Here is a 72,089-nt window from a genome sequence, read left to right on the forward strand (position 1 = left end):
AATGCTTTCTTGGTAGGGCAAACTACAGCAAAGTGTCCTCTTTTATGACATCTAGAACATGTCTGATCTTTTAAATCCTTAAATTTAGAAGACTTACCTTGGCTTGATGCCTCTTCTTTCTTTGGGTTTGAAATCTCATCATTCCTTGGACTTAAATCATGAACAACTTTTAAATCCAACAAGGACTTTGAGATCGTGTCTTTCTTGACTTCAGGACCTGTCTTATCATCCTTGGACAAAGACAAGTCACTCATAACAGTGGGAGATGATTTATAAACAAATTTATCAAGTATAGGACTTACCTTGGCCTGCTCTTGAAAAATCGGTTTGTCTGATTTTTCTTTGTGTCTGGCCAATGTTTCTTGGCTGACAAGGTTCTTCTTCTCCATGGCCTTTGGGACCTCATAAGGTTGGTATTTATCATATAAAACCGTGGGCATCTGGCTTGGCCGAATCTGGTCTTGATAGATCAAGCTTCTATGGCCTTGTTGTGGCACAACTTTCTTTGCCTCTTTGGACACACCATTTGAAAATCTCCTTGGGTATTTTCTTCTGGTTACTTGCGTGGGAAGTGTAGTCACATACTTCCTGATCATAACATCTTTAAGATCTTTCCAGTTGGTGACAACCTCTTCTGGACTTTTACCATGTGTCTTATCTACTCTTTTCCACCATGAGTAAGCTTTTCCGGAAAGTTGCTTGATGGCATGAGCTATCCTCTCCTTCTTTGGCACACCATAGTATGTAAACCAATCATCCATGGTTCTTTCCCATGATAGATAGTCATCTGGCCAGCTACTTCCTGAAAAAGAATAAATTTTAACATTATTAGCAGATTTATAATCATGATAAGAATGATTTAAGTATTCATGAGTATGAGAAGTTTGGTGTTTGGTGATCCATGAAGGATCTGGTGGCTTGGGCTCAACATAGCCAGCATCTAGTGCATCTCCAAATCTTCTTTCTCCTTGCTGTGGTCGTTGGCCTTGTGCCTTGTTTCTTTTCTCCAGCTGAGAAATCTGATCTTGTACACCCTTCATAGCAGCCAATAGCTGTGTTTGAGAGGCCAATAAGGCTTGGCTTTGTGCTAATTCTTCCATTTCTTCCTGCAAGTAACCACAAAGATCAAGTGAAGAATAGGGAATTTATGGTCGGATCAGTATAAGAACCAAAATGCAAGCTAATTAAAACTAAACCGAGAAAATATGCAATGTTGAACCGAAATGAAATAAATTATGCAAAATGATTTTTCTTTTGGTTTTCTTAATGCAAATCTCGAAATGAAACAATAATAAATGAAAATGAACACAAATGAAAAGAAAATATGGAAAGCAAACTAATGCTGATATTTTTTTTTTTTTGAGTTTTCTTTGGATGAAATGCGACAATTAAATATGCAAATGATATAGACTAAAGCTTAAAAATATTTTCTTTTTCTTTTCTGATGCAATCACGAAATGGACAAGTAGAAATGGTATGAAACAATAACTAGGATGATTTCTTTTGGCTTTTGAATTTATGAATGCAAATGAAAAGGAATCAAATTCAAAACATAAATTTTTATGGGATTTTCTTTTATGGAAACTAATGAATGCAAACACTTTCTTTTGGGATTTTTGATTTTTAAATGAATCAAACAAAACTTTATCTTTTCTTTTTTCGTGGCTTTAAAGTATGATGAACAGAAAGAACAAAAATATGCAGAAACAAAACTTGAAACAAAAAGAAACAGTTTTTATGGATTTTCGGTTTATGAATGGAAAAACAAATGCAAGCAAGTATGAGATGCAATGATAGATATCACCTGAGTCAGGAGCTTAGGCTCTGATACCAAAATGTTGCAGGCTGGAAGCTGGGTCGCCCAAATGGTTGTTGGAGGTTCAAATCGGATCAACCAAAGATGAGACCGGTTGGTCGATATGGTCTGAAATCGATTGTAAAACCTGAAACAAATGAAAGATGAATGAGATACGAATGCTATGAAGAATAAACTAAGATAAATAAATAAAGAAAATGATAGATATGGCGGAATCAAGCTGCTGGATGTGTATAACTTTCAGCTTGATCAAAAGATGGATTGAAGTGGATTTGCGGAGGAGGTTTTGATTGAATCTCTCAATCGGATGGAATGGTGGGACGATGTGATTGACTCTCTCAATCTGTGTACTGAGCTTATTTGATTTTCACAAATAAACTAGACTCACGAAATCAATAGAACAACAAAGAATCTCTCTTTGAATCCTAAAGACCGATATTTTATACAAAGAACAATCTTTGATAAAAACTGAATAACTTTTTATTAACTTGGTGATTAAGGGTGGTCTTTACAATGGACGTCTAGGAGCTTATATAATGCTCAGAGACAAAGGTCCTAACGTTCTAAAACAAATAGAAAAGGAAACAAATCAAAACTAAGAAAGAAATCGAAAACTAGCCGTTGGAGCCTTTTGTGGGATTTTGGCTCCAAGTAAAAAATCTGATCTTTCTTGAACCTGGATGGTTTGAGGGGGTAAGTGAGATTCCTGGGAATCTTCTTAATGGTCTGGAAGGTGCTTATGTCGTGCATAGACTGAAGGAAAAAGAGCTGTTGGAGTTTTAATGCTTGAGACTCCAAATAAGGCAGTTTGGTGATAATGGGGATCTTCTTATTCCTATGTGGGCTGGTGCATGGGATGAAGTTGTAGAACTCTTCTGGCTCGTGTATAATGTCTCCTGGATGTCTTGGTTTTGTCTGGACGCCGTCTGGTTCTCCTGGTTGGATTGGAAATGCTTGGAAAGGATCAAACCGAAAGATTGTCCAATCTTTCCATAAATAGCTCTGGTTGGGTTTAAGTGATTCTCCATTGAACCAACTGATCTCCTGGGTTCTGGTGCAGCAAAGGACTTCTGGAATACCTCCTGATTGGTTAAGATGATCTCCTGGTTCCCATAAATAGCTCTGGGTCTAACCAAGTTGAATTGGTTGGAGACTTTCCATAGATGAAGTCGGTTTGGCCGGTTCTGGGGAATTGATCATAACTCCTAATTTCCGTGCCATTTCTCCTGATCTTGGGCTTTATGGAAAGCTGATAAACTCCTCTTGACTCCTATGATGGGCTTTGTTTCAGGCCACTCATTAATTGAGCTTGAATCTTTTTCTAAAGTCGGGTACTCGCAGATGGACGGGTTGAGAAACCTCTGAATTGTAAAATTCATAACTTCTTGCTCCGTGAATATATTGGCCCAATTCCAATTGGCCTGGACTCTTTCTTGAGTGTAGAATCCATAAAAATTAGACTCGTGGTTTAAACCCTCCTGGTTTGTAAGATATGACATTTTTAGTGCACGTATATCCTGGTTGGCGCCTTGGCTGGTTGAGTAGGGTGTTGGGTCGACCTCTGGTTCAGCTGCTGAATTGCTGGCTGCAACAGGAGAAATAAACAATCCAAATAAACAAATATAACAATAAAGAAATTTGATCAAAACCGATACCTAGGTCAAACTCCTGTTGCGCCGTTCAAAGGTTGACCGCGACGAATATGTCTAAATCGGTATAGCCATGCGTTGATCTGTGTTGATCCACGTAAGATCCGCATAATTTTCTCGTTGTCCGCCTAATTCCCGCGTTGGTCGCCTAAGTTTTTTTTTTCCGTTCGTGTAAAGTTGAAACACCGTTGATTATTTTTTACTCATTATTGACAGATTTTGTATAATTATTCATTACTAAATATTACAATTAGCTATCAAACCCAAAGCAAACACATATATACTGCATTTGATGATTTTTCGTACCAAACACACCATAATCTAAATGTTAAACGAATCAAAAAGGGGCTGTTTAAAAATTTATATAAAAAGTTATATAATTATGTCTAAAAACTTGTGTCATCGTGTTTAAAATTAACTAAATATATTATAAATATATTAAATTGTATTTAAAACCAGACCCTTCGTAATTTTTGAGTACTTTCCAATTTTTCGGTAATTCGCTAAATCTAGGGTTACCGTCCGAGTAGCGCCTAACGTATTTCAGAACATGGGGTCAAACACCTGAGCCACACCAATCAGTAATCCCCCTCGTCTCGATGAGAGGATCTCTAACTATTATTATATAATCTATTTACTATTAGTATTTTTCGAATATTCACAAAAACGAAAACATACTAAATGCAAAGGAAACACTTCAATGTCCGGAAATATAAATAGCTGACTTCCTGATGGTGATTTAGTAGAGGCACACAAACACACGCACCCATACATACTCTAGAGGCAGGAGAATCAATCCAAGATGAAACGAAAGAGATGTGACATGGAAGAGGCAACCAAGAAGAAGAAGATGACAGAGATTGGATCGGCCATTGAAGAACTCTCTCTTCTTTCCATAGCCAAGACCACAATAGTTACTACCAAAATAGAAGCCACCAACATCATCAATTTACCTTTGAAGCCTCTCCTCTCTTTCTGCAAATTAATCGTCCAAGTTCTTGGTATATGTGTGTGTGTATATATATATATATATATTCATCAAAAGTAGTTTTATGAAATGTTATGCAATTTTTGTTTCTTGGTATTGAGGATAATATAAAATGAAAGCGTTATGTTCTTCAGAATCTAGCTCACCGTACTATTTAGTTTTCTTAAATCAAGCTTAACTAGCTTCTCCAATGGTTGTCCTGAAACCTTTGTTGATTGTTTGCAGATAAGATTGGCCCGACAATGGCTGTTCTCCGACAAGACATTGATCAAAATATTCAAGTAATTAATTTTTTCCTTTTTTATTTATACTAATAATGTTAATATATACACGCATCATTTTCAATGTTCGTAATCGCTTGCGTAAACAGTTTAGAAATATGTATTTTGGTAACTAACGTATTAATTAGTTAGAGTGATTAAAAAAAGTAAAAAAATTGATGTCCCTTCTACTCGACGTCCAAGAAACTTTCATCCCTTTCGACACACGGACCCGTCTACACCTTTACATTGCTTTCAGGGTCATTTTCGTCATACCTTCTCTCTCCTCTCGAATGAATGGACCTTATTTCTTTTACCCCATCCTCATTTTTTTTATATTATTCATTTTTTGTAACCTTTTATATTATTGATTTAGCTCATCCTGTTTGTTGACTTGGTGTAGAGATTAGAGAAGACGTGGGAAACTGATCCTATCGTGTACTCAAATTTGGTTGAGATATTGAGAAAAGAAGCGAAGGAAGGATCTTCTAAGAAGCCTAAAAGCTGCAGCAGAGCTGCTGTTTGGCTAACCAGGTACGCACCATTTTAATTTATATCCAAATCTGTTTGGTTAAGACCATATCAAATACGATCCAACAAATTTTTATACTCCCAAAATATTTATAGAGCGATGGATTTTACATTGGCCCTATTGCAACGGCTTGTCAAAGACATGTCACAGAACATGCAACAAGCCGTCGAAGAAAGTTATAATTTGACTATAAAACCTTGGCATGGATGGATCTCTTGTGCTGCTTTCAAGGTACTATTATTATATTACTGTTCTTTATGATTATAAACTCCAAAAATAATCTTAATTGAACAATTTCTTGGATTTTGTTTGTATGTACCTTAAGGTTGCTCTTAAGCTGGTACCAAACAACAACACATTCATCAACGTGCTTGCGGGTAAAGACGAGAGTTACCAGATGGTTCAAGATGATATAAGAAGTTTGATTTCTTTGCTCATTCCACTTCTAAGCCAGCTCCATTCTATTTTGGTAAGATTATCATTACCATTATTATTATAATTAATAATAGAGAGATATCAGATATGTATGGATCTTTGTGATTAGTTTTGCTTTGTTTCTCTGATTTATTTGGTTGCGGTAGGAATTATACGAAGTGCACAAACTAAAGTCAACATGAGAAAGAGAACCGAAAAGGGAAGGATTTAAAGGGTTTAGTTTGGTTGTAACACAAAGTCTAACTTGTAGCATCTCTTTTCTAATGAATTTTTATCGATTTTTCTTCGAATGAATTGTTCGTCTAACAGCTTTATCATGCATGCAATGATGATTTTCTTTGTTGGTACATGAGTTTGTATGGATCATACATACATGTATTGTTGTTTATATATGCACATGCACGCACGAAGTGGCAGAGCTAGAAACTTTTTGGACTGGGGTCAATTTTTTTTAACATAATCACTAAACTATATAAAACTTATATTTTACGACCTTCATAATATGAAACTTTTTAATTACAGTTTCATTGACTACATATTTAAATATTTGTTTCGATAAAAATAGAAAAATATCTATTCCAACCAATTACCATATTGACAAAGTTCTCTAGTTAAATATTTGTATTTTACTTTGTCTCTTTGATTATAGTGATATTACAATATTTTTTTTCACCATGATCATCTAGATAAATTGGTCCATTAGTTATCTAATTAATAAAAAAATAGTCCATTTCTAAATATGAAACTAGCTGTTAAAAATATTCAGATTATAAACATAAACCCTATATTTTTATTGAATTTGAATCAATGAATCATAATCATTTTTAGTGATAAATAAATAATCAAAACATCAAAGTATAAGATAAAAAAAAGAACCCAACTTGAAATTAGTCCAAAACATGTTTGCTCTAGCGTTTGTCGAAAAAGAGGAGTTTGTTTATTAATTTGTTTTTAATGTTCTTGATATAAATTATTATACTATTTGGGCCTAATATAATTTGGGTTTAAAGCTAATATGTAACTAAGTCTAAGATAAATTAAATCAGTTTGAAAAAACCCTAGCGGAGCTCAAGGCGATCATGGCGATCATGGTTTGATCATGGAGGCAGCTTTTTAGATCGGACTTCTCATTGGATTTTCGATCTCCATCTGATCTCTACGCTCCTCGACGTAGACATCAGCCATCGTTGCTTCACGTGGACGTGTCAGGTTTCAAATCTGTTTCTTCTCCAACAATCACCATAGTTCTCACGGCAAATCGTTTCTCTTTCACTCGTGGGCTCTACGTCAACACGTTCTTAACCAACGGTTTGGGGAATCTACGATCCATCTCAGATAACACGGCTCATTGGCCTGTCTTGATTACATTCGTGGGTTTGTCCTGTTATTTACAGTCCTGCGTGATTCCATATCTTTGTATGGGGTCTTTCAACCGTTTCCGATCTGCTCATCAAGCGGATATCAAGGGCAAAGGGATCCTCTATGAGGATGATGATGAACCTATAAAGCTGGTGGATCGCGATGATTCTTTTGTAATCAAGGAATTTGGATTCTCTCTTATTGGCAAGGTCCTTAATCCAAAGAAACAGAATGTAGAGAAGCTGTTGCAAACAATGCCTTCGCAGTGGGGTTTGTCTGAGAGAATCACTGCCAATGATCTTGGGAATGGGAAGTTTTTATTAAACTTCATGTCTGAGGAGGATCTAAAGTCTGTTCTGAGAAGAGGCCCATTCCATTACAACTTCTGTATGTTTGTACTGGTGCATTGGGAACCCATAGTGCATGATGATTACCCATGGATTATTCCTTTTTGGGTTCAGCTCATTGGCTTCCCTCTTCATCTTTGGACTGATACGAACCTAAGAAACATAGGTGGTAGACTCGGTCATGTCGATACTCTGGAGCTCACAGAGGGGCACATGCTCATAGAGGTTGATTCACGCCGTCCACTGAAGTTCTCTAGGAAAGTGGAATATGAGGGAGATGAGGTTACGATTGAAATAAAGTACGACAAGCTTTTCAAACACTGTACAATCTGTGGTTTGCTATCTCATGAGAAAGGATATTGCCCCTCAATGGATGTTAGATCACAGTTACAACATGTGGATAGGCCTGACTTTTTTTCCCGAGTACAGCGGGCTCAGGATATGCCTCGTCAAAACTGGAGTCGTGATGCTCTGGTAAATGCTAGACCCTCCCAGCAGTCGTCACTGCAGACCCGGGAGCTGCAATCTTCACGATATTATACGTCTAAGCCGGTAAGGTATGATGATAAGAGTACGCGAGGACAGGGGCCTCGCTACTGGGAGAACGACAGCAGTCGGGGTCGTCACTCGGATAGGATTATCCGTAGCAGAGACGATCATTTAAGGAGGAACAGGTATGGTAGTGCACGGGATAATCCTGGTCCCTATGCGCGTCCAAACGAGAAGGCATGGAAAGTGAAACCGAAGACGCATGAAGTGGGAAGGGGTCAGTCTGCTGTTGATGAGGATGCAATGATTCGAGGAGCTACGTCCGGTGAGATAGTTCCTTATGAACAATCTCCTGAGCACAAATCACGTTCCATAGTTGATTTGGCTGAGATGAGGAGTGGTGAAAAAACAAGCAATAGAAAGTTAGCAAGCACCATTGTGACTCCGGTGCGTGCAGATCATCCTATGGAGGAAAACGTTACTTTACGTGATAGGGGTGAGGCTAGAGCTCTCGCGTTCTCCACTAATGGCGAGCCGAGTCATGACGATGACCTTATCATTGGGGCGCTGAGTGATATGGAGATAATGGAACAGTCTGATGGTGCACTGATGGCTGATGGAGATGATGGCGAGGACCTGCTAGGTTTAGATCTTATGGAGTTGGAGGATAGACAACCTCAACTGAGGTCTCTTCAGGACTTGGGACGGCGTAGCAGCTCGAGGTCATCACGGACTAAGAAGCTGGGTGCGAAACGTAGTGCCCCTTTGGGCATTAACAGGAAGTTCGAGATCCTTCGTAGGGGATCTCCAAGCAAACGATCAACGGCCACAGTCTCACATGTAGCTGAGGGTGGTGAAAAGCCACGAAGTCATAATGGCTCTAGTAAGGACAAAGAGAAGGCGTCAAAACATGATGGTTTGATGAGTTCCAAATACTCATCGCGGCGCCATCAATGAAGACAATCAGTTGGAACTGTCGGGGGATTGGGAACGACCTCACAGTTCGACGCCTTACGGAGATGTGTCAGAAGCATCGCCCAGGACTTGTGTTCCTTTCTGAAACAAAGAACAGGAGGCTGATGTTGCAAAACATTCAGGCCGACTTAGGGTTTGATCATTTGTTTACTGTTGAGCCACTTGGTCTCAGCGGAGGTTTAGCTTTATTTTTTATGGATGAATTTCAAGTTAATGTTTTATTTTCGAATAACCGTATGATTGACATTGAGGCAGTCATTGATGGAATAAAAGTCTATATGACATTTGTTTATGGGGATCCTGTATTAGAAAGACGTGATCAAGTTTGGGAACGTCTTACGCGTTTCTCAACAACAAGATCTAGACCTTGGTTTATGATAGGGGATTTCAATGAAATTACGGGTCATGATGAAAAAGTAGGAGGAAGACAACGGGCTGATAGTTCTTTCCTGCCTTTTAAGCAGATGCTTAGTGATTGTGGAATGCTAGAGTTCCCTTTCACGGGAGACATGCTTTCATGGGTAGGTAAAAGAGCAGGTGAAATGACCGTTAGATGTCGCTTAGACAGGGCAGTAGGAAATGCAGATTGGCATGAGAAGTTTCCTCACTCGAGTGTCAAGTATATGAGATTGTGGGGATCAGATCATCGTCCGATTCTCGCAGATATACTCGTAAAACCAATGAGGAGATCAAAAAAAATTAAGTTTGATAAAAGATGGCTAGACAACGAGGAGCTAAGGCAGGTCATCCTGGAGGGATGGAGATCTCCTGATTTACCCCCAGAAGCGACTATTATGGAACATATCTCTAGCTGTCGAAAAGCTTTGGGGGAATGGAGGAGGCAGCATAATGTCAACTCTGCGAGACTGGTGGAGGAATTGAAAGAGAAGGTGGAGGGCATGTATGCGGATGACAATGCTACCACTGAAGAAATTGCCTCAGCATTGAAGGACCTCTCTAATGCTCTTAAAGCAGAAGAAATGTTTTGGAAACAGAAGAGTCGAGTGTTCTGGCTAAGAGAGGGGGATAGAAATACAAAGTTTTTTCATGCACTAACAAAACAGAGAAGAGCCAGGAATAAAATTACGCAGCTCCAAGATGTGAATGGAAATATAGTTGAGGATGAAGAGGGTTTAGTAGCCATTGCTACTAGTTATTTTAGACAGATCTTTGAATCGTCTAACCCTGAGGACATTGAAGAGGCGTTAGCTCAAGTTCCTATGACAATCACTGGGGCAATGAATGAGAACCTTACAGCTCCGGTAACGGAATGGGAGGTCAAATTGGCTCTTTTTGCTATGCATCCAGAGAAGGCTCCAGGACCAGATGGGATGACTGCGCTATTCTATCAGAAATTCTGGGATATTGTAAAGGATGATTTAACTCTTATGGTTAATAACTTCCTTATCGAGGGAACGGTGGTGAATGGATTAAATGATACAAATATATGTCTTATCCCGAAGACGGCCAAGCCTAATGATATGGCTCAATTCCGACCAATAAGCTTGTGTAATGTAAGCTATAAAATAATTTCGAAGGTCTTATGCCAGAGATTAAAGAAAGTGCTACCAGGCTTGATTTCAGAGACCCAGTCAGCCTTTGTTGCTGGAAGACAGATTTCAGACAATATTATGATTGCCCAAGAAATGTTTCACGCGCTTCGGACTAAACCAAGTGGTCGCAGTAAAAGGATGGCTATTAAGACGGACATGAGCAAAGCATATGACAGAATGGAGTGGTCATTCATTGAAGCCGTCATGCGCAAAATGGGATTCTCAGAGACGTGGATAACCTGGATAATGCGATGCATTACGTCGGTAAAATATAAGGTGCTTATGAATGGTCAACCAAGAGGAAATATCGTTCCTGGTAGAGGCTTAAGACAAGGAGATCCTTTGTCTCCTTTCATTTTTATTCTATGCACGGAAGCGCTCGCTAGCCTTCTTAATCATGCAGAGAATCAAGGGAAGATAACGGGGATGCGTGTCACACGCGCGTGCCCCTCGGTATCTCACCTTCTCTTTGCTGATGATAGCCTTTTCTTCTGTAAGGCGGAGCCCCGTGAATGTGACGAAGTAATGAAAGTAGTCAGGAAATATGGTAAAGCTTCTGGCCAATGTATCAACTTTGATAAGTCGTCCTTACTCTTTGGTAAGCAGATTAATGCAAATACCAGACAAGAGATCAAAGATACAATGGGTATACAAAACGAAGGAGGGATGGGAACCTACTTAGGTATCCCGGAAGATATAAGCGGATCCAAGTGCAAATTGTTTGCATTCCTCAAGGACAAGTTAATGCACAGGGTAAATGGATGGACGGGTAGGTGGCTTTCAAAAGGAGGGAAGGAAGTTCTGATAAAATCTATTCTGCTAGCTCTTCCGACTTATGTCATGTCTACTTTCCTGCTCCCTTTAGAGATATGTGAAAACCTAGCTAGTGCCATCGCACGGTTCTGGTGGAGTTCAAACCCACCAAAGAGAGGAATTCACTGGGCGAAATGGAAAAAAGTTTGCCTACCAAGGGAGGAAGGAGGGATTGGGTTTCGTATGATTCATGAGTTCAATCTGGCATTGTTGGCAAAACAACTATGGAGGCTGGTTCAATTCCCAGACTCATTGGTCGCTCGGGTCTTGAAGGGGAGATACTACAAATTAACCTCGCCGCTGAGAGTAAACTCGGCTAGCTGCCCATCTTATGTGTGGACTAGCATTTCTGCTGCAAGGAAGTTGTTATTGCTGGGAATCAGACAGAAGATACACTCAGGTTATGAAGTAAAGGTGTGGGAGGATCCGTGGATCCCAACGATCCCAGCGAGGCCGGCTGTCCCTGTGGCACCAGTAATGCATCCTAACATGAGAGTAAGCGATCTCATTGATCAGATAGGGAAGGATTGGGATGTTGGATTATTGGAGAATTATGTAAATCCCGAGGACATACCGCTTATAAGGAGTTTGGCCATAAGTTCATCTCACCGGCGCGATACTTTTTGCTGGAGCTACACAAGGAATGACCAATACTCGGTTAAATCTGGATATTGGGTGGCCCAGAATCTATTGAAGACGGCGGAAGCACAGGAGATATTGGAACCGAGTATTACCAAGCTTCAAGCTTTTGCTTGGAAGTTAAAAGCGCCTACGAAAATATGTCATCTTATTTGGCAGTTATTGACTGGGCATGTTGCAGTAACAAGGAATTTAGCAAGACGTAATATGCGATGTGATAACTATTGCCCAAGATGCGGAGATTTGGATGAATCAGTCACACATGCTATCTTTGAATGCCCGCCAGCGCTACAAGCTTGGACCTTATCGACAACCCCAACAAGCCCTGAGGTATTTCCACTACCAAGTGTCTACGCCAATATAGACTACCTATTCTGGAGAAAAAACTCTATTATTGAGCCGGAACAAGACAGTGATCCTTTTCCCTGGATAATTTGGTATATCTGGAAAGGTAGGAATGATAAACTATTCAAGGGGATAGATAGAGATCCTTTGGAGTTAGTCCGCTATGCAGAGAGTGAATGTCAGACCTGGTTTGCTGCGAACGATGTGGCACAACCTATGGTACAAGAGACTAATATAGAGAACCCTCAAGTCATAAGCTTGGGTAATATTTGCTTGCTGGATGGATCTTGGACAACATCTGCCAACTTCAGTGGACTTGGATGGGTTTGGATGGACAATACGGGAAATACTCAGCTCATGGGGATGAAGAATCTTCCTCGACGTGAATCAGCCTTGCATTCGGAAGTAGAAGCGCTACGGTGGGCAATGGAGAATATGCTACAACACTCAACATGCCAGCGCTTTGGGACAGATTGTAAGGAGCTGATCGCAATGTTAGATGATCCTCATGCGTGGCCTAGCTTTGCGACAGAATTGGAGAGGATAGAGACGCTACGGATATGCTTCCCGGAGTTTAGCATCACTCATGTTCCACGAGCGAGAAATCAATTTTCAGACTTTTTAGCTAAGAATGCTAGATCCTTCCATAGGGAGTTACTTTTCATTGGTTGTTCTATTCCGGTCTGGTTACCCAGACCACCTCAAGCTTGAGTAATAGAATGACATCAAAAAAAAAAAAAAAAAAACTAAGTCTAAGATAAAAACGTATTATTGGTTTCATGTTTTTTGCAATAGTAAAAACAGAGATAAAACTTAATACAAATCCAAATTTTAACAAATAAATGATATAAATGTATTAGTTATATAAGTGTCTTTAAATTTTAATGTTTTAATTATTCTGTGGGGTTTCACTTTTAGTGGGATCAAATTTAATTTTCTATAGATCAAACAAAGTATGAAAACTGATGATACTAAATTTAATTTTCTATTGGAATCAATAAATTTTTACTCAAAAAAAAAATGCAAATATTAAGAATAAAACCTAGCTATATATAGTTGAATCAAGATCTAATTAGAAGTTAGAATCTAATTCCCAACAAACCATCACACACGATAACAACATTGAACTTAATCACTAAATAATGAGACCAAATCATTCTCAGCATCATTGGTTACCCCAGGGATAAAGCAGTAATCCCCTATATATTAATCGAGGAACATTTGAAAAGATGTAACCTCAATTTTGTATTAATTAAAATAGGTCCCAATGCATAGGTGGCACTCAATTAGGTAGTCAATTACATTCAATTGAAAAATAAGTAGGTCCACATTCGATTTTTATATGTTGTTAGATACATAAGTTGGTCAAACTATATGATATAATGATATGATATGTTATTTTCTTTCCTTAAATCAAACCTACGGAATTATCATAAATGACTAATATATATATGACAATTAATGATTTTAATAATAAAGATTTGATAACAATTTATATCTCCTCCATCATTTTTTGTTTAATTTTATATTATTAAAATAAATTAAACAATCAAATTAGCTATAAAAGTAAAATTTAGATTTTTTCGTATATGTTATATTTTGAATTTTTAAAAACGACAATAAATGACTAAAACAATTAAAATTATTATGTTAAAAATTAATGATCAATGGTTTAACATTTTTATTATAAGAAGATACACATGATTTTAAAACCATATGAGTAAAAAATATCATTTAATAATAAAATAAATATATATATATATATATAGATTAAACACTATATACCATAGGATTACATAAATATTTTAATATTAAAAGTTTCAATGAATTTTCAAGAACATTTATAAATTATAAACTTATTAAAGATTTCAGATTGAAAATTTTGTTATCGATGATTTAAATATTTTGTTATAAAATGATATGAATGATCATAGAACCGTATGATTATAAATTCTTATTTAATAAATAACTATATAAAATATACTATTCTTAGAAAAATAGGTTGGTCCATCTTAACTTATATTACACTTTTTATTAAACTAACTATCGAATTGATAAATAACGTACCAAAAAATGTTTTGCACTTTCCTTAAATAAAAGCTACGAAATTACCTAATATGATTAACATATATGTGAAAATTAATTATTATGAATAATAAATATTTGATAACAATTTTTGTATCTTAGTTCTTTTTAAAAATTTTATATTATTAAAAGATATTAAAAATCACATTAAATATATAATAAAAAACATTTATATTTTTTTATATGTTATATTTTGAATTTTTCAAAACGTCTATAAATTATTAGAAATTTGAAGATCACCACTCTTAAAATTTTGTGATCAATAGATTATTTTTTTGTCATAATAAGTTACAAATGATCATAAAATTGTATTAATATGAACTTTTATTTAATATTATAAGAAGATACACATGATTTTAAAACCATATGAGTAAAAAATATCATTTAATAATAAAACATATATATATATAGATTAAACTATATACCATAAGATTACATAAATATTTTAATATTAAAACTTTCAATGAATTTTCAAAAACATTTATAAATTATAAACTTATTAAAGATTTCACATTGAAAATTTTGTTATCGATGATTTAAATATTCAGTTATAAAACGATATGAATGATCATAGAAGTGTATGATTATAAATTCTCATTTAATAAATGACTATATAAAATATACTATTCTTAAAAAAATAGGTTGGTCCATCTTAACTTACATTATATTTTTTAATAAACTAACTATCGAATATTCGAATTGATAAATAATCTACCAAATATTGTTTTTGCACTTTCCTTAATTAGAAGCTACGAAATTACCTAATATGATTAACGTATATATGAAAATTAATTATTATGAATAATAAATATTTGATAACAATTTTGGTATCTTAGTTATTTTTTTAATTTATATTATTAAAAGATATTAAAAAAATCACATTAAATATATAATAAAAACATTTATATTTTTTCTTATATGTTATATTTTGAATTTTTCAAAACGTCTATATATTATTAGAAATTTGAAGATTCTCACTCTAAAAATTTTGTGATCAATAGATTATTTTTTTTGTTATAATAAGTTACAAATGATCATAAAATATAACGCATATGAATTTTTATTTAATAAATATTCAAACTAAATAATATATATATATATATACTAATGATTTAAAGCAACAAGATTGGCTGATCAATTTAGTTGTCGAGTTGAAATCTTTCAAAAGTATGTGAAAGACTAAAGTCAAAGTAAATATGGATTTAGAATAGTAGTTATATTTTACTAACCAAAATACCGAAAAAAACCGAACCGAATCGAAACCAACCCGATATCTGGATTGAACACCCCTAATCCAAATGAAGCCAAACTATTGTTTCATTCTCCAAAATATAATAAAAATAATAACTTAATCCAAGGCGCGGATCTTATCCTAGTAATTATTAATTTGCAATATAAATTCCAATTTGAATCGGAGCCCATTATTGGCCCAATCTGTCGATGTCGGATTTTATTTTCGGCGTTAGCACTTCCTTCCTTTCAGATATTCAGTTTAGGTGGCTCTAACTTACTTCCTTCTCATTTTAAATATCAAAAAAAGTTGGCCGGAAAGCTCACAGGGCTCGAGGAGGTTGCAATGGAAGACAGCGACACCTCTAGAAACAAACGTTCAGACAGCTTCTGTCTTTCACTTCGACGACAAACTTCAGAAATAAAACCCCCTTAAAATACGATAAAAGAAATAAATGCACAATGTTTTTTTTTTTTTAAAACAAAATACTCTCCTTCATAAATGGAAGAGATCCGTGAATCTCGTCTCCTCGTCGTGTTAGCGAATGCTTCGTGTTATTATTACGTAATCAATTACGCATCTCTATGCAAGTTCGAGAGAGACATAGAGGCTGGAAGATAAAAGGTTGGTTGTCCCCTCTACGGCTAATTATAAAAAAAAAGACAGAGAAAAAAAGTAAGAGAAGAGAGAGCCGTCAATCATTTTTTGCTCAACGAAGATTCTAATCTGAGGAGATGTGGACAAAAGGTAGATACATCGCTTTTTACTCAAACACCGACCTCACGTTTCAATAAAAAGGGATAGCTTTTTCTGTTCATTTGTGTAATCTTACTCTTCTCTTGCTTGCTTCTACAATGGCGGTTTTGATTGGTATGGTTCACTCTTTTCTTTACTCACTCTGTTGCTTTCTTCGGCTTACTTGTTTCATTGCTTAGTTTTCAAGTTTGTTGCATTCTTGGGTTGTGTGTGTTGGGAGGTTCTTGGTTTAAATAATCTTATATGAGAACAATCATTGATGATACTATATATGGTGGGGGAACTTTGTTATTCACCATCTTGGGCTTCTTGTGTTCCTCTAAAGACAAAAAAAATGGCTATTAAATAAACTGTACTAATGTTAGTGATTTGCTGATTTATTTAAAGTCTCTTTGTGATTGGTTCTTTTCATGATGCAGAGGACCTTCCATGGTGTGACGTTGAACTGAATCTTGGCTCTAAATGCTTACAGAGAACGGCCATAGATCTCGTTAATCTACTGTTCCTCTCCTTCTTCTACTTGCTCTTGGTAGCTGGTTGTGTTTCACAGCGTTTTACTCTTGGGAGCCGCAAAAAAGGCTGGATCTTTGTTGCTGCAGCTATATGCTGTGCTGCTACTAGCATTATATATCTTGGTGCTGGACTGAAGAATCTGATTGCTAGTGCCAATGATGAAGTCTCCTGGGTTGCTTGCTTTGTTGAAGGGCTCATTTGGGTCTCACTTACGGTTTCACTGCTTGTTAACGTCTCCAAGTGGATCAAGATTCTCGCATCTGTTTGGTGGGTGTCTTTTGCTTTGCTGGATTCAGCAGCAAAGATTGAGATACTTTCTCAGGGGAAAAGCATCAGAATGTTTGACATCATTACCTGGCTGATAAGCCTTTTGCTTCTTCTTTGCTCCTGGATGAACTTGAGATCTTCTCCAGAAGCTCAAGATTACAGCACAGCAGGTCTTTCTGATCCTTTATTAGCTGAGAATTCTAAGAAAAACTCGGCAAGGTTAGCAACAGCTAGATTTTTCAGCTTTCTATCCTTCTCTTGGATGAACTCTTTACTCTCGTTGGGCTTCAAGAAACCATTAACCCCAGACGATATCCCAAGTGTTGTCCCGGAGGATGAGGCTGAGTTAGCTTACACTAAATTCTCCAAAGCATGGGATGATGCTCTTCTCTCAGAGCCAGAGGGAGCCAAGGAAAGAAACTTGGTGTTCAGAGCCGTTGCAAAAGTCTACTTCAAGGAGAACATACTCACAGCAGTTTGTGCACTCTTCCGAACAATAGCTGTAGTATCTCTTCCACTAATGCTATACGTCTTTGTGGATTACGCAAACAGTGACCACCGTGATCTCCGCACTGGTTTCTTCAACTTAGCTTGTCTAGTTATGCTGAAGCTTGTTGAGTCCTTGTCAATGAGACACTGGTACTTTGCAGCAAGAAGATCAGGGATGAGGATTAGATCAGCGCTGATGGTCGCTGCGTATAAAAAGCAGCTGAAGCTATCAAGCTTAGGGAGGAAAAGGCATTCGTCTGGAGAGATTGTGAACTACATCGCCGTGGATGCGTACCGAATGGGAGAGTTCTTGTGGTGGTTCCACTCAGGATGGAGCCTTACGCTGCAGCTTTTGCTTTCCACAGCTGTACTTTTCGGAGTAGTTGGAATAGGAGCTGTTCCAGGTTTGATTCTTCTTCTCCTCTGCGGTCTTCTTAATCTCCCGTTTGCAAAGATGCTGCAGAACTGCCAGACCCAGTTCATGATCGCGCAGGATAAACGATTAAGATCCACTTCGGAGATTCTGAACAGTATGAAAGTCATTAAGCTGCAGTCATGGGAAGAGGAGTTCAAGAAACAGATAGAGTCTTGCCGTGATGAGGAGTTCAAATGGTTGGCTAAGGCTCAGCTGACAAAGGCCTTTGGTACTTTCTTGTATTGGATGTCTCCAACAATAGTTTCTTCTGTTATCTTTGTGGGGTGTGCTTTAATGAACAGCGCGCCGCTGAACGCAAGCACCATCTTCACGGTTTTAGCTACGCTGAGAGTTATGTCAGAGCCGGTTAGAGTTATACCTGAGGCGATTTCTGCTATCATCCAAGTGAACGTCTCTTTTGATAGGATCAACAACTTTTTGCTTGATGATGAGCTCAAGACCGACGAGATTGAAAGAAGTGGTATGGAGAAGTCTGGAACAGCAGTTGATATACAAGCAGGAAACTTCAGTTGGGATCCAGAAACTAAGCATCCAACTCTTCGAAATATAAATTTGGAAATTAAGAATGGGCAAAAAGTTGCTGTTTGTGGACCAGTTGGTGCAGGTAAATCGTCTCTGTTGCATGCAGTGCTCGGAGAAATACCTAAAGTTTCTGGAACTGTAAGCAAAGCATCCACCAAGAACCTCTCTTTGTTCATTTAATATATGTTTACTTTGTGTTGTTCAACTGAAACAGGTAAAGGTCTCTGGGTCCATCGCTTATGTTTCTCAGACCTCTTGGATCCAAAGTGGTACCATCAGGGATAACATCCTCTATGGGAAGCCAATGGAAACTAGACGATATAACGCTGCTATTAAAGCATGTGCTTTGGATAAGGACATAAATGATTTTGGACATGGTGACCTCACAGAGATAGGACAAAGAGGGCTTAACTTGAGCGGAGGGCAAAAGCAAAGGATTCAGCTGGCACGTGCTGTTTATGCAGATGCTGATGTTTACCTCCTTGATGATCCTTTTAGTGCTGTTGATGCACATACAGCTGGAGTTCTTTTTCATGTAATTGATTTTGACGAAACTTTCTTAAAGAATGCTTCTTAATATGTTTAGTTATGACTTTGCAGAAATGTGTTGAGGACTCGCTGAGGGAGAAAACTGTCATTCTGGTCACTCACCAAGTTGAATTCCTCTCAGAAGTTGATCAAATTCTGGTAAAACTTGAGTAGCATCAGATAAAAAAGACTGTCTATGTCTAAACATATTAATGATTGATGATCTTAATCAGGTTATGGAAGAAGGAAGAATCACTCAGTTAGGAAAGTATGATGAGCTCTTAATGATGGGAACGGCATTCAAACAGCTGGTGAATGCTCATAACGATGCAGTAACTGTGTTACCTTTGGCTAGTAATGAAAGCCTAGGAGATCTTACCAAAGTGGGCAGAGACAGAGAGATAGGAAGCATCCAGGTTGTAGAGAAAATCGAAGAAGAGATCACAACAACAACCAATGTTCCAGGGGCACAACTTACGCAGGAAGAGGAAAAAGAGGCGGGCTATGTTGGATTGAAACCTTTCTTGGACTATTTAAATGTCTCCAGAGGATGGTTTCTTCTGTCGTCAAGCGTATTGGGTCAGGTAGGCTTTGTAGTTTTTCAAGCCGCATCAACATACTGGCTGGCTTGTGGAATTGGGATCCCTAATCTCACAGCAACAATGCTTATTGGAGTCTATAGCGTCATCTCAACTCTTAGTGCTGGTTTTGTATACGCGAGAGCTGTAACGACTGCCCATCTTGGACTAAAAGCTTCTAAAGCTTTCTTCTCTGGTTTCACAAATGCAGTCTTCAAAGCACCAATGCTTTTCTTTGATTCTACTCCAGTTGGACGCATTCTCACCCGAGTAAGATATCTTTGCTTATATGAATAACACTACATCTCAGTCAATGTATGATATATAATTGCATGTAACATTTGCAGGCATCATCTGATTTAAACGTCTTGGACTTTGACATTCCATTTGCAATCATATTTGTGGTATCACCTGCTGTCGAGCTCACTGCTGCTCTAATCGTCATGACATATGTGACATGGCAAGTTATCATTATCGCTCTTCTTGCTTTAGCGGCCACGAAAGTTGTTCAGGTACGTATCTTCCTTTGACTTATATTTGTAGCAGCAAAGAAGTCATTATCAATTGTTTCTGCCTTCTTCTCTGAACAAAAGGAGTACTATTTAGCCTCTGCAAGGGAGCTTATTAGGATCAATGGAACAACGAAAGCTCCAGTGATGAACTATGCTGCAGAAACCTCGCTTGGAGTGGTGACAATAAGAGCTTTTGGAACTGTAGATAGATTCCTTAAAAACTACCTAAGCCTGGTGGATGCAGATGCTGTGCTGTTCTTTCTGTCTAATGCAGCCATGGAGTGGGTGATTCTGAGGATAGAGACTCTTCAGAATTTGACTTTATTCACTTGTGCACTTCTGCTTATCCTTATTCCCAAGGGCTACATAGCTCCAGGTACATTAACTATTTGTCTCATCACCTCATAGCTAATGTTAGTATCACACTGAAAGGTGCTTCATGAACTTTGTGTCTTTCTGTTTCAGGTCTTGTTGGGCTTTCACTATCCTATGCACTAACACTGACACAAACTCAGGTGTTTCTAACCAGATGGTATTGTACCTTATCAAATTCAATCATTTCGGTAGAGAGGATAAAACAGTATATGAGCATACCAGCAGAGCCTCCTGCTGTTGTTGATGATAAAAGGCCACCTTCCTCATGGCCATCCAGTGGTACCATTCACTTGCAGGAACTTAAGGTATATAGAAACATTACTTGTTATAAGATGATGGTTCCAGTTATGTTAAAGACATATTGCTTTGCTTCTTTTTCTTTTGAAGATAAGATACCGGCCCAATGCTCCCTTGGTTCTCAAAGGAATCTCTTGCACATTCAGGGAAGGGACAAGAGTGGGAGTTGTGGGGAGAACGGGAAGTGGGAAAAGCACGTTGATCAGTGCTTTGTTCCGGTTGGTAGAACCAGCAAGTGGTTGTATATTGATTGATGGCATTGACATAAGTAAGATTGGTCTAAAAGACCTGAGAATGAAACTCAGCATCATTCCTCAAGAACCAACTCTCTTCCGTGGCTGCATAAGGACCAACCTTGATCCTTTAGGTGTTTACTCCGACGATGAAATATGGAAGGTAAAAATAAGAAACAAGAATGAGATTTCTATCTGAAACCTCTCTAATGAACCATTACTTTTGCGTGCAGGCTCTTGAGAAGTGTCAGCTTAAGGCCACCATTAGCAATCTACCTAATAAACTTGATTCTTCAGGTTGAGAACAAAAACAAGATGCCATGTTGGCTTGTTAGCTCTCTTTATTGACAACACTTTTGTTTGTCTTTTTCTTGACCCGAGAAGTGAGTGATGAAGGAGAGAACTGGAGCGTGGGACAGAGGCAGCTGTTCTGTCTTGGAAGAGTCTTATTAAAGAGAAACAAAATATTGGTGTTGGATGAAGCTACGGCTTCCATAGATTCAGCCACTGATGCCATCATCCAGAGAATCATAAGAGAGGAGTTCGCAGATTGCACGGTGGTAACAGTTGCACATAGAGTTCCAACGGTTATAGATAGTGACATGGTCATGGTTCTCTCCTTTGGTAAACATCTTTGTCGTCTCAAATGATCATTACGTCTTTTGGGAAACTTATGTTTAATGGGTTTTGGTTTGGTTTTTGAAAACAGGTGATCTTGTGGAGTACAACGAGCCTTCAAAGCTGATGGAGACTGATTCTTACTTCTCCAAGCTCGTTGCTGAGTATTGGGCAAGCTGCAGAGGAAACTCTTCTCAGAATCTACAAGTTCACATCTAAACTAAATCGTTCAAGTCTATGGAAAGAAAGACCATTTCATAAAACTCATCAAGGAAAATTATTCATAATTAAGTTTTTTCGATGTAGTTCACCAAACTCTCTGATTGAATCAGTTATTACCCTTTCACCAGCCATCTTCCCTTCACCGGCGATGTTCTTTATAGTGGAACACTGATCATACTCTGCCTCAGTCTCACCCACCGGCCTAAAATATAGAAGCTATAAACTATCCAAGATAATAGTTTTAAGTTACTTTTGGAAAAATGTATACACACATTCAGAAACCAGTATCATATTGTCTAATAATAATATATGTATTTAAGAAGAATGCAAAAGATCTGAGATCTGTTAATTGATAAATAATTGGTTTGTTACGTTAATAATTGTTGGTAGTTAATTATGCAGCTCATGTTCCACGTTTCAAATCCCTGAAAAAGAACGACTACATTTTGGACTATTTCCATATACTAGAAAAGTTTACATAGAGCTTCCATAGAGCTGACAAACACACTATCAAAATCTTAAAACATGGCATTAAGCCAATGGAAGAATATTATGAGAAATTTTGACGTTTAGGAAACGCTTGGAGTTCAGTGGTCATGAAGAAGCATGCATGATCCCATTCAAATGAGTTATTACCAACGACCAGATCCGTTGGAAGTCAGTCTGAAAAGGTACTTTTTTTTTTTTTTTTTGTAAAACTGCTTACTTAAGTTAAAGAAAAACTGAAAAAGTTTACAAAAGCCCATATGACTTTAGTTTTCTAACAAGCTCATTACATAAAATCTCATAGTCAAGCCCATACGTAGTGTGAAGCCCATGAAGGTGAAAGGGTGAATTGAAAGCCCAGTCATGGAGAGGAGAAGTCGTTTCTGTTTCTTATGAGAGCGGTTTCTTCGATGTCGATTAACCCAGCCATCTCTGCATCATCAGGGAGCATCGGGTCGGATTTGCATCTCTGAAGCTTTGGATTTTATTCCTCAGCTGTCGATCAATCAATTTGAATATCTGATCTGTTGATCGATAGGTGTTCGCATGAAGTCTCGTGTTTCTCTCATTCCATAACCAGTACACCACCGACTGCCAAGCAAGAAGAACAAGTAGCCTTTGTGGTAGAGGCAGAGAGAGGGAAACCATCTGTGCCAGTGTATTCTCCCAGTCGCGGCTAGGTGAAATCCCAAGTCTCCTCGTTACCAGTTCCCATAGTTTGTAACTGAAATCACAGGAGAAGAAAAGATGATCCCTTGATTCCCGATTTCTATTGCAAAGCAGACACGATTGATCAACTTGCAATCCCCATTGGATTAGTCTATCTCGAGTAGGGATCCTGTTCTGAATCACTAGCCACATGTGGAAACTATGGCGAGGAATAGCTCTAGAGATCCATACAGCACCATACCAATAAACATCAGGGCGTGGTTCCATAAGGTAATCGTATAGAATACCTGTTTTGAAGCAGTTGTAGATTGTGCCATTAATCTCCCATTCGTAGTAGTCTTGATCACCAGTCAATTGGATTGTTGTAAGGTAGGTGTAGAGTTGCACTTGCGCTTCAGTACGAGCTGGAGGTAGCCCCCAGGAGCCATCACGACATAAAGAAGATACAGTTGCCTGATGAGGTATCCCCAATCTGGAGTTGCGTCCCGAGAGATGAGTGTAGAGAGCCCCAAACGGAGTCCAATTGTCCGACCAGAACCTTGCAGTTTCACCGTTCTGCAGCCTGAGCTTTATTAGAGGGAACACTTCACTTCTCAGTTTGAGCAGTTTGTTCACTAGCCAGGAGTATGATTGCTTTGGTGTTGTTGTCCAATAGTTGTGCACCGAACCTTGAAGAATCACTTCCTTGAACCACTGCACCCATACAGAGTCAGGTCTGAAAAACACCATCCAAATTAGTCGAAAAGTACAAGCTTTGTTCCAGGTACGCAGATCTTTTACTCCAAGTCCTCCTTGCCTCTTAGTTAGCACGACTGTTTCCCATGATACACGAGCAGTGTTATGACCTTCCAAACTACCTTTCCACAGGAACTGGCCACACAGGGAGTTGATTCTTGTTATGCACGCTTTTGGCAAAATGAAAGCAGAGCACCAGAAAGTTGTGATTCCAGCTATCACCGTTTTGATGAGGAGCAGCCTTCCAGAGAAAGATAGAGACTTCACTGACCAGGACGAGAACTTTGTCTTTATCTGATGGATCAAAGGCTCACAGTTCGTGAGAGATATCTTTCTAGAGTTCACAGGAACCCCTAGGTACCTAAAGGGGAGAGAGCCTAGAGTGATTCCAACGGATTTTACTGTCACTTCCATATGGTTGAAAATTGTTCTTCCGTCGAAAAGCATTAGAAATTTCTAAAATTGTTCTTTCGTCGAAAAGCATTAGAAATTTCTAACCCTTTTCTAAAAGAATGAGTATGTCATAATTTCCAAGGATTTAAATTATCAGAAATTATAACTGTTTATCACCGCTAAAATGTTATCAAAAATTTCCTACGATTCAATCCATCAAAAAATTCCGAGACAGTTTTCATCAAAACATTTTAACAGATAAACCATCAAAATTTTTCGAAAGATTTAGTCATCAAAAAATTATAACAGAATAAACCCGCACAATTTTAAAAAAGATTTTAATTTTTTTTTTTTTGAAAAAAATACATTTTATATTAGTATTATACATATAATACAAAATTATTTTTTTTACAAATCGTATTCTCAAAATATTTTGGTTAAATGCATAATATATATCATTTAATAAAAATGGATTTTATATTATAAAAAAAGAATTTTAGGAAACATTTTTAAGAAAATAATTTCAAGGATACATTACTAAATACCGTTTATAAAAACAAATATCATAAAATAACATATTGAAAACCATATTCTAATTTTTTAAAAAAATATTAAATTTAAAATATTTTTATGATTTTCAAAAAAAAAAAAGTTTTTATCAAAACACATAATAAAAACATTTTAAAATTTGGTTTCTAAAAACAAATTGATGAGAAAGGCATTTGCAATTTTTTATATTATACATTACCTAATAAAAAAAAATTCAATAAGAAATCTAATTAATCTAACATCAATCTAACACAAAATATCTAGAACTATCCTCAATCAAACACAAAACTAACAAAGTTTTTAAGACTGTATGTATATCTTCATTTATTATGGTAGTCTGAATATATATTACTAATGGAAACAGTATAATTCTATATATATATAAAAATGCTATAGAAACATTGCTTACACCCAAATTGTAAGAAAATTATTGGTTAAAACAAAACAAAATTATGAATTAGGGTCCTTAAAACTTGTAAATAGATATTGGGCCTCGGCAACTGCCTTTTTAAAAAGCACTAGACCCTGACCCGCGCGCCAGCGCGGATTTGAATTTTCGGTTTTTGGTTATTTATTTAACTAAATAATGTATTTGTAATATTTGATGTATTATATTCACCAAGAAAATAATTTTTTTGGCATCTTAAACCATCTATTTACGATGAATATTCGATATCATATAAAAAATTGAACAAATAGACGTAATTAGAGAATTGCAGACGATATAAAAACAATGGTTATTAATGTAAAATATGAAGAAATATTATATTATGACTTAGTATGACATAAAAGATTATAAATTAGTTATACATGTTTAAAGAAAATAAAATAATTTTAAAACTTCTATGAAAAATTTAACATATAAAAAAGGGCGATGAATTAGTCATCAAATTGTAAATAATTTCATAATTTTATTAATAATAAATTATTTTTAGTCTTTGTTTTTCGTCAAGATAATTATTAAATATCCATAACATTAATATGTTAAAAGGTCATATTATGAAAGCCCATGTTGTAACCGTTTTTTTCCGGGAAGTATAACAAAAAAAAATTACATTTAACTCTTCGTTTTGTTTAAGTCTCTGTCTTTTTCAATGTTCAATTTAAAGCTTATTATGCAGAAATCATACGCAAATATATGCAATTGGTTGGAATCTCTATATCTTTATATTCTTATAAATTTTAAATTTATTGTTTTCTCTTTTTCAAGCAAATCAATTACCGAAGTAATAGATCAATTGGTTGGAATCAAATCTATTCTTATAATTAGTGTAATTATGGTTACAGTTTCTATATTTAATAGGTACATTAAAGATACGACATTGAAGATATTCTGTTTTGATTAATAGAAGATATTGGATTTTGAGTTCGTATTTATTGATTTGTTTATTTATAAAGCTTAGAAAATCAATGGGATGATTGGTTGGTTAATACATCCTATACAGAAAACGAAAACTATAGGTGGTTTGAATATTGTACATCGATCGATGCATGATGTAAGTTGACTATATAAAACTTGAACATGATCATTTCAAACTAAAGTATAGGTAGGTTTTATGCATTTGTTATATTGTAGTTAATATATTTTAAATATTACATAAGTCAAGTGATTCACGTTTTCGTAAAAATAAAATTCAAGTTCATTATTGGGCCGTACTCGTACGTAATAAGCTACATTAATTATGATGTATTTTTAGGTTCATTTAATGACATTAAATTTAAATTTTATTAAGGAAAACTCATTAATTTAACTGGAAAAGACAATCATTAAAATAGGTAGGTTTATTTAATGACTTTAAGTTTAAATTTGATTAAGGAAAACTCATTAATTTAACTGGAAAAGACAAGCATTAAAATAAGTAGTTTAATTTAATTTTCAGTGGTATAGAAGTGTAAATAAGTTAGAAAACTTAAGGGTATTTTTTATTGGGTACTTTTATTTTAATAATATAGATTTAAGCATGAATGACCATGTATGTATTATATGAGATTTATCGGCCGCCTCGACATCGGTGTTGTTTAGAGCAACCACGACTGTATTCGTTGCCACGGGCAGAGCCATCATGAGTAAGACATTTGTCTGGAGGATTTTTACGAAGGCATTAAGGTAAAGAGATTTGTTTTCGGCTGACCCTCTGATTGCTTCACAATCACAGCGGAACAAACATAGCCGTGCCAACCTTTATGGCTGCCATAAGCAATTAGAAAAAAATTTATAAAAATTCTGCATTAAAATTTATAATACCTATAAGGCTATAACCATAGAGTAGAAAGATATAAATTAAACTAACAAAGAAAATATTAATTAAAAATATTATTTTATTTTTAAAAATCAACTTTTTCAATTGGATTCATAGATAAAATAATTAAATCAGTCAATGTTTCTTATGTAATACAAACAAATGGTACAGTTTTATCTGTTTTATCATTAAAACATTTCAAAACCGCTCTAACTATGTAATTTTCTAATAATCAGCACCTTTTTTTTCATTTTGTTATTTTAGTAACTCAAAATTTTATCATACTTCCAATTTTTCTTTATGCTAATTTCCTCTTTCATCGCATAAACTTATGTTTGTTTTAATAATTTTATACCATTGGTCTATACCTAAGATGAGTCTAAGATGGTGCGCTTAATTTTTTTTATAAAAATCTGCTGTCCTAAGCGCATGTTTCATTTGCTCTCACCAAGGCACGGCTCTGGGAACAAAACACCAACATGCCTTCATTTTCTATTCTTAGGGGGAGTATGATGGATCCTTCTTTTTTTTCGTGTATTAGATAAAAAATGGGTTTATATATAGGAAGAAAATCAGGACGTACATTAATGTTAGCTCGTTGTTTAGAGTGTATACTAATCTAAGACAAGATGCTAAAATAGGATTCTTTAGGAGACTTTTCCAAGGTTATGTTGGGTTTTGATTTCGTTTTTTATATAAAAAGGTATTTACGGTAGGAAAATTGCCACTAATACCACTTTTCAACCTTACACTAACCAATTTTACCATTAAAATTTTAAAGGGTAATGTACCATTATACCTTTATCTAATCAAACATAAACATATGTCTTCTCCAACAAGAATTTTCAAAATCCTCAAATTGATCGACGACTCCAGCGAGAGATTCGACGATTCCGGCGAGATTCGACGACTCCGGCGATTTCCCCGGCGAGATTTGACGATTCCGACGACGTTGACGTCTGACGAGATTTGGCGAAGACTACAAGCTCAAACGAACAAACAATCTCTCTTCACGAACGCATAACAAAGGTCAGAGGATAATAGATAGTGATTTTCGTCTCTTTTCTGTAATTTTTGCTTGGTTTCTCAAAATCGATCGATTTCTGGGAAGAGACGAAGCTTTTCTCATGAAGTTTTCAAATCTCAGATTTATAAACCCTTATAAATTTTTATCGATGAAGAACATAGTGTTATGTATTATTTGTTTTTGATATATCTTGTTGATCATTCCTTCTCTAATCTCCATGTTCTTATAATCAGGTTATGATGATCGAATTGTGTTCTATATGTGGAGAATGAAAACTAATAAATGGAATTCACTGGGATTTCATAGTCGATGATGAAAGGGGATCTTCTCTTAGTATGATTCATGAAGATAAGCTACAATGATTTGATTGGGGTTGTTTTAGAAGATTTTGGAATTGATGTCTCACCTTCCAAGTTAAACAGTATAAATCTTAGCTATGTCTCACCATCAAAGTTAAACTCTGGTTCAAAAGAGCTTCATCCAGTATTTATTAGGAATGATCGTCAAGAAGCATCATATATGAACAAACTTCAAGAGAATGAAGACTTTCATCTATGTGTAACCATTAAGGTAACTACATGGAACTCCTTGTTAAGGTTTTCGTTTATGATAGTTATCAGTTAGTTATTTTACAAGATAGTATGTAGTAATCAAGATTTGCTTATTGCTGAAAGTATGCCATAGCAATACTTATTAGAACTTTTACATTTATAAGACCTTATAAATATAATGATGCCATTTGGAGATTCACTATTAGCTTTATGTTTTTTGTTAATGTTTCAGAGAAGAACTCAATTATCATCAAGGATTGTGTCAAATATGATTCAGACACGGGATGAAGTTTTAATTACTCATGATTTGCCTATTGCTGGAAATAGTAACCCCCTTGAGGTATTTATTACAATTTTTATATTTATAAGGCCTTATAAAAGAAACCGTAAAAGATTATATATATTTAGCCTTATGTTTTTATGTTTTTAGAGGGAAACACAAATTTTGGTTTTATATTGCTTTATAAAAGGAAATATATCCATGTTTAATTTTGCAGGGATGAACACAAAGACACCCTGATACTGAATTGAACGACATTCAGAGAGTTGAAGAAGTATTTGGTATTCAACATACTCGTATAAGTGATGGTCTTGTTAGCAATAAGGTATACATAACTTTGTTTAATATATATATATATAGGAGTTAAATTATAGTCGTATAATGGGTTATAAATTCTATTTTTTAATGTACATGTCTCTTGTTTTTGTTTTAGATGTGATTGCACTCAGTGGGACCTGTTGTATATGGATCTGAAAAGTCAAACATGAATCAGACACGAGATAAAATTTCCAGTACTTATGTTTCACACATTGCTGGAAATTTTGAGGTACTCTTTAAAACTCTTACCTTAGCGTTTATAATTATAAGGTCTTATATATTGTTTTACATATTAGACTTAATGAAGTACTACACAAATAGGTTACTTTTGGTAGTATTTGCACTTATTGAGCTACAGTTGGTTGTGATATACTCATTAAAACCTCTTCAATAATGACTTGATTTTATAATGCTTTATAAAGGCAAATATATCAATGTTACTAGGACTCTCTCGAGAGGATGTGATTTCGGTTGCATCATTGTTCATCATATCATCCTCAATGGATTCTAAAACAAGCATTTGGATTAGCTTATCGAGTTTGCAACTATCTTCATCTTGAAATTTCTCCTTAGCTTTCTCATACGCTTCATCTTTTCTTTTCTCTTCATTCTTTTTATGCTCTTGTTCCTAAACATTATTATGATGGCTATATAAACATATTCATCATTCGATTTTGATAACACAATTAGAAAATAACATTTATAAACCATTAGAAAGAGAGTTATTTATCTTATTTCCTCTTCCTCGTTTCTGCCTTTCAACTTGCACGGGCTCCTCAACTTCTGTATCAGCTTCCATTTGTTCTTCTTCTTCCTCACGTGTCTGCCTTTATTTTCAAGAAAAAAAACAATAACAAATTTACGATGGCTTATAATTTTTTAAAAAATGATAGTCCAAGTTTATAAGGGTTTATATATTAGCTTACTTCATTGATTTTTGAAGTTTCTCTTTCTTTATCACCGTCGCCGAATTCAGCATCAACTTCCACTTGCTGTTCTTCTTCATCTTGTGTTTTCTCCTATTTCAAAAAAAATGAGAGATATATAAATGCTTATAATATTAAAATAACCTAGCAATTTCAAATTTGATAAAGTCTTATAAAACATCAAAAACACAATGACCTTAGAGTTTTGCTGTACATCTTTGTCTCATGTCCTGCTTTGTCGACCAATGTCTTCTGTTGTAAGGAAAACATCCACAAATCCTTGTTCCCAATCGCTTTTCTTCACTTTGTATCCTTGTTGAACTAGTTGTACAACACTGTCAAAGTTCTTATCATCAGGATGTGTTGGGTTCACCAAATGTTTTAATTCCTCAGAGAATCCAAACTGTGTAGTAACCACACTCTGTAACAAGGATAAAACAACGTTTTATAAGTCTATGTAAATCTCTTATTTATAAACCATTATGAAACAATATAGTTAACATAGTAATTTCATGTGAATGGCATGAGCTAATGAGGGCATGACACAGGCAAGGTGTTAAGAGAAGTGAAACATGCGAGTTCACACACAAAACACAAGCCAAAAAGAAACAGAGCGACCATTCTCAATAATCTAATGTGAATGTTAAGGGCTAGTGTATGAATGATGCAAGCAACGTGTTACAGAAAAAGTACAAAATGAAAAATATTCTAAAATGTCTAAACACTTCACATTTTTTACCAAGGCGCCTGCTTGTGACCCCTTTTCAAGGAGTATGTTTATAAACCTCTTTCTAAACAATACAGTACGAATAAATTTATAAACTTTAGTAAAAACTCACATTATTTTTCTTCTCCACCTCCAACACTTCAGTAATTCTCGGTGCCCTTGTTAAGTCCCAATGTAAACATAACGGATCTGCAGAAGAGGTTTCCTAGCATGGTTTTCCCAAAGTTTTACCAAGCATAGGCACTGATGACATAGCCCACAAATTTATGGCCAGCACAAAATTTCTCACTTCATAACTCTCTCATGTCCACGAACTTGCACTCAAACGTTGAACACTTTTGGACAAAACTTTATAAGCAACTTTACCCCAAGCCAACTTCGACAAGCTATCATAGTTCTTATAAGCCAGCAGCCTTCCCTTTGGGATTAGAAAGCTTGAGTTTTCTGCAATAATTACCTTTTCTGTGATTATTGCTATTCCTATAGATAGTCTCTCTAGTCTTGTCATTGTTCTTGCTTTCTTTTTGAGCAGATCACACAAGCTTCTCACTGTGTACTTGTCCGCTTAGCATCCAAAGATAAGGTTTCTTCACTTGTCTGAACAGTGGCTCTGTTTCTGTTTTATCTTGCTCACAAGCTAACCCTGTTGTCAGATGAAATTCTCTCATTGAAAACCTCATTGGTTGATCAGAGAATGTAAACCAAAGACCTGTTCCTTTCGTCATTATTCTTCGCTGCATGAGAAAATGAAACAGATCCTCTGAAAATTGAACGCTAGTCCTTCTTGCCAGCTTCACAATGCTTCCAATGTGTGAGTTCTCTATCTGTGCAAACTCTTCTTTTCCCAATATATCAGCAACCTTAGAAACATAATCCATGTTTGAATGTTGGATGATCACTTTGTGATTGTCTGGTGGTTCTGTTCCAGCTCCATAAATCCTAGGAGGCAAACTCAAATTTGGCAAAACTCATTGCTATCCAACTGGAAAACAAAAAACAAAAGAAAAATTATCATGTATATTACTTTATAAAACGATGATATGAACTTCTAATCATGAACTATAGATACTTTATCCAAGGCAAGCACAATGTTCATGTATTTCCACAATATCACAAGTTTTATACACATATACGATGAAACTGTTGTTTAGAAACTTCTTTATAGGACCTTATAAATAGTTGAGTTGTATTTATCAATAAGATCATGAAATCCAGATTAATAAAGGGTTATAATATGACTTCAAAACCAGATTTAAGTTTTCAAATACTCAATGTTTTCACTCTCAACGTTTCACTATCAAATCTGTTTCTCTTAGATCGACCTCTTTAAATGGGATATCTAAGAGAACCTTGTTTGATTTTTCGATAAGAGAAAGCACAAAATCGAATCAAACAAAAAAATACAGAAATTAGAGAACAACAAAAATACAGAAATTAGAGACATACAAGTTGTGAATCATGTATAGGAGTCGACATCTTGGAGATTTTGAATCGATTTCGTCGCCGAAAGTCGACGGTGAGAGAGAGATCGACGGTGAGAGATAGACGCCGGAACTAGACGGTGAGAGAGATGCCAGAACTCAAGGGAGAGAGAGAGACGACGGTGACTCGACGGTGAGAGAGAGAGACGACGGTGACTCGGGGAGAGGGAGAGAAACCGATGGTGGAGAAGAAGATAAGGTAAGGGTATTATTGTCTTTTGCTCATTAATGAAAGTGATATTTCTGAAAAGTTCCTTAGACTGATGGTAAAGTTGAAAAGTGGTATCCAACAAAGTGTAAAAGTAAAATTTTCCCTTTACACTATCACAAACTTGAAAGAATGAGATTGGTCAAATTTCAAACCATTATATGCCTTTACAAACTATTACAAAAACATAAAAATAGAGTATGTTATCTATAAGGAAAAGCAGAGCAACAACAACGGTCGAGGTTGTCCTCTATTACTGATGACGCATGCTAAGTCTAACCGAATCAAACCAATTGAGATTAAAACGAAGATCTAGATGATGATGGAGAGTACCAAAAACATTTTAAGAAGCTATGATGCAACAAAAAGCAAAAAAAATTCAACATAAGTATAATCAATGCATAAAAACAGTTCACGACGAGTTCTACCAAGACCATTCGACCAAGCAAGGTCAGGTCAGCCCCAACAGACCACAAGTTAAAAGAGGTCAATGAAGCATTTATTGAAGAGGATTCTTATTATCGAACGTAATGTTTACACTTTACAGAGGATTATATAGGAGACAATTTCTCCATTGCTCCTGCCCGAAAAAAATATTCTTTAGTATTCCTTTCTGAAAAATTAATTAAATAAAACTTTAATTAAATCCAAAAATAAGCAAAAGACCACGAAACCAAAAAGAAGTTGCATAATTACAACCCAACGAAGGGCACTGGCACGGACCATCCAGACCCGACCCATAAAATTCGGATCTGTTTCTCCGCAACTTCCGAAAAATTAGTTGGTGTAACTGTAAACATTTGTGTTACTGTGCAACTTAATAAAACTTCAACTAAGTCGCACTTTAATTTACTGTAAAACTTAGTAAAAGTTGAACTAATTTTGATTGTATCTTTTACATTGGCATTTATTTTTTTGAAACACATTGGCAATATGTTCTTTTATTGTATCTTTACATTGGAAATATGTTCTTTTATTGAAGTTAAAATAAATAAAGATATTTTTTTAAAGAAAAAGTAGAGACATTACATTATGAAATGTATTTTACATAAACTTAGCAAAAGTAGATAAAAATTACATGTCATAACTCCTAAACACACAAATAATCTCCAATTGGCCGGTCACGAGCAGTCAAACGAATTTGATTGCAGAAGGCCCAAGCTGCACATTGCCAGAAACAACGATCGCATTTCCATCGTGTTTTTTATCCATCTATGGAGACTACAAACACTGGTTCTATTATTGCGGAGCACCAGCAATCATATGAGACGTTGGGATCTATTCTTTCCAATAGAGACATAAACATCTCAGGTTTATCGTAATCCCAATGGCAAGAGAGCACCCAACTAGTGATCATGTGATACATTCGATCAACATATTCACGATTAAAATCAGGATAGTTGTGAACCAATCCTCTATGATCAACGCTAAATGCTAAGTTCATCATACCATCTACCTATTTGGCAAGCAAGCATCCTCTCTCACCAGCAAAATGAATCTTTTCCCTTCCTTCATCAAGTAAATGGAGTATGAAGTATTCATACATACCTCGCAAGTAGATGACCTCTGGATTACCCAGTTGGTAGCACTTAAGCCTGAATGTTCTAACAGCATTGACCTGATCTAACCAGTCATTCAAGAAAATGAGATCGGCAAATTTGTAAAAGTAATCTTCTCTGCCAACGGTGCTAAACCCGGGGAAAGCAACTCTTGCACAACCAAAGTCCCGGATACTGATTGTTGCTACCTTGGATAGAATCTTGTGAAGCATGGAAGGAAGGAGATAAGCCAAGTTGAAGTTCGCCATGGAGAGATATTCGTTTAATCAAGTAAATGGAGAGATATACGTTTTATGAAGTAAATGGAGTATTCCCGTTTTATTTATTTGGAGAAGGTGATAATGATCCTCTGACCCATCTACAAGTAGACGCCTCGAGAAGACACGAGTTCAGAAGACACGACTTGTCACTGCAACAGTGGCATACCTTGGATTTGAAACTTTTGGATTTGAAACTTTGTATAACTTTAATTGATAAAAATATATAACTTTGTATTAGTAAGTGAAATAACTGATTTAGAATTGTCAAAAATCATGAAACTAAGCAAAATTTTAACGAGTTAGATAGTCTAAATATAAGAAACTATGTAAAATTTTATGAAATTTAGATATTATATTGTTATATTTTGCAAGAAATGATAGCAACAATCAATATCGGAGATAATAAATGAAAATGCTAATATTTAGTAATTGTAATTTCTGTTATTTAATGATTTATTACCCCAACTACAAGTTATAACTCTTCCATTTAAGAGTGATTTGATAGACGGCTCCATAAGACATGACTTCTTCTACACGACTTCTCATGGCAACAATCGCATGCATTAGATTTGAAACTTTGTATAACTCTAATTGATAAAAAATATAACTTTGTATAAGTAAGTGGAATAACTGATTTAGATTGTCTAAATATATGAAACTAAGAATTTTTTTTAACAATTTAGATAGTCTAAATATATGAAACTATGTAAACGTTTAAGAAATTTAGATATTTTATTGTTATATTTGCAAGAAATGATAGCAAAAAGCAGTATCGTAGATAATAAATGAAAAATTATAATATTTAGTAACTTTAATTCATATTATTAATGATTTATTACCCCAATAACAAGTTGTAAGTCTTCCATTTTGACACGAGTTCAGAAGACACGACTTCTCTCTCACTCCAACAGTCGCCTTTGATCATCATTAGTTCATTACACTGGCAGTTAAACTCCACAACACTAAACCGTATACAATCATCATTACATTTGCATTTAAACTCCACAACCTAAACCATGTACAATCACCATTACATTTGCATTTAAACTCCACCGCATTAATTTAAATAGTCTCCTTCACTGCAGAGGGATGGTTAGATCCATCATTACATTTACATTTCACTGCAAATAAAAGATTCATCATCTCTCAACAAACAATATGGCACACTACAATAGGCTTTCTGAAGTTGTCTATGACGAGAAGCTCACGTGTTGGCGTTTCAGAGTGAAAATCCTGAGGATCTGCCCTTTCTATTCTTTTACCGGTAGTGGACGACACTGGGTTTATGTCATATCATATGAAGATGTAAGTGCAAAATCATCATCTCTCAATTTTCTAATAACAACAATGCAAAATCAAAACTTGATCCTTGAACTTTATTAATGCAGGGAACCAAGATGGAGATGACCATTTTATATGTATATGGAGATAGGTTTAGAGGCCTAGAGAAGCAAGAGGAAAAATGGGTGGAAATCTTTCGGGTAGAAGTTGGCCATGCCTTTTCAGGTTTCAAGACAGCAAAATCTCCGTTTAGACTAGCTGCTGCGAGCTATACGCAAGTCCACATCATCGATCCTCTGAACAATCGGCTTTACTTTGACTTCAAGAGCATCCATGAAATCCCTCACATCAGCAACATGGACAGAAACTATCCCATAGGTATGAATTCTAACTACTAAATAGATTTCATATATGTAGAAGTTAAAAGTTGGTGAAACTTTATGCTTTTAACTTTTTCAATTTTCCATCTTTGTAAAAATTAGACAAACTTGAAGTTCTTGTTCGTATAAACATGTCAAATTTTGTGTTAGTTTCACTTTCTCAATTGTCCAACACGTAAAAATTAGAGAAACTTTTTCAATAGATCAAAATTCATAATCGTTCAACTTCGCATAACTTAGGCGAAACATACGAAAAACTTAGAAAAAAAAGAAAGTATAACTTCGTCATAGCTTTAGGAATTACTTTTACATCAAAATTCCTACAACTACAACGACACCGAGACCTAGAATAAGACAACCTCCTTTCATTATTTTGGGACCTTCACTCCTTATTGTTGCTTTGAGTACTTGAACTTCTTCTTCTAGCATTCGAACTTTGTAGTCCAACTGTTGTATCTCATCAGTGAAAGCTTCATCAACCCTTTTGAAGATGTGATTGTCGTTCTCAGCTACAACATTTTGTTCAAAAAAAATTAAAAGCACAACTGTTCAAAAAATATAAAGGTACAACTTCAGTTAAAAAGCCTTCAATAACTAAGGCTACACGAACGTACCTTCTTTTGAGCCGCATAGCGACACCGATAATACCGGCGATATGGATTTAGATTGGTTTTGGAGATGAGCTCCTTGATGCACTCCCCGCACCAACACTTAATAGGTATTCACAGAGTTCTTACTCGTATCCCACCACCGGTCATGGAAGATGATGAATCGGACATTATTTCTTGGGAGAGAATGAAAGTTGAGAGATAAATGGGGAAGAGAGAGAAAGGGGAAGATGAAAAATGAGGAAAACCCGAAAAAGGTTTTAATACTTCGCTTAAACGATTTTGAGGTTTTCGGGAAAATTAGAAATTCAAAAAAGCTGGTGGGTGGGAAAATTTATCCTACGATTTTCGTGATAGAAGTTTCGCCAAGTTTGCAGTTTTACATAAAACATCATAGTTGTACTTTTAAAGTTTTTCAATTATCTTAGTTTTACTCTACTTGAATGACTGATTTCATGGTTATACTAGTTATATTATGTTTCCTAGATTCATTTATAATATGATTATGTAAACATAAACTTGATTCCAGGCTATAGTAAGTTTTCAAATGCGACAATGTAAATATTAGCGAAAAAGCTATAAGAACACAATGTATTTCGTATATGATTACTAATAAGTAAAGAGATGAGAAATTTATTAGTTCTGATTAAATCAAAATTAGTTCTGAACACAATGTTTCTTGTGGGGATGTTCATTTAGTTGTACAAACACAAAATACAAATTTCACCCATATCCAGTAAAGAAAAAAAGTTATACCAGTAAAGAAAAAAGTTTTACTTAGTTGTACAAACACAAAATACAAATTTCACCTTTCAACGTTCCCACACAGTAAAAACATTAAAACTGAAAGTGAAAGGTTTATAACCTACTCCTCTTGTGTTTCTTGTGGGGATGTTCATTGTGTTCCTTCTGTACTAAATCAGTGCCCACATTCTCTTCTTCTCCATATCCACTTTCACGCTCACCATAATTCCTACGACATGAGCTTTCTTTCTCAATTCTTGATAGTTGTTCGGTTATTTGAACTATTTCCAATTCCTGGATGTCCTCTACATGCAAAATACTTCTTCTTTGTTCTTTATCCACCGATGTTACATAAACAAACACATCTTCATCATCCAAAATATATGATTTCCTCTTAGGTTCCACTACCAATGGAATGTAACCCAAATTCAGCCTCTTCGTAAACGGATCTATCCCATCTTCCTGCATATCCTCTCCTTCAACAACGAATAAGTGATCTCCTCTAATGATGATGTAAAGGATATATCATACAAATGAGGATCGGTTGGAATCCATTCATAATCATCTCCACACTTAGAATAATGTCCATCATAATCAATGTGTATGTTTGTAAAAGAAAGACACATCTGCAGTTATACCTGGTTATACAGTTATAGCATTTAAGTTATACCTTCTTACACAATTTTGTCAGTAACCAACTTTGCCCAACTTTGTCCAACGTTTTCCAGTTCTAGCTGTTTTCTTCTCTTCAATTCGTTTAAATAGTTAACTCGGAGTTATAAGCATTCTTTGATTCCTGATGTTCTATCTTTTCTTATGATTATACAGTTGTTGATTATCCAATTCCCTAATAGACAGACCATTCACACTTTTCGATCCTCGATTACTCCAATACAATTACAACTATGAATCTTGTAAATCGGAATCTCTGTAAATCGATCGTCTATGGTGGATTCTAAACATTGGCTTTAACGACGATTTAAGATACATACCCTGCAAAACGGAATCAATAGCGCAATGATTCAGCATCCAAGCGACGAAACCGAATTAGCTCAATGCGATGATAGCGAGGAAGAAGAGAACGCCCGAAGAACCCGAAGAAACCCGCGGGTGAGATGAGAGAGAAAATAACAGATTCGATTACTCCCGATTTGGAAATGGAATAATGATTTTTGATTGGTCATCTGACGTCATTCAATCTCCATTCAATCGGTCAGGTAGAGAAATGGCACTTTCGACATTAACCATCAATATGGAGAGTATCAGAATAGATAAGAGTATGACAGAATAAGTAAGAGTATGACATAATGAATTTCGCCTTATTAAGAGCATCTGAGCGTTTCACCCATTATATAGGTACATAGAAACTAGGGCTACATCCTATTGACCAAAGTATCCTTTACATATCTACACTTCTTTCCTTAATAGCATTAGTACAACTGGAAGTCCAATGGAAGACCAAGCATGATACAATAATTGTCCTAAATCCCGTGAAGCACAATCTTCTAAGGAAATACTTCTTCAAGAAGACACCAAGAGAAGGTCAACTTCAAGACAAAAATGTGATGTTTTGACTCCTAATTATAACTAATAAACATATTATATAACTGTATGTAACATATGCAGGCATCATCTGATTTGAACGTTTTGGTATGACATTCCATTTGCGTTCATATTATTGGTAGAACCTGCTGTTGCACTGCTGCCTAATCGTCATGACATATGTGACATGGCAAGTTATCATCATTGCTCTTCTTGCTTTAGCGGCTACGAAAGTTGTTCAGGTACATATCTTCGTTTTACTTATATTTGTAGCAGCAAAGATTATAGTTACTATTTAGCCTCTCCAAGGGAGCTGAATAGGATCTACGGAACAACCAAAGCTCCAGTGATGAACTATGCTGCAGAAACCTCGCTTGGAGTGGTGACAATAAGAGCTTTTGGAACTGTAGATAGATTCTTCAAAAACTACCTAAACCTGGTGGTCGCAGATGATGTGCTGTCTTTCTGTTTAATGCAGCCATGGAGTGGGTGATTCTGAGGATAGAGACTCTTCAGAATTTGACTTTATTCACTTGTGCACTTCTGCTTGTCCTTATTCCAAGGGCTACATACCTCCAGGTGCATTAACTATTTGCCTCATCACGTCGTCCTAGGATTTGCTAGCTAATGGTATTATCATACTGAAAGGTTCTCCATTGACTTTGTGTTTCAGGTTTAGTTACGTTGGGCTTTCGCTATCCTATGCATTAACATTGACACAAACTCAGGTGTTTATAACCAGATGGTATTGTACCTTATCGAATTCAATCATTTCGGTTGAGAGGATAAAACAGTATATGAGCATACCAGCAGAACCTCCTGCAGTTGTGGATGATAAAAGACCACCTTCTTCATGGCCTTCCAATGGTACCATTCACTTGCAGGAACTTAAGGTATACAGAAACACTACTTGTTATCAGATGATGGTTTGAATTATGTTAAATACATTGCTTTGGTTCTTTGTTTCTTTTGAAGATAAGATATCGCCCAACTGCTCCGTTGGTTCTTGTTGGGTATGGGCATGACCCTCCCAAAAGGCCCACGTGATAATTGTCCTGACACATGATCAAAACAGGTGAGCTCGGCTCGTCGACTCGCGAACCAGTAGTCGGCTTGACTTCAGACTACTTTTAGCCGACAAAGCGAATGACCGTAAGTCATCGGCTCGACGACTCGGTTCAGCGGCCCGACATCTCGGCCCAATCGTCGAGAGGGCCCGTTAGGTCAAGGCGAATTAGTTCAACAGGAGACCGTCTATAAAAGGAGGAGAAGAGGCAACGATGAGGGGATCCGCAAATTACTACACTCACTTGTACGGTTCGACGAACTAGCTTTCGCCGGACTAATTCCGATCACTCTCTTTTCCCCTTTTGTAACTCCGTTTCGACTCCTTGATCTAATAAAACACGTGTTTGTCTTGACCCACCGACGAGAACTCGTCCTTTTTCTCTTTACTAGTTTATCGACAGTCTCGGTTCAAACAGTTGGCGCCCACCGGGGGCAGACAAAGTAGCGTCAGCAAAGATCATGGCTCGATCTGACTCGCCGTCCGATGACGAGTCACCTACGACTGAAGGCGCTCCGACAGCAGCGGCGTTCGCAGACACCATACTCGAGAGGATGGCGCAGCAAGACGCCGTCCATAAGGCGACAAACGAGCAACTCGCCGCCATCGCTGCCATCATGGCTCCTTTGGCTGGAAACTCAGGAGATCCGGCCTCGACGGTCCGAAAACAGCTGTTTGACACTTACCGAACAGCCGGCGCAGAAAACACGACGAACACAAACACCGCCCAGGTTCAAACACCCGGTGGCGTAGATCTCGTTACCGTCCGGGAACTCGCCGAGCTTAAGCAGTCGTTCCTGGACATTAAAGGCCGAATGCTTGAAGGACCTAATTCGGCGCCGTTAATTGAACGCGTCCTCGCCGAAACCCTAAAAATTCTCTTTTCTCGGCGAATCACCGACGTACGGTATCGACCAGCCGAGAAAATCCGCCTTCCGACTTTCGCCGGAAAGGCAGATCCGACTGATCATATCAACGCATTGAACATCGCGATGGGTCGAACTAACTTTTACGATGAGGAAAGAGACGCTGGCTATTGTCGGCTCTTCGTCGAGAGTCTTCAAGGACCAGCCCTTGGATGGTTCACTGGATTGGAACGAGATTCCATCAACGACTTTCACGACCTGACGTCTGCGTTCCTCAAGCAGTACATTATGTTTACGAGACAAGGAGCGACCCTATCCGACCTTTGGAACCTATCTCAGGGAGCGAACCAAAGCCTCCGCGACTTCATGGAGAAGTTCAAAGCTGTCGCTTCAAAGGTGCATATCCCGGACAGCATCGTCGTTGACGCGTTGATGAATACCCTCTACTTCAAGTCCCTGTTTCGCGAGGATATCTACTGAAACCCCACCAAGTCGCTTCAAGACGCTATCGCAAGGTCGAACAACTTCATCCGAATGGAAGAAGACACAACAGCGATACTCAAGAAAATGAATGCGGCCGCTAAACCGACGACTGCTCCAAAAGCTCCTGAGGCAAGCCAAGAACCCCGACAGCACGCCACATGCAACAAGTCTAATCAGCAGAAAAGCTTTGTCTATGTCGTCGAAGATAAAAACCCGCCCCCGGGATCGACTGTCGTCGTGCGCGAGAAGGGTTGGAATGTCTGGGAGAACGACGAGAAGCGCATACCTCTTCGGCGGCTTCAACTTCGAATCCTGGCCCGACTGAGCCAAACCTATGGTGCAGCTACCATAAGTCTAAGGCGCACGATACGAGGAACTGCAGGCATCTGGTCGACTCCCTCTTCTCATCTTACGAAAACGGAACAGCCAACGTCGAGCTTCCCAAGCCTAGGCAGAACAACGCCAAGAGCTGGAGCAAGAACAAAGAGAAGAAAGCTCATAAAAATCAAGACAAGGCCGGAGCCCGACCCAAACGCGCAGAAGATGACAAACCAGAGGAGCAGGACGAAGACGAGGGCGAAGCACAAATTAAAGAATAGCAACCTCGTAACCGTCGATGTGTCCAAGTCATCCTCGCACGACCGAGTTCCTCCTCGGACGAAGAAGAGGACAATGAAGTCCGCTACTCGCACAAACACTCCAACAAGCGACCAAGTCAGAACGGCGTACCAGAAGAGTCGAATGATTTGAGAAACAAGCTCAGGTGAAAATCACATACAACCGATCGCATGCACAACTCTAAGGACGATCTTCGCTCAATCATCGAAGAGTCCAAGGCTAAAAGAGTCGAAGACTCCAGTGTTCGACCCACCTCAAGCCACGAGTCGTCGACCTGCGCGATCAGCTCAACTCGAAATCAGAAGACCTCAGGATCAAGCTCAACCGACCTAAACGTTCCGACTTACGACGAAAGCTGGAGGTGACGAATGCGAAGAACGGTGACGGACACGAACCTACTGTCGAGGACTCGTCTAACAACCTAAGGGTCCATCTACAAAACGGATGGGTCGAGCGCGCTCCCTTATTAAATGTGATTATGGGAGGCTCGCCACCTTGCGGCGACTCGGTTTGGGCAGTCAAGGACCATCGACGACAGGCAGTAACCTCGAAGAAATGGCCATCGAAACCTAAGAATGATCCCTCGATCACTTTCTCATCTGACGATGCCATCGGCGTTCACCTACCTAATAACGACCCCCTACTCATCGAAGTAGGGATGGCGAAGTGCGACGTCGCCAAAGTTCTAGTCGATACTGGCAGTTCGGTTGATCTGATCTTTCGCGATACACTCGATAAGATGGGAGTCGATTTGCGCGATATGAAACCGTCGTCTCGCTCCCTCACCGGATTCAACGGAGCTTCCGAGACGATGATCAGAACGATCAAGCTTCCAGTCTACGCGTGTGGAGTAACACGCACTGTCAAGTTTTCTGTTATCCGAACGAAGGCTCGATATAACGCAATCCTCGGGACCCCCTGGTTACATTCGATGAAGGCAATATAATCGACGTATCATCAGTGCGTGAAGTTCTCAGGACCGAACGGTCAAGTGCAGACACTTCGCGGGGACCTGCAGGCGGCACGTGATCTACTGATTGCAATGGTGAAGATGCAACAATCGACTCCTCGCATCAACGCAATAGCAAAGCAAATCCAACCTCAAAAAGATGAGATTCTAGAAGTCGTGATCGACGACTCAGACCAAAGGAAAGTAGTCCGAGTCGGCGCTTTCCTCTCCGAAGAAATGCAACGCGCGATGATCGACTTTCTGAAGCAGAACGTATCAACGTTCGCTTGGGCGACGTCAGATATGAGGGGAATAAATCCCGCTATAATGTCCCATGAGTTGAATGTAGATCCAACAATCAAGCCTGTTCGCCAAAAGAGACGCAAGCTTGGCCCCGAACGAAGTAAGGCCGTCAACGAAGATGTCGGGCGACTCCTCGCAGCCGGTTCAATCGCCGAAGTACAGTACCCGGAGTGGTTAGCAAACCCGGTCGTCGTCAAGAAGAAGAACGGAAAGTGGCGCGTCTGCGTCGACTTTACCGATCTAAACAAGGCATGCCCCAAAGACAGCTACCCACTTCCACATATCGATCGACTGGTCGAGTCGACCGCTGGAAACGAGCTCTTGACTTTCATGGACGCCTTCTCAGGATACAATCAAATCATGATGCACCCAGACGATCGAGAGAAGACAGCGTTCATTACCGATAGAGGGACGTACTGTTACAAAGTGATGACATTCGGCCTTAAGAACGCCGGTGCGACTTACCAACGACTCGTCAATCGAATGTTTGCCGACAAATTGGGGAACACGATGGAGGTCTACATCGACGACATGCTGGTTAAGACACTCCGCGCGGTGGACCATCTAAATCATCTAAAAGAATGCTTCAAAACGCTGAATGAGTACGGAACGAAGGTCTACATCGGCTACGCTACTCACCAGCGAACTGGGGGGACTTACTGTTGGGTATGGGCCTGACCCTCCCAAAAGGCCCACATGATAATTGTCCTGACACATGATCAAAACAGGTGAGCTCGGCTCGTCGACTCGCGAACCAGTAGTCGGCTCGACTTCAGACTACTTTTAGCCGACAGAGCGAATGACCGTAAGTCATCGGCTCGACGACTCGGTTCAGCGGCCCGACATCTCGGTCCAATCGTCGAGAGTGCCCGTTTGGTCAAGGCGAATTAGGTCAACAGGAGATCGTCTATAAAAGGAGGAGAAGAGGCAACGATGAGGGGATCCGCAAATTACTACACTCACTTTCGGCTAGATCTAGGGTTTCATATCTTATCATCTCGCCGACTTGTACGGTTCGACGAACTAGTTTTGACTAATTCCGATCACTCTCTTTTCCCCTTTTGTAACTCCGTTTCGACTTCTTGATCTAATAAAACACGTCTTTGTCTTGACCCACCGATGAGAACTCGTCCTTTTTCTCTTTACTAGTTTATCGACAGTCTCGGTTCAAACAGTTCTCAAAGGAATCTCTTGCACATTCAAGGAAGGGACAAGAGTTGGAGTTGTGGGGAGAACGGGAAGTGGGAAAAGCACGTTGATCAGTGCTTTGTTCCGGTTGGTAGAACCAGCAAGTGGTTGTATATTGATTGATGGCATTGACATAAGTAAGATTGGTCTAAAAGACCTGAGAATGAAACTCAGCATCATTCCTCAAGAACCAACTCTCTTCCGTGGCTGCATAAGGACCAACCTTGATCCTTTAGGTGTTTACTCCGACGATGAAATATGGAAGGTAAAAATAAGAAACAAGAATGAGATTTCTATCTGAAACCTCTCTAATGAAACTTTTGCGTTCAGGCTCTTGAGAAGTGTCAGCTTAAGGCCACCGTTAGCAATCTACCTAATAAACTTGATTCTTCAGGTTCAGAACAAAAACAAGATGCCATGTTGGCTTGTTAGCTCTCTTTATTGACAACACTTTTTGTTTGTCTTTTTCTTGACCCGAGAAGTGAGTGATGAAGGAGAGAACTGGAGCGTGGGACAGAGACAGCTGTTCTGTCTTGGAAGAGTATTGCTGAAGAGAAACAAAATATTGGTGTTGGATGAAGCTACAGCTTCGATAGATTCAGCCACTGATGCCATCAACCAGAGAATCATAAGAGAGGAGTTCGCAGATTGTACGGTGGTAACAGTTGCACATAGAGTTCCAACGGTTATAGATAGTGACATGGTCATGGTTCTCTCCTTTGGTAAACATCTTTGTCTCTCAAATGATGATTACGTCACTTGGGAAACTCCTCTCAGAATCTACAAGTTCACATCTAAACTAAATCGTTCAAGTCTATGGAAAGAAAGACCATTTCAAAAAATTCATCAAGGGAAATTATTCATGATTAAGTTTTTTTCTGGGCAATTAACCCCCCCCCCCAACCCCCCCCCCCCCCCCTTCAATAGATATTTTTTTAGTTTTTGTCACAAAAATTACCTCTGAACAAAAAATTACGAAAATATTTCATTTCAGAACCAAAAGACCTTTACAAATATAAATAAATTTTTTTTTTTTTTTTTGATAATTTCCAGTTATATGTTTTCAAAATTGATTTTTTTATAAACTTTTTATTTTTCCCAGAATAGAAAGTTTCAGATTTTTATTTTAATTTTTCAAATTTTCTCTTTGAAATTCGAAAATACTTTTATAATTATTTTTTAATTTATTTTAATATTTTTATTTTTTATTTTATAAAATTATAACCTGCAATCCTAAAACTCCTCCTCTTAAGTCTAAACCCCAAGGTCTATATTAATTCTATGGATATAAGTGTATATTTATTTTTTTAGTGAAACATTTTGGTCATTTTGATTCCTATGGAATATATTTGTGACAAAAACTTTTTTAGGGCTATCTTAAAGATTTTTTTTTGTTTTTCAATGTAGCTCACCAAATATATATTTACATCCCAAACGATCTCCCTCTCCACAACTACATCTTCCAAAACATCTCTTAGTTTTTCCGTAAAGCCTTGCTTGATCAACACTCCTACCGGCAACGTTAAACTTCAGATCTGCATGTGATAGAGTAAAAATTCAGATCAGAAAATAGAGATTGATGTTCGTAAAACAACGATCCCTTCTCACAAGTCGAAGGTATCGCAATAGAATCAACCTTCAAACTAATATGAGACGATGAGTTTACAGAATTCAAGAGAGAGAAAGTTTCTATAATACTTTCTGGATGAAAAAGTAAACAATCTCGAAATAGAGTACATACGAGTTGTTGTAACAAACTCGCATCCGCCACCGTACACGTGTCAGCATCTCTGATTCTCATTTATTCTTCAAATCTTCTCTCCACATCTCTTTTATCTTCTTTCCTACGCCTCCATATGATTTCCCATATCTTCCCCTCCAAAAAACCTTGACCTCAGGTTTAAAGTTTGGAAACCTCCTCTCAGTGTCGAACATATATTCCCAAGTGGCCTCCGCAACCGGTTCATTAGTACGCTTTATCAATACCATAGTAGCAGCACGACCTTGTCTCTGAACCATCTTGCGCTCCATAATCAGCTCAGGTTCCTTCAGTAAAACATCTGTGCTTACTCTCGACAATTCAGTAGCAACCTGAACGTTCCCCACAAGTTCTTTCAGCTGGGAAACATGAAACACGGGGTGAATAAGAGATGTTTCAGGTAGCTCTAATTTGTAAGCCACTTTCCCGCACTTGTCCAGAATTTTGTAAGGCCCAAAGTATTTTGGTGCGAGCTTCTGATTACCCCGTATCACTAGTGACTTCTGTCGATACGGTTGCAGCTTCACAAAGACATAATCACCAATGTCAAAACTTCTATCCGTACGATGAAGGTATTTATTCTGCTGCATACAATGTTGTGCCCTCAAAAGATGAAACTTGAGAATCAGAATCATATTTTCCCATTCTTGTAAGGTCTTAGCCACAACTGCAACTTTAGATTCACTGGGTAAGTAAGGCAAATGCACAGGGGGAGGTTGTCCATACACAGCTTCAAAATGAGTAAGATGAGTCGATGTATGAAAGTTTGTGTTATACCAATACTCAGCTAAAGGGACCCATTTAGACCATAGATGAGGACGATCACTGCACATACATCTCAGATAAGTTTCAAGACATCTGTTTGCAACCTCGGTTGACCATCACTCTGGGGATGATATGCTGAAGATAAGTTAAGACTACCTCCTTGCAAGGTAAATAACTCTTTCCAAAACTCACTCAAGAAGATGACATACCATGGATTTTACCCATTATTAGCCATGGTATATATGTGTTTTAAGATATATTTACTACAATATAGAGTCTATTTAGAGTGTTTACAGGTTAAGGGACGATTTGGAGGAAAGTGGTCATTTTGGTGTCTTTTGGAGCCTTTTGAGTGCAAAACTGCACAGACGCATGAGATGTCTAGCTATAGATGGAGACTTTCCCATTGTTAGATTGAGCCCATATTTTACAGACGGTAGAGCTTTGAGTTAGATTTCCAATGCCACTGGTTTGAGTTAATCAACATCCTATAACATAAGTTATGTCCATTTTACTAAAGAGTGGTCAATCTGCCTAGCGAGAGAAAGCTGTCGAGGAGATGAAGCACTGTCGATCGACGGTGCACAATTGGTGTCGATCAACGGTGATGCCTGAATACGGGCTGGACATATTTTATGACCGACTGAAGCCGAGAAGCAACCACAAATTACCAGAATACCGTTTTACGACCTAAAACCCTATTTATTTGTTTTCTAAGCCATTGTTGACGGCTAAGCTTTATTTTATTCATAGTTCTATGTTAGGAGAGAATAACTACTTCATTGTCCTCTTGGAACTCCATTGGTGATATCGATTTATATTTTCTCAAATAAGAGGATTAGTTGTAGTATTTAGAGATCGAATCCACAAAGAGCATGGGCACACAATAGACTATAGAAATCAAGGTTAAGCTAGGCAATTAATAGTAAAGCAGTAAATTAAATGAATCTCTGAATAACTCGACTCCTCCACGTATAACTGGTACAACTCAAATATAAATAGCTCCCAAGTTCCATGCTAGTTGTTTGAACTGACACTTCTCTGAAAAGATCAACACTGCCAAAAATTGGCAAACAAAACCAAGCGTAACTCCAATATCAACACAACGCGATCTGGCGCACCTCCAATCCAAAAGCGATCCCCCACAAGTTTTCAGACCAAGCATACATCCAAAATAGTCCATAAACTCGTACACACATACAACACATGCCAATCAATGGCTCATACCTTATATCACAAAAACTCATGCATCAAAAACTCGTGGAACGATGTCTTGAAATTGGGTGGTGGAAGAAACATCACATATCCACTCCTGAACAACCTCAGAATAACGACTGAAGGGATCGATAGACCACTGAGCAATCTGACAAACTGCAACATCACACATCTGATGAACATCTGGTAGACCTCTGATAACCGAAAGACGAATGTCGATGATTTTTACTCATCGTCATAAAGACACAATCGAGTTAGTAACTACTGGACATAATGGTGCTAAAAAAAATTTCATATACCCTTATTATTTTTTTTATTATTTATATATATATTTTTTAAAACATTGAAAACCGAATCCACTAATCGCCATCCCGAGACGGATACGGGACGGAACCCCGCTCTGATACCAAATTGTAACACCCGTCACCTCCTATCTGGAGTACAGCGTGCCACCAACAATATCTCATAACACAATAGTCCATATACACAACTCCACTCACCATAAGCCCAAATAAAAATCCGAATAAAAAGCCCAGTAGCACAAATCTGTCCAAATATCATATACTCGTCTCTCTCACCTGAAATGAGGAAGAAAGAGGGTGAGTAACAGGGGAGTCACTCAGTGAGATATGAGATACTAAACCCGAAGTCCATGGACCTGGACAGATGATCCGAATAAATATAATTTAATCCTAACACGATACCTAAAGTAACCAGAGATCAAACAATAGTACTAGCGAGGTGCACACTCGCTGCCTACTAACAGGCCAAAAATACCACCGAATACGTGCTCGAACACACACCGAGTATGTGCTCGGTAACACACACACCCGTAGACGATTTGTCGACAGTACCTCTGGGTTACGGCTCAACCGGTCGACTATATCTGGCTGTAACCTCCATATAATCCGGCATACAGCAGAACATCTCTACGTCTTTGTATCCGTATCAAAACAATTTCATAACTTAATATCACAACTATTTTTATTCTCCAATTCTCCAATTTTAAATGAAACAGTCAAAGTTGAACCATCTAGATTCCCTATATCCAGTTTAAGCAAAAAATCTAAAAACTAAACAAGCAATGACAGACTCATTTTCACGCAGACGGAACATATTAGAAATAAATTATACGTATTCGAGGTCATAAGCAGTGTAAGAGAAGTTCGAGAATAGACCCTCACCTTAGCTAATATCGGAGATGGATGGATAAAAGCTCTGGAAAGGATATGTCACATCCATCAAGACACGAACTAGGGTTTATGACTTCGAAAAAGATTCCTTCCTATGCAAGAAACATCAAGGGTTCAAGGTAACTTGTCATACAAGTAAGATATAAGAAGCACTTAATCATCACCTTTCGGATTTGGAGATGAACGAATAATATCACATTATGAATCCCACGCCACGTCACATATACGTCTCGACGAACGCAAACAACGAAGGACCGGCAGCGCCGGTGGTGCATGGATATGACGGCAACAACAAAAAGAGCATATCGGTGGTAATGACCCATGACGGACCGGCAATGGTGAAGCGATCATTAAGAGTAGAGATTCGGCAGCTTCATGCGCAAGAAAGGGCTAGACATCACCCTAGATCTCATGGTTCTTCTCGGCTAAAGATACAATGGGATCTCCGGTAACACGGCAACGTTCCCGATGGTGCCGACACGGTGATCCGACAATGCAAGCTGACACTCACGGTGATAAAACGTGACGGCTTCGGGTTGCTCCTCCTTATCCTTTCTTGGAGCCAATGGAAGATGCAAACGGGATGGTGTTGGTGATGCGCATCAACTCTCGTAACTATGATATTATCTCCTCCAATGGTGATTAATCGGTGGCTCTTCTGGTGGTGATAAGAGAAGAGGCGGTTGTGATAATAAGTTGGAGCAATTGACGTCTTCTCTTTGACGGCTCAACAATTAGGTTTTAGGTAGTGGAGATATTTACACCATATATATAGTCGCATAAACGAGAATGGTTAGGAAAATATAATTAAAATTATACCACACCGGTTACCTAAAAACGGGTCGTACAACATTATGGCAAAGATTGACAAACAGTATGGATCCGGAGAGCCGAGCAGAGTTGAAGAAGCTGATACAAGGGATCCGGCCTCACAATCGATCGACATCACGACTTCACCATCGATCGACACCAGTATCTTAGGATCAATCGACACTGACTCCAGTTGTCGATTAACACCTCCTGAAATCCCAGAAAAATCGAGTTGTCCTCAGGACATTGCAGACTCGAAAGTTAAGAGCAGTGATGTATCAAGCAGTGTAGATAAAGAGATCGCTATGGAAGATTTCTTGGAGCTAGAGAATTTTGTGAAGTGGAAGGATGAAGAACAACCTGAAAATTTGGGATAGGACTTGGAGATGAAGCTTGATCAGCTCACTTCGGGAAGAGATCTGGGAACTTCATTAAAAGCTGGCATCGATCGACAACCACCCTACATCATCAATCTACACCCACCCTACATCATCGATCGACATGCAACATATACCATCGATCTACACCTACCCGACTGCATCGATCGACATTCACCTAATGATATCGATCGACACCCATCATTGGACGAGCTACCAGGATACATAGTTGAGCTAGAACAAGTTGAGGAAAGAGAGTACAAGTCTGAGACATCACACCTTTTTGTCACCAGACATCTGAGACCACCTATCTGCGCAGAAGAATCTGCTAGGTTTCACAAATGACTGAAGAGGATACATGATCCTGTGAAGACTGTGGTTCCATGCGCTGTATCTGAAGTTGAATGGCTTATTCCACCCGATAGAAGTATGCAGTTAGGCTTTTACAGTGGATCATTTGATGATCATCAACACGCAACATCTTCTCAGAGAGGATTGAGATTTACAAGCAAAGTCGACAAAGGCCCCACAGAAGCAGTATCGAACGACATCAACAAACCGGCATTGATCGTCACTACTTCTTCATCATCGATCGACAGCCATCGCGTATCAGAGCATATTGAAATTAAAGTGTATCAAAATATTTTTGATGGAGGCACCACCACGCGATCAGACAAGTCTGGGGGAAAGATGAGGAAGAATTGGAAGAAGAGAAAAAGGACTAAGGGCAGTCCTTAGTTATCATTGATTCCTTACTCCTCAGATGGTATCATGAAAACTAGAGTGCACAGCAGATGCTTCTCACAGCCATTTGCGAGCACTCCTTATTGCTGAGATGATAGACAAAGGAGAAGAGTCTATGGAGGAGGCTTTCACAAAAGAATGATAAAGCTTCAGAGAGAAGACATTGAGACTTGTTTTGGAGTGAGTTCTCATACTCATCCGGACCGAATCAGATCTCCAAAAGTCAAGCTAAATGACTATAACAAAGCGCTGAGTAGGAGGCAACCCAGCATACCGACCGATGAGAGCATGTCGATATTGATCGACAGTACATTACTTGCAGCGACCGATGGTAACTCCTTTCCATCGATCGACACTAAATCCGGTCAGGTATATTGTTCTAACTTGTTAAATTAAGTACTTATGATTTATATATCACCATAACTATGACTAGATATACACTGGGGGCAGTGTAATTTAAGTCTAGGGGGAGCTTTACTGATATCTAGTTTACTGTGAGTCTTATCAAATGTTTTCAAAAAAGTTTTTATCGAATCAAGAAGGAGATTATGATCAAATACAATTTGATTACTACTCTAATCACTCTCTAGGCACCGTCTAGATTTACTAATTGCAGGATGTAGTAGATAGAAACATTGTAGTCTATCACGTAATGCTAACATCCACACCTGCTGAGAATGTCTGGAGAAACCAAAGCTGAATTCCAACCTTAATCTACTTTACTTGCTTGTTTTGGGACTTGGTATACATTGGATAGGAGTCCTCCTGCAAGTCTGGAAGGTAAAAGTCTGTGTGCTTCTGATTCCCTTCTCTCTCTCTCACTTCAGCATCTTAAGATATAAAATACTAAAATGATTTCCTGGAAGAGGCAGAGAGGTAGGAGTGTCTCCTGTGACCCCTGTAGAACCTAAAATCTACACTAAGTATTTGATAGTGATCAGGGTTTGATATAGGGAAGACAAATGATGTAGGCAACGATATCTTTAGAACACAACGATGTTAAACAATTTCCAGTAGGTAAAAATGGACTTTATTGATGAATAAGATTGAATACAATGAGTTGAACTAGATCGAGTACAATGAGATCCGTAAAGAAAGAATCTAAGATTGGGATGAAAACAAGGTCGATGTAAGTGTGTAGCTCTCTATATAGGTTTTCAACATGTCCTTCTTCACTCCCATTCCTCCTCCTTTATAGTGAGTCGACCTCGTGACTTTTGTAACTGCTCCGCGATCTCCGTCTCTTGTTCCGCGATCTCCGAGACTTCGATGGCTTCATCTTGAGTTCGCATGTTCGCTATGGGCTTCAGTTCCTTACGGCCCATGTCCTTGATCGTGGCCCATTAATGTACTGGCCAATATTGGGTCCAACAACCCCAATATTCTAAGTCTGAAGGGAATGATCACACATTGTAGAAATGAGGGATAGGAGTGTCTCCTGTGACTTCGGTATTCACTACACTTTGTCAAATAGAGTTACAAAAGTAGACAAGTCAATAAGATGAACAAGATGGACTGTATCAGCATCAACATTTATTGAAATTGAAACTATAGAGATTCAGAGAAGAGAGAAAAGAAGGAGGAAAGGGATTAGAGAAGACTACCTGTGTGTTCAGAAACTTACTTGTGTAAGATTCCATGTCCCTTGATCGATACTCCCAAGACGTAGCCTACACATCTATTTTTATACAGAAATGAGGTCATTTGAGGGGTACGTCAGGCGTATCAGTAGTGTTGTGTGATTGTATGGTATGGTGACTAACCTACTGTGTAGTATATTGAAAGCACCTGATAATATTCTGATTGAGTTAGGTTTGTTAGAAATACGTGAGAGCTGATCGACCATTCTTAGTGGTAATCAACTCGCCACAACCATCGATCGACATCGACACTCGACTGACGATCGATAGTGTTATAAAGTGAGCGGTTGAGTCCTAGCGTATCAGCTCGCCTAGCATCTTATCTATTATAATTCATGTGCCTAAACCCTAGATCTATCAACCTTTCTTCCATCAAACAATTCATCAATTTACTGAACAACGGCCTTGTTCACCTTGCTTAGCTATATTTACTGCTTTATTATTTACTGATTATTATATTGTTAGACCTAGCATAGTCTGAAGCTAAAGTCTATTGTGTGAGAAATCGAGTCTCTGTGGATACGATCGAACCTCTTATTTGAGAGAGTAGCTTGAAGGTTAATTTGAGCATATCAGAAGACTACATCACTGTCGCTAACAATGATTCTTGGGAGCCCATGTAAACGAAAAATGTTATCCAAAAAAGCTTGAGCGACTGTCAACGCCGTGTAAGGATGTGATAGACACATGAAGTGAGCTGCTTTGGATAACCTCTCCACGATTACAAAGATCACAGACTTTCCAAACGATAAAGGAAGGCCATCTATGAAATCCATAGAGATATCAGTCCAGATTCTTTCAGGGATAGGTAATGGTTGTAAGAGACCTGGTGATGCAGAGGTATCGTATTTACATTTCTGGCAAACTCCACACTTCCTGATATATGCCTGAACTTGTTTTGACAACAACTTCCAGTAAAATAACCCCTTAACTCTCTGCATTGTCGCTTCTCTACTCGAGTGACCTCCAACACCTGATCCATGTAACCACTGTAAGATCTTCTCTCGCAATTCATCAATGGTCGGAACCACAATCTTACTCTTCCTTCGCAACACACTCTGAACCCACGAGTAAAACCTCTTAGCCTTAGGATCAATTTTCAGCTTTTCAATAATCTGTTTCAACTCGTTGTCAGTAGTATATCCTTCCTGAATCTCCTTCATAAGATCACATTCTAAGACAGACATCGCCATATGTAAGATCTCCGCTCCCTCCACTCTAGACAGAGCATCCACTGCAACATTGTCCTTTCCTTGGCGATACTGTATTTTGTAATCAAACTCCAGTAATTTGGGAAGCCATGGCTGATGTATAGGTGTGTTTAGCCTCTGCTCCAGAAGATACTTAAGACTCTTTTGATCAGTCTTAATCACAAAGTGTCTAGTGATTAGATAATGTCGCCAACACCACCACAGGAAGCTCCTTTTCATAGATAGAAAGATGAAGCTGCTTCCCCTTAAGATGCCTACTTATGTACGCAATCTGATGGCCTTCTTTGATAAGAACAGCGCCAATACCAGTACCACTTGCATCTTTTTCTACAACAAATGGTTTATCAAATTGTGGCAATGCTAAAACGAAGCGTTACACATAACCCTTTTTAACTCTCCAAATGCGGCTTGAGCTTCTTCAAACCAGAGGAAAGCTTCCTTCTTGTTTAAAATTGTCAAAGGACGTGCTATTGTGCCAAAGTCTTTGACGAATCGCCGGTAATAACCAGCTAAACCTAGAAACCCCCTTAGCTGCTTTAAGTTTCCTGGTTTAGGCCACTCTGCTACCGCTTTGATCTTATTAGGATCAGTTGAAATTCCCTTCTCTTCAATGTAGTGATCCAGGTACTCCACCTTATTAGTCGCAAATGCACATTTGCTCTCCTTTGCATACAAACTGTTTCTCCTTATCACTTCAAAAAGCTTCCTTAGATGATCCATATGCGCATCCACAGAGTTACTATACACTAAGATATCATCAAAGAAAATCAAGACAAATTTCCGCAAGAACTCTCTGAAAACTGCATTCATGAGACCTTGAAACATAGCAGGGGCGTTTGTGAGGCCAAAAGGCATGACCAAATACTCATAGTGACCACTGTGAGTTTTGAAAGCTGTTTTATGTATGTCAGCATAATCCATTCGCACCTGGTGATACCCCGCACGTAAGTCTATCTTGGAATAGATCATCGACCCTCCAAGCTCATCCATGAGATCCTAAATAAGTGGTATAGGGAACCTATCTTTGATCGTCAGCTCTTTCAACCCTCTGTAATCAACACAGAGTCTCCACGTATCATCCTCTTCTTAACCAAAACAACAGGAGATGCATACGGGCTACAACTCGGTTGAATTGTTCCACTCTTCAACATATCTTGAACCATTTTGTTAATCTCGTTTTTCTGATACAACGCATACCTATAAGGTCTTTGATTGACTGGGTTAGCTCCCTCCAACAATGGTATCTTATGGTTGTGATTGTCTCTGATTGGTGGTAACTTTGTTGGTTCCAAAAAAATGTCTCCAAACTCTGTTAAGAGTAGTTGTAGCGTAGAATTCATTTTCTGCGAACAGTTTCCTACTTCCACCACACATAACTCCATTTTGCAACTCGTGACAAGGTTCATAAGCATATATCATCGATAATTGTGGTTCAGAATCTTTGACTTTGATGATCTTAGATGCCTTAGACTCCCGTACTGAACCTGGGTGAATGCTGTTCAAAGTTACTCTTTTAGGGCCAAACTTGAACTGCATAATCAGCTTATCAAAGTCCCACGTAATAGGACCCAAGGTTCTCAACCATTGAACTCCCAACACCATGTCACAATTTCCCAATGCAATGACCATGAAGTCTGCTTGAAATACATGACTTTGGAAATTCCATTTCAGCTTCTCAATCCTTCCAGTGACTCTCAACTGTCCTCCATCAGCTACCGTCACTCTTGCCAATCCCGGTGGTTTCACATTGCAACCTAACCTCTCAGCAACTCTAATGTCCATAAAGTTGTGTGTTGAACCGGAATCAGTCAACACAAACAATGGTTTTTTCGCATGAACTCCCTTAACCTTCATTGTTGTATAATCTGAAATGCCAGATACCGCATTGATGGATATGTGAGCAATATCACACTCTTCTTGTTGCTCCAATATGGCTCTCACTTCTGCATCTTCTTCTTCCTCTTTGTCGGCATCTAACAGGTACAACTGAGATTTCTTGTGAGTTAAGTAATGAGCAGGTGAAAATTTCTCATCACAGAAATAAAAAAGTCCCTTAGCCCTTCTATCACTCATCTCAGCTGGGGTTAAAAACTTCCTCGGTTGTAATATGGGGTTCTTAGTCTGCTCCATATTAGTACAACCCACTGCCTTCCATTTGTTATCCTTCTTGTAATTCACCACGCTCTTGGTGAATGAATTCTTAGATCCGGACCAAGCAGATTGCTTCCTAGGATGTGCCATCTCATATAACCTTCCAAGCACGAAGCACTGGCGCACTGATTGAGGCTGAAACATCCTCATATGCATCTTTGTATCAGTTCTCAATCCTGCAAGTTAAGCACTGATTAAGTACGGCTCATATAGTTTAACTCGTGCTCTAATGATTTCAAACTTCTCGTTATACTCTGCAATCCCCTCTGTTTCATGTAACTGCTTCAAATCAGCTATAGGATCATCCAAAACTTCTTCAAATCGCTCAATCAACAAGTTATGATACGTTTTCCAGTCCGTCAATAGTTCCGTACCAAACTCTGACTGAATGATTGCTTGATGCCAAGTAGAGGCCGGAGCATCAAAATGAATCGAAGAGATTCTAACTCTCAGATCTTCAGGAGTATTGTCGATTAGAAAGAATTCTTTAACCTTAAACAGCCAATCTCTGATCTTATCACCATTGAAACGCGGGAAATCCAGTCGACCTAATCTCGTCATTCCATTATAGTGAGGAGTCATACCAGATCTCGACGGTCGAGGTTGATCAATGACCGTATTGTGAATTTCCTGTGTCACTGAAACACCTGGAGTGGTATCACGCTGAGATCTTTCGATAGTCGTGATCGCCTTCTCTATTTTCTCTGAGATAAGCCGGATCGCTTCGAACATATCGGCGACGCTTTATCTATTTTGTTATTCTGTTCAGCAATCGTATCTTCCATCCTTCCAATTTGTGAACTGATTGCTTCCGTAGTTTCGCGAACGACTGCTTCCTTTAACAACTGCTGTGCTTGTGTTTCCGCCATGGATTCCGAGGATGACTCAGCTTCTGATACCTTTGATAGAGTAAAACTTCAGATCTTATAGAAAATAGAGATTGATGTTCGTAAAACAACGATCCCGTCGAAGGTATCGCAATAGAATCAACCTTCAAACTAATATGAGACAATGAGTTTACAGAATTCAAGAGAGGGAAAGTTTCTATAATATTTTCTGGATGAAAAAGTAAAACAATCTCGAAACAGAGTATATACAAGTTGTTGTAACAAACTCGCATCTGCCACCATACAGGTGTTAGCATCTCCGTTTCTCATTTATTCTTCAAGTCTTCCCTCCACATCTCTTTTATCTTCTTTCCTACGCCTCCGTATGATTTCCCATATCAGCATGACGTCACACAAAGTCTCTGCCGGTCTTCGCAAGCTTGCCGTGAACCAGCATGACGTCGTAGTGCTTATCCTCGATATAATTTCTTCTTTTAGATTATTTACACAAGGCCGATTATTATTATATATATATATATATATATATATATATAGTTTTGTTTGTGTAACAAACTACAATATACAAATTTGAAATCGGATAGTAATGTACACCCACATTCAGAAACCAGTACAATATACGCGATTGTCTAGTAATAATATACGTAATTAAGAAGAATGCAAAAGATATGAGATCTGTTAATTGATAAATAATTGGTTTGTTACGTTACTTGTTGGACTATTGCCATATACTAGAAAAGTTTACATGGAGCTTCCACAGAGCTGACAAACACATTATTAAAATATTAAAACATGGCATTAAGCCAATGGAAGAATATTATGAGAAATTTTGACGTTTAGGAACCGCTTGGAGTTCAATGGTCACGAAGAAGCATGCCTTAAGAAGCATGCATGATCAAATTTGAAAGAATTAAATACATTGGAATCTTTTTTTTTGTAACTGACATTGGAAACTTTGTAGTTTTTTTTTTATTAAAATATTGAGATAGTACAAAAAAAATTTCTATATAACTTGATTTAATTTTGTTTGTATTGAATGATATTTTGTATTTAATGTAATCTATACAATATTTGCGGTGAATGTAATGCAGTGAAATAAACAAATTATGGATTCAACCAACTGAACAGTGATTTATGTATCAACAAACTGAACATATTTATATATCACGAATGTATTGCTTAAATATTTTCCTTGTTGAAACTAAAAATCGTGAATGTATTTTTGAATATATTATTCTACGGATGAACATATAAATTACTGGTTCGTACAACTCAAACCAGGGTGATATTAAACAGATATATAATTGTTTTTCTAATATGAAATATAAACTTGTTGTTCTTAAAAATAATATTAATCATGTTTAGTAAATTTCGTTTGATATTTATATCACAACTCAAATGATATTGTGTGTAGAGTGAAAGTTAAATGATATTTGAGGTGGGTGTATTTTATTGTTAAACTCAAATGATATTGTGTGTATCGTTTATATACATGTCTTGATTTTAATTTTTAAATTTAAACTATATTGGTAGGCTGGAATAATGTACAGTACAATATATACCAAAATCTATTAAATTAGATAGTAGCCTTTGTTACTGAAAGCGTTCTTCTGAAAAGTACGGTGCCTTCCAAAGATTAAGCATTTCTTATGGTAATTGGTGTCGGGATGCATAACAGTTGAATCTGCAAGCGAGAGGACTACAAGGGGATGTATGTTTTGCCAGATGTGGAGCTTCAGAGGAATCGATAAACCATGTTTTTTCGAATGTCTTCCAGCTCGTCAGGTTTGGACCATGTCACAAATACCTTCAAATCCAGCTATTATCCCCACCAGTGCTCTCTTCACAAATATAGATCATCTATTTTGGAGAGTTCGACCAAACATGGCGATCATCAGTTTGCATGGATTCTATGGTACATTCGGAAAGGAAGGAACAACAAGGTTTTCAGTAATATAGACGTTGACCCGAGAGAAACGCCTAAATATGCGGAAACATAAGCAATACTTTGAGCTGACGCACAAGTATTAAACACACAGAGAGCAGCACAACATGTAGAGGTATCAAATTTACCGTCGATTTCAGGTCGTTGGTGTTTTACATGTGGTTCTTGGAAAGATAATGATCGGTTCTCAGAACATGGTTGGTTTAGTATCTTGGAAGGTTTTGATGGTTTGATGGGGGTAAGGAATATCAGAGCTAGTCTTTCTCCTCTTCACGCGGAGGTGGAAGCGCTATTTTGGGCAATGGAGTGTATGAGGAATTTACGTCAATTTCGGGTTACGTTTGCAACGGATTGTTATTAATTGGTGAAGATGGTTTCAGAACCAGAAGAATGACCCGATTTTGCAAGTTATTTGGAAGAAATCAAGATCCTGCAAGAAAGTATCCTCATCTCAGAGATCATTCATGTATCACGAGCGCATATTTTGAAGGCGGATAGTCTAGCACGAAGTGTCAGGACGCAACCGTCTTTCGTCATTCACATGGATACAGAGTTACCGATATGGTTCACAAAGTCAGTATGAGTCTGTTTTTACATTGATGACAAAACAAAATAGTAGCCTTTGTTTAATAATCAACCCATGTATTTGGTCAATATGTATGCCATGGGATTAGAAACAGAATAGTAATATTTGTATTGCTCGTGAGAATAGTTATGATCTATGTATAATTTATATGAAATAGAAATGTATCAATTAAATTTGGAAGGTTGTTACATAATATCTTTTGGTTTGGAAAGATATTTATTGTTGGTTTAATATTAGCATAATAACAAAATATATTTAATAAATTTTCTTCACGATGGACAAATTTAAAAATCACACATGAAAAGAGTTGTGACTGTTATAAATCAATTGATGGATGTCCATAACCGGCCCGGTCCATAACCGGTCCATACACTTAGAGAGAGAGACGGCCCAACCCTAGAGAGAGAGAGAGGCGGCCGTGACCTTAGGAGAGAGAGAGAGAGACGGCTTATGCTTTGGAGAAAAGGAAACTCTATTTTATTTTCCTTGTAATTGTTATCTTTTCATTATTATGTATTAGTAGTTTTCCTAATTCTAGTTGGTTTAGGTTTTTGGATACTTTCCTTTTCTATGATTTGTAATCCTTATATAAAGGAACTCATGTTATGATTAATAAAACACAGAACTATTCAGTCTTCAATCTTTAAATTACAACAATGACTTCTATTTTAATAGTATAGACATGTATATCTGACCATAAAGATATCACCAAACAAATAATCCACAGTTTTAATAATTCAAACCTAAAACTAAAAAAAATCTAAAAAAGAATGGATAATAAACATTAGATTCACGTAAACTTACATAATTAGAAATTTATTTAGTATATATTTTAATAATAATTGGAAATATGGAGGAGCTTGTGAAGTAAAGGTGAAAAACATGAATACAAGATATGTTTGTCAAGTGAAGAAGAAAGAGATGGATATATGTATATTCAAGGAAAAATGATTGTTGACTACATGAAGTATTGGCTAACCATGCAAAGTATACTAATGTATATCTAGCTACATGAAGTATATGTTATATAGCAACATCCCTCAACTTAATGATGTTATGTAGTTAACATCACGAGTTTAATTTCATTCATCCAAAAAGTGATATGGATGTCAGAGACCGTTTAAATCTCTCGTTTTATCAATTAAAATATGGCGTATCTGACGGTAATTTAACAAAATTTAGATTTTGATCCGCGTTTTAAAAGCATAAAAATGTTTTTAACAAAATCTAATTTATAAAATCAATATATTTTATAAAATTTTGATAAGTAGTGTTTTAAAGTTATACTATTTTATTCATGTTAAATATTAAAGTTATATAGGGTATTATTTAATTTTGTTTTAATTATTTTAATCTGTTTTGTAATTAAATTTTAATAAAATATATGTAATTTTTCATTAATTGCATGATATATATATTTACTTGATCAATTTTTATTATAAAAAGTTTTGATATCAATTTACTGACTCTAACATCTTATTTTTAATATAAAATTAATTAAATTGATGAACAATTTTGTTTATATTTTTATAAACAAAAATTGCATTTATTTAAACTTTGTAAAACTTTCATATTATATTTTTATTCTTAGATTATTTTATCTCTAAAGCATATAATTAATAATTATATACGCGAAATTATGTTTGGTTTAAATTAACATCAAATACTTTTTAAGCAAATAAAATGTAAGAGTCAATAAATTGACGTCAAATAAGTTTAAAATTAAAATTTATCAAATAATTATATATCACACAATTTATTAAAAGAATTATAGAAATTTTATTAAAAGTGGATAAGAAAACATATTAAAATAATTAAAAACAAAATTACATAATATCTTATATAACTTTCATATTTAATATAAATAAAAATAATATAATTCTATAGTTTTTAAATACACTGAGATAAAAATGTTAAAACACTACATATCAAAAATGTTAAAAGATATTGATTTTGTATATAAGATATGTATAAAAAAAATTTTACTCTTTTAAAACGTGGGTTAAAATCTAATTTTAGTTTAATTACAGTCGGGTAGGTTATATTTTAATTGATGAAACGAGATATTTAAATGGTCTCTGACATCTACATTAGTTTTTGGATGAATGAAATTAAACTCGTGATGTTAACTACATAACATCATTAAGTTGAGGGATGTTGTCATGCATAACATATACTTCATGTAGCTAAGTATACATTAGTATACTTTGCATGGTTAGCCATGTGATGACCAATACTTCATGTAGTCAACAATCATTTTTCCTATATTCAACTGAAAATGGTTGGAACTCTATCGGAAATATATTTCATTTCGTCATCTAACTTTTCATATCCGCGGGTAAATATTTGGATTAAAACGATCAGATGATCTATTAAAATTTTCTGACAGTTTAGCCAGTATGAAATTTCTAACGATTTTCTGATGGCATCCTTTGGTTTAGGGATTAGAGATTTCAATTGTAAAGTTTTTATGATACAATTAACCTAAAGTGATAATATGTACTCATTTCTATAAGAAGTTATGTAAAATATAAGTCTTTCTTCAGTTACAGAAATTTTACCACTTTATAACTATTTCGAAAATATATGTTACTAGTTATCATACACTAATGCTTAAATTTATTCTAATTTTTCATCAATACATAAAACTTGATGTTTTACTAGACTTATCTCTAATTTGTTAAAAATATATTAAATATAAGTGTGTGGTAATATGATTGCAAAACATTGATATGTTCGAATCAAATTTAAATTCTTAAACCATATTTCATCAGAATTTTTTTAACTTTTTCTGGAAGTTATTTTAAAAATATAACTATTATATCCGTCAGAACTTAGTTTTTGGATAATAAGCCGTCAGAAATGTTTGACAATATTCTTACAAATAAATATCTATTAGGGTTGTCAAAAAAAATATCTATTAGGAATTTACGGAATTCCGAAAGATTTAGTTTTTGTATAATCTGTTGAAATTTTGTAAAACAATTCCGAGAGCTTTCTCAAACATGTAAAAAAATTGACGGAATTCCAACGTATTTGATCTTTTGGTTAGTTTTTTTTTTTGAAAACAAACAAATACTTATCAGAAATCTTTGATGGAATTTTGACAGAGTTTTTCGGATAATTAATTGAAAGTTTGTCAATATATTTTACATTAAAATTTGTTGGAAGGTGTGTAGGAAAACAACTATTTTTCTTGTAGTGATTATTGGTAAAAATCTCAAACACAATATATTGTATAAAAGACCTTATAGAACATTATGAGAGATAACCAAATGACTAAGCATATATTTTTTTTTAATTTTTTTTTGAGTAAAACTTAGAATCTGATTATGTTTTATAACTTTTCTCTAAATATGAAAAAATATAAATCAAATGTTGATATGTATTCATAAAATATTGCAAAAATAAAAGAGTTTTTTTACTTCTTATTTGGTTGCCAAAAAATCAATTAACTTTTTTAGTTAATGAAAAGTTTAGTTAATTTGTCAAGAAAACAATTGATGGGGGAAATGATTTTTTTTTTTAAACGTTGTAACCTTATCAAGTCAAAATTTAAGGAAACTTAAGAATCTAGTGGTGGTTGTTGTCCTAATTCTAACTAATGAACATATTCACGAACAGATGGGTGAGATTGTTACCCATTTTCACCCTTCTCCTATATTGTTGTGATCGTTAGGTTGTTTTGGCATGATCATTTAAGCAATGAGTGGGAAAAAATGCAAAAGAATAAAATCAGAGGAATGAAAAAAAAATATTCCTTATCAATTTTAGCGAGGAACAAATTTGTTTTATATTTAAAATAAAAAGAATGCAAAAGAATGTAAAAAAACTATTCCTTATAAATAGTAAAAACAATTAGGAATATCAAGAGATGCATTATTCTATTTCATTCTTTGGTCACCGGTTAGCTTAGACCAGCAGAAATTTGCTGTTTGCTCTATGACTTGCGAGACTTATGATTAAAAACTGTTCAGAGTTAGATAGTCTAATCCATAATCCAGATAATTTTGTAATATTTGTTCCTAATACCGGACCAAAGTTATTAATAAGAGACCTAAGCCATCTCTTCATCAATTTGGAATATAAATATATAAATAAACATAATTTATCATATACAACACAATGTATTTATACAAATATTATATCAGTTACTTGGTATATATATATATGTAATTAGTGTTGTCGACGAACAATTTCCCCACGAAAACTATTATATAACATCAGATATCTCCAAAGATATAACCATGTTTTATATATCTCGAAACAATAATTTCAGATTTAATTTCTTATGAAATGCCTAAGACGATATTCGAGATTATTAAAATTTAAGAAATTAAGAAAATTATTAAACTGAAAATATCGACAAGGTATAATGGATATTTAATATATTATTTATACATTATTAAAATTGGTGAGGGACAAAACATAACAAAATAATCATAATAAATAACTATATATCAAAACGATATTTGTAAGTATATATATCTTCATTTATTATGGTACTCTGAGTATATATTAACTAGGATAAGACCTACGTCTTGCCCATGGTGATTTTATATGAAAATTATTTACAAATATCATATGGAAAAATAAAATATATATTCTTGATCGAATTAATATTTTGGCCATTTTTTAAAAACTTTTTTTGTTAATTACATTATTTGTTTACTGATGAGCTGATCACATTTTTAAAAATATTTTAGGTCACAAAATCACTTATCTCATAAGTACCTAACGTTTAGGCCGAAAAATCTCAGGCATACTATTTGGTTATAATGAAACTATGTTAGTTCGGTTTTATATCATGATTTAGAAATTTAAAAGTTAATTATGGTTATGAGAAGTTTACGTTCAAGTGTCAATCCTATCTATCTTCAATATTTTTCTCATTTTTGTGTCGCTTTTTTCATTTTGGTTATTGCTCGATATAAATACTGATTTTTGAGTTTATTCTCATTTCGTTATTTTGTTTTGGCCTGAGATTTAGAAAATGTTTAAGATTTAAAATTATTAAAGATATACATACTTAGATTAAGATCTGCCCCTTGTGCAGAAAAATATTATATATTTATTACCTATTTTTTTTTTTTTACATATTATGAAATAATAAAATAATAATTATATATTAAATAACTAAGATATGAGTTACTATTTTGTAATAAATTGGTGTGCGTATATAAATCAAACGACCGCTCTTGTTTATTCGCAATCATTTTAGGGTAAATCAATCAAAACAATCAATCTTATCTATAATTTTATAATCATTGTATCTTATTATACAAAAAAATCTAAACCTTGATCACAAAAGTATATGTGAGAGTTTTAACAGTTTTATTAATTTATACTCGTTTTGAAAAATTCAAAATACAACATATACAAAAAAAAATCTAAATTTTTATTATATGATTAATGTTATTGTGTAATTTATTTTAATAATAAATAATTAAACAAAAATGATAGAAAGTATACAGATTGTTAGCAAATCTTTATTATTTAAAATCAATAATTTCCATATATATCTTAATCACATTAGGTAATTCCGTATGTTTTATTTAATGACAGTATATATAATAATTTCAATTTGATAAATGAATGGTCCATAATGAACATACTATATAATATAACATTTCCTAACAATTTAATTCTGGGCTAACAAAATTTTCAATTGATTCTCAAGCTGCCACATAAGCAAAATTATCGTAACAATTCAATAGGACACTTTTTTAATTAGTACAAACTACACGTTATAACTTTTTAATTGTTTATCTATTAATATATATGAAATTATTGAGAAAACAGTATAACAAAACATAAAAGATCTACAGAAATGCTGTAGAATTATTGCTTACGCCCAAATTGCAAGAAAATTATTGGTTAAAGCTAAACGAAATTATCAAGTGGGGGCCTTAAAACTTGTAAACAGATGTTGGGTCTGAGGACCGCCTTTTTCATAATCAAGTAAGCAGGGCCCTGTATGTAATATTATGTGAGATTTACCGGCGGCCTCGGCATCGGTGTGTTTCAGAGCAACCACGAGTGTATTTGTTGGCAGCACGGGGAGTGCCACCAGGATTATAACATGCATTATTTGTAGGATTTTTTTGAAGGCATTTGTAAACGGGATTGTCTTCTATCGTCTGACCCTCTGATTGCTTCACAATAACAGCGGCACAAATCACCAACATTAATATCACGCATGCCTTCATTTTCTGTTCTTAAGGGAATATACGATGGATACTTCTTCTTTTTGCTTTTCTTTTTGCGTGAATTAGATGTAAAGTAGGTCTATATATATAGAAAGAAAATTAGGGCTACACTAATTTTAGCTGATCCTTGTTTAGAGACTAGATGCTAAAATAGGATTCTTTGGGAGACTTTTCCAAGGTTATGTTGGGCTTTGATTTCGTTTTTTATATAAATAAGGTATTTACAATATCACAAACTTTAAAAAATGAGATTGGTCAAATTTCAAACCATTATATAAAAATAGAGTATGTTAAACTCTCTGATTCGGTTTGATTTCAAATTAAAATTTTCATTATTATGTTTTGTAGCTCACCAATCTCTCTGATTGGATCAGATATTGACGATAATACCCTTTCACCAACCCCCCCCCCCAAAAACTGTATTCTTCCCTTCTCCGGCGATTCTTTATAGTGGACAGCTGCGTCATACTCTGCCTCATTCTCACCCACCGGCTTAAAAAAACAAGAAAGCTAAAAAATTTACAAGATAATAGTTTTAAGAACTTGTGATCATGTCCACACGAGAAGAGACGGTCACTGATCAGAAACATAGCAGTGCTGACGTCATTTCCCGATCAAAGTTACCAGACATTTACATCCCAAACCATCTCCCTCTCCATGACTACATCTTCCAAAACATCTCCAAGTACGCCGCAAAGCCTTGCTTGATCAACGGTCCTACCGGCGACGTTTACACATACGCCGACGTGCATGCCACGTCACGCAAACTCTCCGCCGGTCTTCGCAAGCTCGGCGTGGGCCAGCACGACGACGTGATGATCCTCCTCCCGAACTCGCCGGAGTTCGTTTTCACCTTCCTCGCCGCCTCTTTTTTCGGCGCAGTCACCACCGCCGCGAACCCTTTCTTCACCCCAGCGGAGATCTCTAAACAGGCCAAAGCCTCCGCCGCGAAACTCATCGTCACGCAGTCCCGCTACGTCGACAAAGTCAGAGACCTCGGCCTCTTGATCATCTGCACAGACTCCTCCTCCCTCATCCCCGAAGGCTGCCTCAGCTTCTCCGAGTTGACTCACTCCGGAGAAGAAGACCACGACCCCCGAGTTAACTCGGTGGAGATTTCCCCTGAAGACGTCGTGGCGCTACATTACTCCTCAGGCACGACGGGTCTCCCCAAAGGAGTGATGCTAAGTCACAAGGGCCTCGTCACGAGCGTGGCGCAGCAAGTGAACGGAGAGAATCCGAACCTCTACTTCTGTAGAGGATGGATTTGACTATCCCACAGGGCCCGAGGAATAGGAAGGCCTGGCCCGAATTAGGAAGAGCGACGGCTCGATCGGTCGGCTCGAGAGTCAGGTCTCTCGGCCTGACTCTTGAGTACTTTTAGTTGATCATCATCGACTGAAGTACGTTCGGCTCAGCGGCTGCTCGGACGCCTACGGGCTTCTCGGCCCAGCAGAGGAGGCCCACCAAGATGGCGTAAATTAGGTCAAGGACGAGGCATCAGGACGTCTATATAAGGAAAAGGAGAGACAACGAGAAAAGGATCTGAAATCACTGACTAACACTTGACGGCTAGATTAGGGTTTTCACCTTTGCTTCATCTCGCCGTTAGTTGTACTTTTCCGGTAGCTTATCGATCCACCGGCTTCCTTTCTGTCGCGCTCTCTTCTTTTCCCTTGTAACCGACTGAACGTTTTCTCTCCGACCATTAATAAGACGTCTTTGTTTAAACCCACATCTTATTTATTACCGTTTCTCGATCAAACAGTTGGCGCCCACCGTGGGGCAACTAGCAAAGTAACGTCGGAACTATGGTCGTTAGCAATGACAGTTCTTCGTCAGGCGAGGAGCGCGAAGCTCTCGAGGTGACACCGGCTCCAGAGGTGACACCTACGCCTACACCAGTAACTCCACTTCCCCATCCTGCATCTATGGAAACTATCCTGGCACGCCTCGCCCTACAAGAAGCGGCGCAGAAGGCGGCAGTTGACCAAATCACGGCGATAGCAAAGATCCTTGCTCCTCTCGCTGCAAACGCCGAAGCTTCAACGGCGCAGTATCGTCGACACCTGTTCGCCACAGAACGAACCACCGACTTGGCACCTACGCGGGATAACGATAACCAAAGCGCCGGTAACGACACCAATGCGCACACCGCAAGCGAACTAGCCGCGTTAAAACAGTCGGTCCTCGATATCAATTCTAAGATCCACCAGGTGACGACGTCCGCGCCCCAAATCGAGCATGTACTCGCGGAATCTCTTCGTACACCCTTCACGCAAAAGGTTACCGGCGTGCGGCTACAGAAGATGGAGAAACTCCGTCTTCCAACCTTCAAAGGTCTCTCCGACCCTTCTACTCACGTCACGTCTTTCAACATAGCGATGCGACGCGCAAACCTGACCGACGAAGACAAAGACGCCGGCTTTTGCCAACTCTTCGTCGAAACCCTAGAAGGCCCGGCCCTTACTTGGTTCACCGGCCTCAGAGAGAACTCTGTCGACTGTTTCCACGACCTCTCAACGGCTTTCCTTAAGAACTATATCATGTTCACCAACCAGGAAGCAACCGTGTCAGATTTGTGGAACCTCACTCACGCCAGCGACCAAAGTCTCCGCGACTTCATGGAGAAATTCAAAGCTATTGTCTCGAAGATCGATATTCCCGACCATATCGCTGTCGAATCTTTGATGAACACCTTGCACGTCGACTCCACATTCCGCCAGGATCTTTACCGATACCCGACCAAATCTGTCTCCGACGCCATCGCTCGCTCGCACAACTTTATCCGCATGGAAGAAGACACCAGAGCAAAGTTCGCAAAAGAAGCAGCAGCGAGACAGCGATCCTCCCGAACAAACGACACCCGCACCGAGCCTCGCCAGCACTCCTCCGGTGGAAATACCACTCAGAAGCGAGGCTACCTTAGCTCGGTCGATGATGAGGAATCTCCAAAATCAGCAGCCATCACGCGAGAGAAAGGCTGGAACCACTGGGATCGAGACTCCGCTCCGAAGCAATCAACCCCAACCGAACCAGCGAGTTCAAACTCCGAGGAGCCGAAAAAATGGTGCCTCTACCACAAAAGGGATTCCCATGACACGAAGGAATGCAAGGTCCTCATCGGGCAGTTTTTCGACGGGATCACTAATGGGACAATCCAAATGCCCACTTCTCCTACGACACCGAAAAACACTAAAAGCTGGAGTAAGAAAAGGAGAAGAAGGCACAAAAGTCTCAAAAGAACACGGCCCCGAGCGAGGAAAGAGCAAGCCCTGAGCGCACTCCCATCAACAACGTCGGCCCCGCCAACGATTCATCAGAAGACGAACACCCGCGTCGCCGGCGATGAGTGGAAGTCATACTCTCTCGCCCTTGCGACTCCTCTGATGACGACGTCCCGACAGTGCAACCAGATCTGCGCGATAAATTGGACAGCAAGGATAAGCAGTCTCTCGCTCCCTCGAAAGCAGATAAAGACCTACGCATTCTATTGAAGCGAAAAAACGCCGCGAACGAAAACACAGGAACAACCGACCTCCGTGCGACCATCTCAAAATGCAACGCTCGGAGAGTCGGTCAAACTGGTGACCTTCGTGACCAGCTCAATTCGAAGGCCGACGACCTGCGAATCCAACTCAACCGTTCGAAAGGATCCGATCTGCGACGACGCCTTGAGTCAAAAAAGAAACAGCCCGCAGAAATTCCTACATTCGAGAACACAACCGACGATTTGAGGAAGCAACTCGAATCAATGCGAGCTACCCGAGCCCCGCACATCAGTGTCATAATGGGCGGATCACCACCTTGCGGTGACTCGGTTCGAGCCGTCAAAGATTACAAACGTCAAGCAACCACCTCTCAGAAGTGGCCTTCTCCAGTCGAAAATGATCATCATCTCAGTCGATCTCATCTTTCGCGACACACTCGACAAAATGGGAGTTGATTTAAAAGATATGAAGCCTTCCTCTCGCACGCTCACCGGCTTCAACGGAGCCTCGGAGAAAATGATCGGGACAATTCGCCTTCCAGTTTACGCAGGTGGTATAACCCGCACCGTCAAGTTCTCCGTCATCCGCGCCAAAGCACCCTATAATGCCATACTCGGAACACCATGGCTGCATTCCATGAAAGCCGTCCCTTCGACTTATCATCAATGCATCAAGTTTCCCGGAAAAGATGGCAAAACTCAGACGATTCGAGGCGATCAACAAGCCGCAAGAGAACTATTGATCGCAACTGTAAAGATGCAGCAGCAAGCTTCCCTTGTCAACTCCGTCAGTAAACCACTCAACAAGATATACCCTCAGAAGGAGGAAGTTCGCGAAGTCGCAATTGATGAATCCGACCCGACGAAAATCATCCGAGTTGGCGTCTACCTGTCCGACGACGTATGTTTAAAGATCATCTCTTTCATCAAAGACAACGCCTCGACGTTCGCCTGGAAGACTTCCGACATGAAGGGGATCGACCCCGCAGTTACCTCTCATGAACTGCACGTCGATCCGACGTTCAAACCCATCCGACAGAAGCGACGAAAACTCGGTCCAGAACGATCTAAAGCCGTAAACGAAGAAGTCGACAGGCTCCTCGAGGCGGGTTTCATAACCGAAGTCCGATACCCCGAATGGTTGGCTAACCCGGTTGTCGTCAAAAAGAAAAACGGCAAATGGCGCATATGCGTCGACTTCACGGACCTCAACAAGGCGTGCCCAAAGGACAGTTACCCACTCCCTCATATCGATCGTCTCGTCGAATCAACTGCTGGTAACGAACTCCTAACCTTCATGGACGCTTTCTCGGGATACAACCAGATCTTGATGCATCCCGACGATCGCGAGAAGACGGCATTCATCACCGACAGAGGGACCTACTGCTACAAGGTGATGCCCTTCGGGCTAAAGAATGCCGGCGCGACTTATCAGCGACTCGTCAACCGAATGTTCGCCGATCAGCTAGGCAACACCATGGAAGTGTACATCGACGACATGTTAGTCAAATCGCTCAAGGCCGACGATCACCTAAACAACTTACGCGACTGCTTCAAGATCTTGAATGACTACGGGATGAAGCTCAACCCGGCCAAGTGTACCTTCGGTGTCACTTCGGGAGAATTCCTCGGCTACATTGTCACTCAACGAGGAATCGAGGCTAACCCCAAGCAGATCTCGGCGATCCTCGATCTTCCAAGCCCAAAGAACAGCCGCGAAGTACAGCGACTAACCGGACGGATAGCAGCTCTCAACAGGTTCATCTCGCGATCAACCGATAAGTGTCTTCCCTTCTACGAGCTACTAAGGGGCAACAAGAGGTTCGTCTGGGACGAGAAATGCGAAGAGGCGTTCAATCAACTAAAGCACTACCTCACAACCCCCCCAGTACTATCAAAGCCAGAAGCCGGCGACACATTGTCTCTCTACATAGCCGTCACATCCTCCGCTGTCAGCAGCGTGCTCATTCGAGAAGATCGGGGAGAACAGAAACCAATCTTTTACACAAGTAAAAGAATGACCGAGCCGGAGACGAGATACCCAACACTCGAAAAGATGGCCTTAGCTGTCGTCACCTCGGCCAGGAAACTGCGACCCTACTTTCAGTCGCACACGATTGAAGTGCTCTCCAACCAACCACTCCGAACGGTTATGCAGAATACCAACCAGTCAGGACGATTGACTAAATGGGCGATGGAGCTGAGCGAACACGACATCGTGTACAAGAATCGCACAGCAGCAAAGTCACAGGTCCTTGCAGACTTCTTGATCGAGTTAACACCAGAGCTGGAGCAAGACCTCATCCTACCAAGTTTGAACTGGATCCTCCACGTTGACGGTTCATCCACGAGTAAAGGGTCGGGGGCAGGAGTGCAACTGCAATCACCAACAGGAGAACTCATCCGGCAGTCATTCGGTTTTGGTTTTGCGGCGTCAAACAACGAAGCTGAGTACGAGTCCCTCATCGCAGGGCTCCGTCTCGCCAAGGCAGTAAAGGCCAAAAGGATCAGCGCTTACTGCGACTCTCAACTTGTTGTAAGCCAGTACCTCGGCGATTACGACGTCCGCAACGAAAGGATGGACGCCTACCTCAAACTCGTCCAAGACCTCACGCGAGACTTCGAGTTCTTCGAACTCACGAAGGTTCCTCGCGGAGAAAATGTCTGTGCCGACGCCCTCGCTGCTCTAGGAAGCAAGCTACACGATCAAGTCAAGAGGACAATCCCAATCCATAAAATCGAGAAACCGAGCATCGACACGAAGGCGGAACAGACTGCAATCGCAGCAGCGATTAGCGAAGCAATGGACATCGACGAAGCAGAACCTCCTTCGCAGGACGATCAGCCAAC

The 72,089-nt window shown here is 37.9% G+C and overlaps 5 protein-coding genes and 2 long non-coding RNA genes across 10 annotated transcripts in view; 6 read left to right on the forward strand and 1 right to left on the reverse strand.

The window, feature by feature from the left end:
• The first annotated feature begins 4,099 nt into the window (after positions 1-4,099).
• On the forward strand, positions 4,100-6,027 carry LOC106397662 (glycolipid transfer protein 3). Of its 2 annotated transcripts, none has more exons than XM_022700724.2 (6): positions 4,100-4,472; positions 4,679-4,734; positions 5,117-5,247; positions 5,341-5,476; positions 5,571-5,714; positions 5,827-6,027. In XM_022700724.2, the coding sequence occupies exons 1-6, from the start codon at positions 4,268-4,270 to the stop codon at positions 5,860-5,862; spliced, it is 708 nt and encodes a 235-aa protein (XP_022556445.1). In that variant the 5' UTR covers positions 4,100-4,267; the 3' UTR covers positions 5,863-6,027. The 2 variants fall into 2 exon arrangements, with proteins under 2 accessions (XP_022556445.1, XP_013693741.1); XM_013838287.3 differs by having other exon boundaries at positions 4,100-4,466.
• A 9,619-nt stretch (positions 6,028-15,646) lies between these two features.
• LOC106401043 (ABC transporter C family member 8) lies at positions 15,647-21,989 on the forward strand. Of its 2 annotated transcripts, none has more exons than XM_013841460.3 (12): positions 15,647-16,386; positions 16,692-18,637; positions 18,714-19,034; positions 19,100-19,186; positions 19,261-19,875; positions 19,953-20,117; positions 20,199-20,493; positions 20,583-20,797; positions 20,880-21,185; positions 21,256-21,319; positions 21,407-21,646; positions 21,732-21,989. In XM_013841460.3, exons 1-12 carry the CDS (start codon positions 16,371-16,373, stop codon positions 21,857-21,859), a joined length of 4,398 nt encoding a protein of 1,465 aa, XP_013696914.2. In that variant the 5' UTR covers positions 15,647-16,370; the 3' UTR covers positions 21,860-21,989. The 2 variants fall into 2 exon arrangements, with proteins under 2 accessions (XP_013696914.2, XP_013696915.2); XM_013841461.3 differs by having other exon boundaries at positions 15,647-16,263.
• A 4,141-nt stretch (positions 21,990-26,130) lies between these two features.
• LOC111205329 lies at positions 26,131-32,559 on the forward strand. The gene is made up of 5 exons (XR_002657820.2): positions 26,131-27,963; positions 28,195-28,531; positions 28,745-28,852; positions 29,010-29,117; positions 29,226-32,559. It is a non-coding gene; the product is annotated as an uncharacterized LOC111205329 (long non-coding RNA).
• A 13,178-nt stretch (positions 32,560-45,737) lies between these two features.
• LOC125587694 lies at positions 45,738-59,936 on the reverse strand. 2 transcript variants are annotated; one of them, XM_048758678.1, is made up of 2 exons: positions 49,223-59,936; positions 45,738-45,834 (listed from the first exon to the last, which is right to left on the reverse strand). In XM_048758678.1, the coding sequence occupies exon 1, from the start codon at positions 56,318-56,320 to the stop codon at positions 55,259-55,261; it is 1,062 nt and encodes a 353-aa protein (XP_048614635.1). In that variant the 5' UTR covers positions 56,321-59,936; the 3' UTR covers positions 45,738-45,834; positions 49,223-55,258. The 2 variants fall into 2 exon arrangements, with proteins under 2 accessions (XP_048614635.1, XP_048614634.1); XM_048758677.1 differs by lacking the exon at positions 45,738-45,834 and having other exon boundaries at positions 52,177-52,618; positions 52,767-59,936.
• LOC125587695 lies at positions 46,406-47,653 on the forward strand. Its single transcript, XR_007323991.1, has 2 exons — positions 46,406-46,630; positions 46,713-47,653. It is a non-coding gene; the product is annotated as an uncharacterized LOC125587695 (long non-coding RNA).
• Positions 59,937-66,300: 6,364 nt separating the features above from the next.
• On the forward strand, positions 66,301-67,020 carry LOC106398862 (4-coumarate--CoA ligase 2-like). Its single transcript, XM_013839363.2, has one exon. The coding sequence runs from the start codon at positions 66,301-66,303 to the stop codon at positions 67,018-67,020; it is 720 nt and encodes a 239-aa protein (XP_013694817.2).
• Positions 67,021-69,636: 2,616 nt separating this feature from the next.
• The window catches only part of LOC125587256, a 3,542-nt gene continuing 1,089 nt past the window's right edge, over positions 69,637-72,089 (forward strand). Inside the window, exons 1-3 of the mRNA XM_048757483.1 lie at positions 69,637-70,414; positions 70,892-71,838; positions 71,884-72,089. The exon at positions 71,884-72,089 is cut by the window's right edge and continues 1,027 nt beyond it. Of these exons, the coding sequence (XP_048613440.1) occupies positions 69,637-70,414; positions 70,892-71,838; positions 71,884-72,089 (1,931 nt within the window). The remainder of the gene's footprint in view (positions 70,415-70,891; positions 71,839-71,883) is intronic.

Source organism: Brassica napus, chromosome C5 (genome assembly GCF_020379485.1).
Source record: "Brassica napus cultivar Da-Ae chromosome C5, Da-Ae, whole genome shotgun sequence".
Lineage (NCBI taxonomy): Eukaryota > Viridiplantae > Streptophyta > Magnoliopsida > Brassicales > Brassicaceae > Brassica > Brassica napus.

What these genes read in the sequence shown, in the direction of transcription:
- LOC106397662 (XM_022700724.2), top strand. Translation starts at nt 4,268, where the DNA reads ATGAAACGAAAGAGATGTGACATGGAAGAGGCAACCAAGAAGAAGAAG. An exon ending in CGTCCAAGTTCTTGGTATAT is followed by an intron (nt 4,473 to 4,678) that starts GTGTGTGTGTAT and finishes GATTGTTTGCAG; the next exon opens with ATAAGATTGGCCCGACAATG. An exon ending in TCTCTTGTGCTGCTTTCAAG is followed by an intron (nt 5,477 to 5,570) that starts GTACTATTATTA and finishes ATGTACCTTAAG; the next exon opens with GTTGCTCTTAAGCTGGTACC.
- LOC106401043 (XM_013841460.3), top strand. An exon ending in CAGAAGTTGATCAAATTCTG is followed by an intron (nt 19,187 to 19,260) that starts GTAAAACTTGAG and finishes GATCTTAATCAG; the next exon opens with GTTATGGAAGAAGGAAGAAT. An exon ending in TTGGACGCATTCTCACCCGA is followed by an intron (nt 19,876 to 19,952) that starts GTAAGATATCTT and finishes TAACATTTGCAG; the next exon opens with GCATCATCTGATTTAAACGT.
- LOC125587694 (XM_048758678.1), bottom strand. Translation starts at nt 56,320, where the DNA reads ATGCATATGAGGATGTTTCAGCCTCAATCAGTGCGCCAGTGCTTCGTG.
- LOC106398862 (XM_013839363.2), top strand. Translation starts at nt 66,301, where the DNA reads ATGTCCACACGAGAAGAGACGGTCACTGATCAGAAACATAGCAGTGCT.